General features: G+C 45.7%; 3 protein-coding genes, 2 long non-coding RNA genes and 2 pseudogenes across 8 annotated transcripts; 4 read left to right on the top strand and 3 right to left on the bottom strand.

The window, feature by feature from the left end:
* Positions 1-8996: 8996 nt before the first annotated feature.
* LOC124695499 (basic proline-rich protein-like) lies at positions 8997-10817 on the bottom strand. Its single transcript, XM_047228339.1, has one exon. The coding sequence runs from the start codon at positions 10815-10817 to the stop codon at positions 8997-8999; it is 1821 nt and encodes a 606-aa protein (XP_047084295.1).
* A 3675-nt stretch (positions 10818-14492) lies between these two features.
* On the top strand, positions 14493-16289 carry LOC124698206 (coatomer subunit beta-2-like). The gene has a single exon (XM_047230716.1). It carries the CDS (start codon positions 14493-14495, stop codon positions 16287-16289), a length of 1797 nt encoding a protein of 598 aa, XP_047086672.1.
* A 2858-nt stretch (positions 16290-19147) lies between these two features.
* On the top strand, positions 19148-31572 carry LOC124702304 (annotated as a pseudogene).
* A 3064-nt stretch (positions 31573-34636) lies between these two features.
* LOC124698204 lies at positions 34637-44852 on the bottom strand. Of its 3 annotated transcripts, none has more exons than XR_007000903.1 (10): positions 44801-44852; positions 44382-44606; positions 43063-43381; positions 40372-40597; positions 39297-39639; positions 37593-37696; positions 36235-36477; positions 36073-36137; positions 35044-35081; positions 34637-34905 (listed from the first exon to the last, which is right to left on the bottom strand). It is a non-coding gene; the product is annotated as an uncharacterized LOC124698204 (long non-coding RNA). The 3 variants fall into 3 exon arrangements; XR_007000902.1 differs by having other exon boundaries at positions 35056-35081; XR_007000904.1 differs by lacking the exons at positions 43063-43381; positions 44382-44606; positions 44801-44852 and adding an exon at positions 40782-40855 and having other exon boundaries at positions 35056-35081.
* Positions 44853-52168: 7316 nt separating this feature from the next.
* Positions 52169-53962, top strand: LOC124695498 (coatomer subunit beta-2-like). The gene has a single exon (XM_047228338.1). The coding sequence runs from the start codon at positions 52169-52171 to the stop codon at positions 53960-53962; it is 1794 nt and encodes a 597-aa protein (XP_047084294.1).
* A 7935-nt stretch (positions 53963-61897) lies between these two features.
* Positions 61898-62824, bottom strand: LOC124702303. 2 transcript variants are annotated; one of them, XR_007002407.1, is made up of 4 exons: positions 62738-62824; positions 62592-62640; positions 62424-62442; positions 61898-61930 (listed from the first exon to the last, which is right to left on the bottom strand). It is a non-coding gene; the product is annotated as an uncharacterized LOC124702303 (long non-coding RNA). The 2 variants fall into 2 exon arrangements; XR_007002406.1 differs by lacking the exon at positions 61898-61930 and having other exon boundaries at positions 62375-62442.
* Positions 62825-68951: 6127 nt separating this feature from the next.
* Positions 68952-72088, top strand: LOC124698202 (annotated as a pseudogene).
* Position 72089: the final 1 nt, after the last annotated feature.

Genomic DNA, 72089 nt, shown 5'->3' with positions numbered 1-72089 from the left:
AGACGAAGTCAAACGGGGAGGCGGAGAAAGGCCGGGAGTGGGCCAGACCACCCCTAGGCGCGGGCCCACCCCAGGTCACGCCTAGGCATGGTCTGGGCCCACCAGGAGCCAGCCCTAGATGGGTTTTGGGAAACCCTAACCCTAAACCCCGACTATATATAGAGGGGTGGGTTGGCCGGCCATAGCTGCTTCTCACGCAACCCTAATCTGCCACCTCTCCCCCCTCCCAGTTTCTCCTGCTCCGGCTTAGGTGAAGCCCTGCAGGAATTCTCCTCCACCACCAGCACCACCACACCGTCGTGTTGCTGGGATTCCGAGGGGATCTACTCCTCCGCTGCGCGCTGAAACGGGGAGAGGAAGGACTTCATCGACACCGTACGCGTGACCGAGTATGAAAGTGTTGTCGGTTTGCGGCACTGGAAGGATCGTCTACATCAACTGAGAGATCTGATCTCGTTGAGGCTTTGGATCTTCGAGGGTTAGTCTCCCATCTATATCGTTGCTCCGATCTCATAGATTAGATCTTGGTTTTTCCATAGATTGGATCTTGGTTTTATTCGTCTTTGCGGTAGAATTTTTTTCCATGCAACGAACCCTTCACATGATATCAAAGATGATGCTAACACCTTGGCTTTTGGTTGAACTATTTGTTGGAAACTGGACGGGCACCTGGACGAGGACACCATGGACACGATGTTCTGCGTCGCCCATGAGCTTAGACTAGTCACAATGGGAAATAACATATCATGTTACTACTCTATGTTACTACCTTCATAGTGGTTAGTAACATCAAAGTAGTATCATAGATGTATTTATTAATTAGCTTTTAAATTCATTGTATCAGAAATGTGATGTTACAGTAACTAGCTATGTTACTCTATCCTCATTCTGCTCATTAACTCACTGTCATATAAACAATTTTGCTGAGTTGAACACTTAGTGAAGTTACTTGCACTATGAGTTAGTCAGGGGGAAGATGCGAGCACTGGGAAGTCAGCACTGACCACTAATTTATCGGTGTTTAAGATCCGTTTCAGTTCTCGTCTTTATTTGCATGTCGAAAGGAGGTGTCGAGGTACTTGGTGTGCATAGGCACTGACAACACAATTGTATTGATGATCTGATGATTACAGAGAGGTTTACATATAGGGGCCGATCCTAAGATGTCGCGGTTGAGAGTGTGCGCTACTCTACCACATTACATGGGATAAGATCAGATAAGAAGAGACTAATTCTAGTCTTTATCTTGTGTGACTAAGTCTAGTCTAACATCCCCCACAGTCTGGACGGCAGCTTTGCGAATGGTAAGATTAGAACGAAAATCTCGGAAGGGTCCGGAGGGCAATCCCTTTGTGAAGATGTCTGCAAATTGAGAGCTCGTGGGTATGTGAAGAACATGAACTTCACCAAGCTGAACTTTGTCCCTGACAAAATGAATATCCACTTCGATATGCTTTGTGCGGTGGTGCTGAACTGGATTGGCGGACAAATAAACAACAGAAACATTGTCACAGTATACCACAGTGGACCTGTCAATGGGCTGCTGGAGTTCCTGCAAGATCTGGCGAATCCAACACGTCTCGGCAACAACATGGGCAACATCACAGTACTCTGCTTTAGCGCTTGACCTGGACACGGTTAATTGGCGTTCGGCAGATCATGAAATGAGATTATCGCCGAGATAGACACAGAAACCTGTGGTGGAACGACGAGTATCGGGACAACCGGCCCAATGAGCGTCAGAGTAAGCGATGAGGGATGAAGGTGGAGAAGGAACAATGTGAGTGCCAATATCAAGGGTTCCTTTAATGTAGCAGATTATGGGTTTTACAAGATTGAGATGAGTAGAGCGAGTAGCATGCGTGAACAGACATGCTTGATGAACAACATATGCAATTTCTGGACGAGTTCAGGTTAGGTATTGCAAGTTACCTGTGAGACTAAGATAGGAAGTGGGATTATCTAAAAGATCACCGTCAGTAATGGATAGTTTGGAGTTACTATCAATGGGTGTGGAGGCTAGGTTGCAATCAGTCATGCCGGCCCTTTGAATGAGATCAAGTGCATCTTGTTTCTGCGAAAGACATAGGCCAGAGGAAGAGCGAGTGACAGAGATTCCTGAAAAGTGGTTAAGTGGTCCTAGATCAGTCATAGAGAATTCATAACTTAGTGTAAGAGAAACGCCAAGAAGGAAGCAGTGAGGAAAATATCATCTACATATAAGAGTAAATATGCGGTGTGTTCAGTGGAGCGGTAGATGAATAGGAAAGTGTCATTTTTTGATGCTTGAAAACCCATGGCCGTGGCAAATGTTTCAAAACGATGGAACCAGGCTCGTGGAGCCAGCTTTAGCCCATAGATTGATTTATTTAGGAGACAGACGAGAGAAGGATTAGATGGATCTTCGAAACCAGATGATTGTTGGCAATACACCGTTTCTGAAATTGTACCGTGAAGGAATGGGTTTTTAACGTTTTTAACATCTAGTTGATGTATGTGCCAGTGAGAGGGGAAACGGCTAGAGATAGCACAATACGGATGGTACTAGGTTTGACGACGGGGCTAAAAGTTTCATCGTAGTCGATTCCATATTCTTGCGAAAAACCCCGGACAACCCACCTAGCTTTATAGCAGAGAGAGAGCGCCATCAGAATTATATTTAATGCGAAAAGCCCATTTACCACTAACGATGTTGGCGCCTGGTGGAGGAGAGACTAAGGTCCATGTGTTGTTGTGAACTAGAGCATCGTACTCGGAGCGCATGGCGTCAAGCCAATTTGGGTCAGTCATGGCTTGTTTGTAGGAACGGGGAACAGAGGAAGAGGAGGAAGTGATGGACAGATCAAACATGCGACGTGGCTGGACGATGCCATCTTGCAGCCGAGTGCGCATTGTGCGTGTAGGAGGCTGTGGTTGAGCTGGTTGAGAAGAGGCAGAAGGGAGGGGCGGAAGAGGACAGGGGAGACGGAGGGGTACGATCCGGGGGAGGCGGGGTGCGCGTAGTGCGATCCGGGGACGACGAGTACGCGTAGCAGGGGCTGAGCCATGTAGATCGACGTGATGTCGTGCATGGCGATTGACGTGGTGCACTGGAGGCGCTAGATGATGGAAAAGGAGAGGGTTAGGAGGAGAAGGGGTAGGATCGACGGGAGAGGAGGTGGCGGTGGATTGTGAGGCAAAATGGAAGATTGTCTCATCAAAGGTAACGTGGCGAGAAATATAAACACGGCGTGAGGAGATATCGTAACATCGGTAACCTTTGTGTTCGTGACCGTAGCCGATAAACACACAAGGGATAGATCTCGGGGCAAGTTTGTCGGGGGCAGTGGAGGAGAGATTGTGAAAGCAGAGACAACCATAGACACGGAGATGATCATAGGAAGGAGGAGTGAAAGATACCTTGGTTGGCCGTGAAGTGGGAGGAGGCGCCGGAGTCTGCGATCCATCCACCTTGGTTCTGCAGCGACATCTCATGTAGAGCATTGATCAGGGCCTGCTACTGAAAGGACGTGTCGGGCGGAGCAGGCACAGTTGCAGTTGGAGGGGCGCTGAAGTGGGCGCGCAACATGTACGAGGGAGGCGGCGACGGAGGCTGCCCGTATCCAGGGGCGTTGGTGACGGAGGGCCGCGCGTAGTAGTAGGGCACGCCTCCGAACTGAGCAGGGGCGAAGGCGGTGTGGGCCTGGGGCAGAGGCGTCGGGCGGGGTCCATGGACGCCGCGGATCGGCATCTGCCAGGCCTAGACCATGCCAATCCAGGTGGGCCGCTGCGTCTGTTGCGGCGGCACATGCGAGGTGGATCCATTGTTGTAGCCGCCGTGGTTGGAGTGCCACTTGCGTTTCTGGTTCCCTTGGTTGGGAAAGGGGGAACCAGGCGAGCCAAAGGATCCCTGGCCACCGTGGGTGGAGGCGGGAGCAGGATCCCGTGGCCGGTAGGAGAGGAGCACGGTGGCGGTGGCTGGTCTAGTTGGCGTTCCCGAACATCTTCTTGTCCATCGCCAGTTTGTCGACGGCGACAGTGAAAGTCATGGTCTCGGCCTCCTGCTGAATGAGTTTGCCCACGGTCTCGTGGCGCTGATGCAGACCAGAGACAAGTTGAATGAGAGGGGATACCCAAGGTCACGGAGTTCGTCAGAGATCGCCTTGAGCTCGGCGAGGTAGACGCTCAGAGTACGATCGAGCTGCTTGGTGAGGTGGAACGCCTTGGTGAGGATCATGGCCCGTGTCATCCCATTGTTTCGGAAGATGGATTCGACGGCCATCGAGCGCACCGATGTGGAGGCGGCGTGGATCGTGTCCTGCAGATCGACGAACAGAACGTCGAGGAGCCACGACTGGACGATGGCATCGACGGCGAGCCACTCGGGGTCGCCTGGACGCCTGACGTCCGTGTGCACGTGATCGAGCACTTGGTAGATGGTGAGCTTCCGCTCCAGCCGAGAACACCAGAGGGAGTAGGAGCCGCGACGCAGATCGAGCTCCGGGATCTGGCCCTTGAGAGAGAAGCCAGAGAGGGTGAAGGATTTGTGGCGCCGGGGAAGGGCGCCATGGGAGGAGGTCTCAGAGGTGGTGGAGGAGGAGGTGGCAGAGTTGGTGCTCGCGCTATTGGCGGCGGTGGTGCCAGTCATTGTGGGATCGAAGAGTCTGATACCATGCATGAAAGGAGATGTCAAGGTACTTGGTGTGCATACGCACTGACAACACAATTGGGGAGAGACTTGTATAGGATCTTCCCATTACGTAGGATCATAGGATCAACTTAGAGAAATCATACTTTGCCTATGCGAAAAAATCTGAAAATAATTAGCAACATGCATATAGGTTGTATCTACAACTCCAAAAAATTTCAGCTTAAAATATAATCTACAATTGGAGAAACAAAAAAGACAATTCTGTTGTGAATAGTGTCAGATCTGGTTGAATAGTATTTCACACTATTCACACCCAGATTTATCTTTTTTGTCTCTCTAAGTATATGTCGAATTTGAAGTTGCAAATTTTTGGCATTGCATATATAACATAGATGTCTGTTGTCATTTTTTTTCAGAATTTTTGAACATGTTTTGTCTTTGCAAAAAATTAATCTCATAGATCCTATCTAAGATCTGATCCTACCTAAGTCTTCCCCAACACAATTGTATTGATGATCTGATGATTAGAGAGAGGTTTACATATAGGGGCCGATCCTAAGATGTCGGCGGTTGAGAGTGTGCTCTACCACATTACATGGGATAAGATCAGATAAGAAGAGACTAATTCTAGTCTTTATCTAGTGTCACTAGTGGAAAATAGGCCTAATGTCGCGGGCCGTAAGACCCTTTTGTCGCGGGCGGCCAGCCGCGATAACGGAGGCGCGACAAAAGGCCCCCCCCCCCCTTTTATCACGGGTCGCTTACCACCCACGACATAAGGTCCACCACGTGGCAACCACGGGGCGCGCAGGGGACACCCCCTTTTGTCGCGGGTGGTAACACCGCCCGCGACAAAAGGCCCTCTACGTGGCGCGCGCAGGACGCTGCTCCTTTAGGTATTTTCATTTTCATTTTCTTTTTACTTTTTACTTTTTTTTCTTTTTTACTTTTTTACTTTTTGTTTGACTCGTTACTCTCTCACTTGGACCATTGTTAACACTAATTACACTTAATCTTTAGTCAAATTCAAGTGTTGGTCACACTTCCCGGTCGGTCACCCATCCTCACACTACTCCACCCTCAGCACGCTTAACTTCTCTGCTCTTTCCTGCTGTGTTCCCGCGAAGCTGATTGTACCTTGTTGTCAATACTACCATATCAATCTTATTAACTCTTATACCATTGTGTCACTTTTCTGTATTTTTTGAAAACAAAACAAAAATATATTTTTTAAGTAAACAATAATTTATAAGATAATAATATTAAATTCTAATGAAAGTAAAATAAGTAATAAAACTATTTTATTAAATAATATATCCATTATTCATATAATATGACATAATTAATATCTTTGAATCTGTAAATCGCAATTGGACAAATAATATGTCCATTATTATTAGAAAAAAGTGAGGAATTTAAATATAAATAATTTATTTTTTATTCATTTTTATTACTATTATTAAATAATATATATATTATTCATATAATATAGCATAATTAATATCTTTGAATCTGTAAATCGCAATTGAACAAATAATACGTCCATTATTATTAAAAAAATGTGAGGAATTTAAATATAAATAATTTATTTATTTTCATTATTATTACAATTATTAAATAATATATCCATTATTCATATAATATGGCATAATTAATATCTTTGAATCTGTAAATCGCAATTGGACAAATAATACGTCCATTATTATTAAAAAAATGTGAGGAATTTAAATATCAATAATTTATTTTTTATTCATTTTTTATTACTATTATTAAATAATATATCCATCATTCATATAATATGGCATAATTAATATCTTTGAATCTGTAAATCGCAATTGGACAAATAATATGTCCATTATTATTAGAAAAATGTGAGGAACTTAAATATGAAATAATTTATTTTTTATTCATTTTTATTACTATTATTAAATAATATATCTATTGTCTTTTCTTTTGGTCTTGTCTTTTTTTGCGAAAGACTTAACACTTTCTCGTGGTTTTTTTTGTCGAAAACCCATAAGTGGTACCAATTTGGTTGATTTAGCTTGATAATTTGTGGTTATATGCTATTAGTGCAAGCCCTACCGCTTAAAAGAGGTCGATCAGAAGCATGTTGACCCAAATATGAAACGAAATCGTATGTGTACGTGGTACAATGCGGTAGGGAGGCAGTCATTGCAGTACACATCGACGTCGATCTAGCCGGCCGTACGCGCTGCGATTAATTATTCAAGCGCGGGACTAGTAATATGCTGTCGTTGCAGGGCATGATTGTACGTACTGTCAGGCTAGCTGGCTGGCTGTATATATAGGGGATCGTTTGTCGCGGGCCGTATCACGACCCACGACAAAAGGGGTGCCAGCAGGCCGTGGCCAGCCTCGGACCCCTTTTGTCGCGGGTCGTAGTACGGCCCGCGACAAAAGGCCGCGACAAAAGACTCAGAGCCATCCAGCTGGTTTCGGGGCGACGTGGCCAGGCCATTTGTCGCGGCTCCAGACGCGGCCGCGATAAAAAGCTTGTACGAAAGCCCTGTTTTCCACTAGTGTGTGACTAAGTCTAGTCTAACACATATTTATGACTTTATGTCATCTTCGGCATCGGTAGATGTTGCTAGTCTGCAGTTTTGATGGCATGTGTTATGTTGTGTACTGTCAACATCCAACTTTATTTAGAGCATCTCCAACAGAGGCTCTAAAATTTGGCGCTGTAAAAGTCGTTTGCAGCGCGCTCGATTCGGATATAGCGCGCGGCGCCGACGCGTGCTTCGCCAGAGGCTCTATTTTACAGCGCAACCACGAAGCCGAAAAACAACCCTTCACCGGAGGCTGTAAAATAGAGCTCCACAAACAAGTTTCTTCAACATTCATAGAACAAACAAGATCAAACATGCTACAAATAAATCTGAAAAATTCAACTAAATTACTGTGCATTATCCATGTAGCTAGAAATTGATATAGCTAGCAAGCTAGCAATCCAATCTCCATGCGCGGCCGGCCGAAATTAGTTCGTGCGTGCGTGCGCGGCCACATCAATCGAGTCCGCGCGCGGCCGAATCGAGTCTAGCTAGCCACAACAATCGAAATCGAGTCCGTGCCTGCGTGCGCGGCCGGCGGAGCTCGCAGCGCGGCGGCCAACGGAGCTCGTAGCGCGGCGGCCGGCGGAGCTCGCGGGGGGCCGACGGAGCTCGCAGCACGGCGGTCGACGGAGCTCGCAGGGCGGCGGCCGGCGGAGCTTGCAGGGAGGCCGGCGGAGCTCGCAACACGGCGGCCGACGGAGCTCGCAGCACGGCGGCCGACGGAGCTCGCAGCACGGCGGCCGGTGGAGCTCGCAGGGAGGCGGCCGACGGAGCTCGCAGGGCGGCCGACGGAGCTCGGTGGGAGGCGGCCGGCGAAGCTTGCAGCACGGCGGCCGGTGGAACTCGCGATGCGGCGGTCGGCGGAGCAGAGCGGTTTCTTTTCGCGCGAGCGATTCCAGCTTACAGCGCGCGGTAGCCGGCGCACTAGATATGCCGCTTTGGATAGCGCAAACTACCGCGCGCACTAAAATATTTACAGCGCGACCTATTTTACAGCGTCTGCTGGAGGGCGCAAAAACGCGTTTGGCGCTGTATATTGGCAGTTTTTTTAGTGCGCGCCCAGTTTACAGCCTCTGTTGGAGATGCTCTTAGGGTATTGTATATAAGCTCGTTTACCTTGGTGTTTATAAGCACGCAAGACTACTTTGGCCAGAGTGAGCTAGGGTGGATTGCTCGGTCTGTCTGAACTGTCAACAAGTTCATCTCGGGAGCTTGTCACGAGAACACCATTACATGCACATTAATGTTTAATGGACAAGTTTGACGTATTGCAAAACTTAAGCATCAACACCTTAGCAACAGGCTCAGTTTGTGAGCGTCGAGCTGGAGCCTTGATTCATAACAAGTCCACTTGCAGAGAAAAGAGCTTATCGCCAGTTCTGAGACATGATCACCCCCGTGTACGCGAGCTGCGCCTCTTCTCTCCTACCCACGTCTCTTCTTTGCGAGCTGCTCCCCATTAATGTGCAGGTACACCATCCACCGCATCGTTTGCGCAGGCAGCACACACACAACTATACAAGTCACAGGCTAAAAGGAGAGGCAAGTAGCTAAGCAGCCAATCAAGCAAACGCATGCAGAGTACAGCTACATAGCACACATGCATGAGCAGCTAGCTCACTCACGTCGATGCATGGGGAGTCCAAATCGAAAGCCCATTTAAGAATGCGGCGCGAACCAAAGCAGAGTTCATCGGCCTGATCACAGGCACGCATCCAGAAGACGTTTTAGCCATGTCAACGCTCCCCGTCTCGCCACCAAACCGAAAGCAGGTTCGTGTCCAAGCCAATTTAATCCAAAGCCGATGCGCGTAGGTGTTCGTGGTGTTTAAATACCGCGACCTCCGGCTTCCCCAGCACACACAGAGCGAGCAGTACCACCATTCGCCCGTACGTGCGAACAGGAAGGTAGCTAGTGTACTGATCGAGGGGTGAGCTCGCGGCTGGAAAGGCGCGGTTCCGATCGATGGGGAGCCGGGCAATGGCGTGTCTGCTGCTGCTGGCGCTTGGGTGGGCGACGAGCGCCGCCGCCTGGCGCGAGCCCGTGCCCTGGAGCGCGGACATGGTTGCAGCAAAGGGCTGCGACAAGAAGAAGCATGGTAAGGGTGGTGGCGTTGGTGCAGGGGGTGGAGCGGGCGGTGGTGTTGGTGGAGGCGGAGGTATGGGCGGCGGAGGAGGATTTGGGGGAGGAGGTGGTGTAGGCGGCGGCGCCGGCGGTGGCATGGGCGGTGGTGCAGGTTTTGGAAGCGGAGGAGGTGTAGGAGGCGGCGAAGGAGCTGGGTTAGGTGCTGGTGGTGGTCTCGGAGGCGGAGCAGGAGCTGGCTTAGGTGCTGGTGGTGGACTCGGAGGTGGAGCAGGAGCTGGTGGTGGTGGCGGCGCTGGCATGGGTGGTGGAGGTGGTTTCGGAGGTGGAGGTGGAGCCGGAGGTGGCATGGGTGCTAGCGGTGGAGGTGGATTCGGAGGAGGAGCTGGTGGCGGAATGGGTTCCGGTGGTGGATTTGGAGGAGGTACCGGTGGAGGAATGGGCACTGGTGGTGGGCTTGGAGGAGGAGCCGGTGGAGGAGATGGTGGAGGCATTGGCAGTGGTGGGGGACTTGGAGGAGGAGGCGGAGGAGGAGGCGGAGCAGGTGGTGGAGGAGGATTTGGTGGCGGTGCAGGTGTTGGCGCCGGAGGAGGCTTGGGTGATGATACTGGTCTTGGTGGTGGCATTGGAGGTGGTGCCGGTGGTGGAGCCGGAGGAGGCCTGGGTGGCGGTTCTGGAGGTGGTATAGGTGGCGGTAGCGGTGGAGGCTTTGGAGGCAGCGGCGGTTCTGGTGGAGGCATTGGTGGTGGAAGTGGTGGAGGCTTTGGAGGTGGCGGCGGTGCAGGTGGAGGGAAGGGCGGTGGTTTCGGTGGTGGTGCAGGTGGAGGGAAGGGCGGTGGTTTCAGTGGTGGTGTCGGTGGAGGCATGGGCGGTGGTTCTGGTGGAGGCATTGGCGGTGGAAGTGGTGGAGGCTTTGGAGGTGGTGGCGGTGCAGGTGGAGGGAAGGGCGGTGGTGTTGGCGGAGGCATGGGCGGTGGAAGTGGTGTAGGCGTTGGCGGTGGAAGCGGTGGAGGCTTTGGAGGTGGGGGTGGTATGGGTGGTGGTTCTGGTGGAGGCATTGGCGGTGGAAGTGGTGGAGGCTTTGGAGCTGGCGGCGGTGCAGGTGGTGGCGTAGGCACCGGTGTAGGGAAGGGTGGTGGTTTTGGTGGTGGCGTTGGTGGAGGCATGGGTGGTGGAAGTGGTGGAGGATTTGGTGTCGGAGCTGGTTCCGGTGCAGGAATGGGCTTCGGGGGAGGCGCTGGTGCAGGTGTCGGTTTAGGAGATGGTCTTGGGGGAGGAGGAGGTCTCGGAGACGGTGGTGGCACGGGTGGTGGTTTTGGAGCTGGTAGTGGCATAGGTGGTGGTTTTGGAGGTGGTGGTGGTGTTGGAGGAGGATTTGGGGGAGGAGGTTCAGGAGGCGGATTTGGAAGTGGCGGTGGCGTGGGCGGAGGCATGGGATCTGGTGTCGGAGGCGGCTTTGGAACAGGCAGCGGTGGCGGCATCGGTGGAGGGAGTGGATTTGGCAAAGGAACTGGTAGCGGTGGAGGCATAGACAGAGGATCGAGCAAGGGTGTTGGCCGGGGAGGTAGCCCAGGTGGAGGTGGCGGAGTGGGCAAGAGCGTTGGCACCACCGTTGGTCTTGGTGCTGGCGGTAGCACCGGTGGAGACGGTAGAGCGGGCCACAACATCGGTGCCAGAGCTAGCGGCGGTGGACGAAATCATGGCGGGAAGCACCATGGTGGAAGCTATAATAGTAGAAAAATTACCAAGCTAGGATGTTTGAACTGAATTGTAGGTGCGAGAGTATACAGGTACAATAGGTGATGCCACCACGGTGATCCTTGTGATTTGAATGACTCATTTGATATGATTGGTTAATAATAAGGAAAGCCTATTTGCAACGCCCACCTAATGTTTCTTTTTTACAATTTGTTAACTAGTTTTAAAACACGACTTTATCATTTCCATGTCCATCAAAGTTGTAGCAACAGGTGGAAAACTGCACAGAAACTTATAAGTACTCTATATCTAAGAATGTGTGATTGTTCAAATGCATATTTATGCACTTAAAGCGTGCATGATTTAAAAGATACATAAATACCTGATTGAGAAAAACATCAAATAAGACATAGAAATAGAGTTTACATTTTTTTAACCATTTCTATAATTATATTTTACCGAATACTTTTTGCAGTATAGCAAGACATTTCACTGTTTAGCGGAAGCGAACCTCACACCTTTCACAGAGCAGGGTAAACATTGAAGGAGGGACAAAGTAGCTACCTTATCTTCACCAAACATTTTCATTACAAGTTACACTGTGTGTACATGTATTGTTTCTATTATTTTTCATGTTTTCTATACTTGCTATTTTTTGGACGATGGGTCGATCCGATCCTCCGCCTACACAACCGTAGTATGTAGTTGCGCTGGGCCATCTGATATCCCGAACCATCCATCCCCGTGTTCCTCTCTTCCTCTCCTCCTGCAAAGTCAGTTGGAAAAACACACACACAGATCTCCTTATCCTCTCACCGCACAACACCCTAGCCCAACGCGGCACCAACCCTCTGGCTTGCAATACTATGGCAGCGCCTGAGTTGCTCGGTTGCAACAGGAACACCTCCCGAGGTTGCAACAACGGTAGCCGGCGGCAGGTGGGCGCTTGCAACAATGGTTAGTGAAGCTCGCATCGAGGTTATAACATCTCTCATTTACGTTATTGCGAATATATGAACTTATTTTATTCATATGGTCGCGTTATATTTATGGGAAAATTTGCTACATGACACTACTATTTTCTGGCATTTTCTGAAACACACTGCTCGATTATGTCTTTGCCAGGTACCATTACAATTTTGTGGCACATTTGTTAGAACACACCACCTGGCTGAAAACGGAAAGTTTTGCCCATTGTCTTCAAAACCAGTCATCCCACACAAAAGTGCAAAACTTTCTGTTTTTGGTTAGGTGGTGTGTTCTGGCAAATGTGTTACAAAATTATAATGGTACCTAGCAAAGATACAATCGGGTGGTGTGTTTGAGCAAATGCCAAAAAATAACGGTGTCCTGTAGTAAAATTTCCCTATATTTATTCATTCTATCATCTTACGACTATTTATTCTACGAGGGTTTCATTAAACTTGTATTATCATTTTGGGTTGTATGGTCTGCCAATCTACTTATGCGTGTATCTATTCGAATCACATCCTAGTATATCTGTATTTGAATCCACAACCGGTCATTATCCGATCCAGTCTAAATATGTCGAATTTTTGTTATAGGATATGGTAACCAATAAATCCGATCTGATTACATCCCTATAATCTTGTGATGTATAACACTAAGACAATCCTAGTTTATATGGTAGATATTTTTAATTCGTGCTAGTGAAGCTTACCCGTACCACAGATTTGTTTACCAATTCTAGTCTTGAGGGATACCATCATTTTTCTCCCTTTCCTGGGATCACAATTGACTTTAATCCAACTAGCATATGGACTTCTAGCAAAAAAGTTAGTCCGTGAATTGTCTTGCCATAAATCAATCAGAACCATGTAGGGGCGTAGATGCACTTTCAAGCTCCCATCTTGAAATCAGAGATTTTAAGAAATAGGTAAAACACTTTACATATTTGCTGACAAGCATCAGTCCCTCGACTCGTAACTTACCCATTCATTGAAAATTAACTTTTCTGATGATTAATACGCCTCAAAATTTATGAGAACGTTCACTAAAGATACAACTCTGAAAAAAAATATCTAAAGATAGGTGACCCCTCTATAGTATATACGCATGTCTACCTTATGTTGAACAATGAGAAAGGGCAGATTGCGAAGCTTTTTTCATAGACCTTTAGTAGTTTCTAGTACATCTATTGCTAAGCAAATTAAAGAACCTTCCAAGTTCGGGGTAATTTTAATTTTGGGGGCTACCAAATACTTCAAAACTTTGAATGCATTTACATCTTTTCTGGGTCATGTGAATGGGACTGACCTTGAGGAGTTGAGGGCTAATTATTTTGTGGGAAAAGCTAAGTCTGCCTGCACCTTGTCAATATCCCAAAGCAATCTTATGATTTCACAGACGTTTGCAATTGCTAAACTAAAATATATAACTATCACTTTGTTTTAAAAAGATAACTACTATGAATTTTACGGAAATAAAATGAGCACATCACATTATATTGGAAGCCCTTCCAACATCATTAAGGCATTTGGTAGAAATTTGCCCCTTCCGCTCCTCCTCCACCACCCCGGAACCCTAGCTGCCGCCCTCCCTAATTCCCCTCCCGCCGATGCCGGATCCTAGCCGGGCAAAGCCCGTGCGTGAGGATGATGGCAGCGGTGGAGCTCCCCTTCGTTGCGGCTCAGAGACGTGGCTGCGGTGATGGATCTTGAGCGGGTGCCTCGGGACGACGTATGCGTGGTCATGGCGCCGTTCATGTAGCGATGTGGCATCCTCCACCTTTGGATGCGCTCCACGGTGAGGAGGAGACGGTGATCCAGTTGCTAAAGCAGGTGAGGATGCAACCATCGACGACGGCTCATGTGGGTGTCGTATTCCTCGTTGGAGGTGATGGTGGGGCATCTCTCGTTCCATTGTTTCCGGGGGAAAGCTCAGATCCGGGGGAGGCCACCATTGACGGCGGCGCCCGTGGGTGTAGGCCTCGTTGGAGGCATTATGTGGCCCTCCTCGATCGGATGAGCGCTCCCGTTTCACCTAGAGGGTGTCTCGAGATATGCAATATTCCATGTTCCTAGTTGATAAGGAGTTTTCATGTTTTTAGAGCACAAGGTTATGTTGGCATGACTTCCACTCATTGCAGGGTGTGTAGATGTTGTGTGGTAGCTTCGGGTTTGTTGATGTATGATTTTTGTCAAATATTTTAATAAAGAAGATGGTACTTATCTATCCATGCGAGACTGAGATATAGCCTCCATTTTGAAGAAAAGAAGACATTTTATTTTGTGCAGACTTAAGCAGGGAAAAAAAATGCCCTAATTCATACGGATTCCCAATGAAGCAAACGATGCCTTAGACTAGGGGGACCCATCACGGCCCGAAGCTCCGAATGCCCGCATCGCCTCTTCAGCCCCTGTTCCCGCTCCAGCCGCCCAGATCCTAACCCGCCTCAGCCCCGGCCTGATCCAACTATCCAACCACTGTCACCCCTAGCTAGCCGCCGGCACCTTCCGGCGCGGGTGCCCAGCAGACCCGGCGCCATGGACAAGCCGTGCACGCTGATGATCCACTTCGAAAAGGGCTCCGCCGCCATGGCGAACGCGATCAATTCGGATCTGGAGGGCAGCGACGTTGCCGCCAAGACGGAGGCCATGAAGCGCGCGGTCATGCTCCTCCTCAATGGCGAGACCCTGCCGAAGCTCTTCCTCACCGTCGTCCGCTACGTCCTCCCCTCGGAGGACCACACCGTCCAGAAGCTGATGCTCCTCTACCTCGAGATCATTCACAAGCGCGACCCCGCCGGCCGCGTCCTCCCGGAGATGATCCTCGTCTGCCAGAAGCTCCGCCACAACCTGCGGCACCCCAACGAGTACATCCGCGGCGTCACGTTGCGGTTCCTCTGCCGCCTCTCTGAGCCGGAGATCCTGGAGCCGCTCGTGCCGTCCATCCTCGAGAACCTCGAGCACCGCCACCACTTCGTCCGCCGCCACGCGCTGTCGGCGATCTCCGCGATCTACCGCCTCCCTCATGGTGATCAGCTCATCCCCGACGCTCCGGAGCTCGTCGAGCGCGCACTCGCTTCCGAGCAGGACGCTTCCGCGCGGCGGAATGCGTTCCTCATGCTCTGCCTATGTGCGCAAGAACGTGCTCTCGTGCACCTATTCTCCAACGCTCAACGTGTTACCCAGTGGCCCGATCTCCTGCAGATGGCGGCGGTAGACCTCATCCGCAAGGTCTGCAGTTGTCCAAACCGTGCTGACAAGGGCAGGTATATCAAGATCATCAGCTCACTCCTCTCTTCCCCCAGCACAGCTGTTGCGTACGAGTGTGCCGGTGCGCTTGTCTCGCTCTCCTCGGCCCCCAGTGATGCGCGCGCTGCCGCAAACGCATACAACAAGCTGCTCACGTCGCAGAGTGACAGCAATGTCAGACTCATTCTTCTGGACCGTCTGGATGAGCTGCGCAGGTCACACCGACATGTGATGGTGGATGTAGTGATGGATGTGCTGCGTGCACTTGCCATCCCCAACTTAGACGTCAAGAGAAAGGTGCTGGATTTGGTGCTTGGTCTGCTCACTCCTCGTAATGTCAAGGAGGTAGTGCTTTACCTCAAGAAGGAGGCTGGCAAGACGAAATCAGGGGAGTACCGCCGGATGCTGTTGCAAGCTATCCATGAATGTGCCGTGGAGGTCCCAAAGGTGGCTGGATCGGTGGCGCACCTCCTCATGGACTTCCTTGGTGGCACTAATGCTGCTGCGGCCGTTGATGTTGTGTTGTTTGTGCGCGAGATCATCGCGACGACCACTGATCCCAAGCTGCGCGTGTTCATGATCCGGAGGCTGAGTGATACCTTCTATCGGATCCGGGCGTCCCGTGTATGTTCAATCGCTCTCTCGATCCTTGGGGAGTACTCCCTCTCGTTAGCAGAGGTCGAGAGGGCCATTTCCACCATCAGGCAGTGCCTTGGGGATCCACCACTCTCCACTGTCTCGGAGGAAGGAGAGACAACTGATCCCTCCAAGCCAGCCAAGCCGATGGTGAACTCTGTCACCCTGTCTTCCAGGAGGCCTGTTGTTCCTGCAGATGGCACACTGAGTACTGCTAAGGCGGCCATTTCGACTCCATCAGTTGCTCCTGTATCATTGGCATCGACCCTGAATCTCAGATCACTCATTCTATCAGGCGATTTCTGCTTGGCTGCAGTTGTTGCCTGTATTCTTACCAAACTGGTACTGAGGCTGCAGGAGCTGCAACCGTCAAAGGCTGAAGCAAACAAGGCTTGTACTGGGGCCTTGCTGGTCATGACGTCCATTCTGCAGCTGCGGTCATCCTCCTAAATCTGATTTGCAACTTGGCAAACAAATTAAGAGACAAATCAGGGCTGTGAGTAGTACCATATCCAAATTTATAGTGAACAGTATCTTACTAGCACTATTCACAAATCCAGATTTGCGTTTTTGTATTCAGAGTTGTGTGTCCTTTATTTATCTGAATTGTTGCGACATAGTACATGCATGTAGTATTGTAGTATGAATGCTGGAAAAATATTTTATGGATGGAGGGAGTATTTTGTTTTCCTCATTTGATTGCAAAAGAATCTCTCGTTTAGTTTCTACATAGTCAAATCATCTGTAGAACTTGTTCGGGTTTTAACATGTCATTGATATGAATTGCTTTATTGGGATTATTTATATACACTAATATTATAAATGATGCTCTGTGAATAGGTTAATTACTTACTATATGCTAATGTTCCCCCATTCTATACTGGTAAACATTAAGCTTTAAGCTGTAGTTTTTTTTGCTGAAACATTGTTGCTTTTCAGTTCATGATATCTCTACCCGAAGCTGCTAAATCTTTTCAAACTATACTGAATCAGCTTTATTAGTAGTAAGGTGTTGTCATTGCACCTGGTCGATATGGAAGTATGTGGAACTCATGGAATTGTCTTGTCATGCTTCTTTCATTGTCTGAATGGGTTTCTTGTTGCTACCCTATATCTTTTTACCAGAACTATTTCCTTTTGGTTCACCAGGTTGCAGTTAATACGGTAATTCAAGACGAGAAAGAATTCGTAAATCATGTTCAATTCAACAGACAGGAAAGTGTCTAACACCACCGTAAGTTTTGGATGCAATTGACCTTTTACGTTGATTCAATTACAATGGTTTGATACATACCTGCATAGTGGTTGGTATATGTGCACATACTGTGCATGTAGGCTTTTGAAGTGCCAGGACATGCACAATCATGAATTAAACTAGACAGATAGAGAGCTTCGCCTCGCCGCCTGCATGACTTTGTCAAATTTTTACTTGTTCCGTGTTGCGCCTGTGGTCATTTAGATTAGCTAAGTTAATTGCATCACATAGATTTTATGGGTGAACAATGAATATTAGATCATGTAAATTTTCTGGGTGAACAACAATATATGTAAGAGGAAAGCAAGCATTTCATTGTCATAAGTACATCAAACAAAGTTTCTGTACATTCAAACGCATCGAAAAGATGCAGAGCGGGTACAATATAGTTTTGTTACATGATTCACATTAGATAGGTATCCTTAATACGGGCGATGGAGTAGACTTGGAAACATCAATAATCAGCAGGTAGCCAATTTGACACCACATTTACGACACATAGCAACGATGGTGCACACTCATTACACATGAGTTTCACACATCACTACGGTTTAGAAAACCAAAACAATCACTCTGTTGACAGCCGGAACTAAGATAGGGTCCGACTCATAGAGCCCATTGCTCTGACATAGACTCACCGGTTAAAATAACCGAGGATTCTCGTGGAACAGATATGACATAGACGCATAGGAAATATGTCGCAGAGCATCACATCCTCTGCTATGTTTTCGGTTGCATCGTAGAGGATGGAAGCAGTGCTACCATTGGAGATTTGGAGGTCTCTGTTTCTGGATTTGCGGGGATATGTTCAGCGAGAACGAGCAAACCTTTATACACCCTTGACCCGCCACGGTCCAACCGAGTTCTTCAACGACAGATCACATTGAGGCCATGATCCTAGTTTTGTCAGGCGGTAGTTGCGTGGGGGCAGCGGTGGCTATTCCATCTTCTCTTTTAAGGAGGTGAATTGGCTCCCCAAATATTCCTTCGACAATCACATTGAGGCCATGATCCTAGTTTTGTTGTCTAGAATTTTTGGCTCTTCGCTTTTGATGTTTAGCTGTAAAATAGTTCCAACACACATCATTTCAGTAGTCAACTGAGAAGCCGATGTGAACTACTACAATAAAATAAGAATTTATTGTTTGGGAGTGATGTTTTGGCTCTTGGGTGCTATATGCTCTCTTCATTTTAAAATTTTAAAGAATTCTAAAAAAAATCACATGTAAATGTTTAGATGCTACATGCATAGTCTTTCCATGAAAAATCGATTTGTTGTTTGGGTTGTGTAAGAACGATAAAATTTGGTGCTAAAAATAAGACTTTTTGTAATGTATTTCTTGTTGAAACTTTTTGACAGTTAGAAGTAAGTTTTTGGGTGGAGGGAGCATATGTATCCAGGATCCGAATTAATTTCCGTTATATATATGCCTATTAAACGGTTTTGCTAGTTCTCATTTAGCTGATCCATAATAAGTGTTGGGAATTGTACTAAGTTTCCGACGCTTATTATGGATTGGAGGGGTAGTTTTTAGTCGAGTCGTATATCATTAAATCTGCATCACGATTTGTGCACTTGAATTATAAATTCAGTTAAAACTAAAAAAAATCTGTCGCAAATTAAGTTTCAGCTGAAATTTTTCGGTTGCAAGTGAAGTTGCAACTAAAAAAACTAAATCATTAAAATAATTATGATTAGTGCTAGGGTTAAGTTGCAACATTAGTTAGTACATGACGTCATCTAAATAAGAACTAGGCTCTGCAACTGAGAATTAGTCACAGTGCATTGCGAAGTGCAAGAGCCCGTATGCGACGTCCCATGCGTCGGCCGCAGCACGCACCGCAGCGTTGCCAGATTCCAAACTCCAGATCTCCGGCCGCGCCCGCCGCGCCACGGAGCTCGCCTCGCGGCGCCGCCATCGTGGCTGGAGTGGTTCTTGGGTATGGGTGCCCGCACGCCGGCAGGGTTCCTTGGTCCTCGTTGCCGGTCGCCGGTGTCCCCACACAGTAGAACAGGAGGGGGAGAGGGACGGTGGCTGGAGGATCTGGGAAGAGTCGTAGACAAGGAGAAGGGGATTTTTGTGGACTTTTCTGCAGGGTCTATGACGAGGGAGAGAAAGGGGCCGTAAAAATGCGTGGCCACTGTTACCAGACGGAGAGTAAAACCAGTCTCCTCTACGACTTCTCTTCCCCGGCTGCTACTGATCTCTAGTGGTTCTCTCCATTCTCGAACGCACCCCTGGCAGCGGGGCCATAACCCCGTCCCCGAGTTCGCGCCGAAGCCACGCGTTGGAAGACACAGCTCCACCCACAGGTTCTGCATCTTCGTGACTTCAATTTCGTGAAGTTCTTGCAATGATTAGTAGTAGCAGAAACTTTCAGGTTATTGAAATTATGCAATGATTAGTACTCCCTCCAATCTCTTTTAATTGACTCGGATTTAATATAACTTTATACTAAATCCGAGTCAATTAAAAGGGATCGAAAGGAGTACTACTTAAGGTCTCAGAGCCATGTATGTTCTGGCTTTCATCAATTAAACAGTTCATCTTGCCATGATTCTGTTTGCTGAACTTTCTGAATCTTATGCTGTAACTGCACTCACGCTATATAGTTCATCTTGACATATTCTGCTTGCTGAATTTTCTGCTTCTTATGCTGTAATTTCAGGTTCTGTACCTCTGTGGCTGTGTCTGAATAATACTGTCCCAACTCTGATATTTTCCTAATATTTTGCCCCACATCCCACAGAGAAATGTCCAACGTATGCAACTGTTCATGAAGCTATTTTGTACCATATAGTTGTGACGGAGTCCTCAGACTGTTGATCCTGGTACACCAACGTACCACCACAATGGCATTCCCGATTCTACTAGCTACCCTCACACTGTTGGCTCTTGTGTTACTCGCTGTGGCGTCTGGTGACAACTCTACTGCCTCTGGACGAATCCTCCTAAACTGCGGAGCATCACAGCAAAACGTTGATGATAGTAGACGTACTTGGGACGGGGACACCGTATCCAAGTTCGCGCCATCAGTGGAAGGAGTAGCAGCCACTGCTTCGTACCAAGATCGTTCACTCCCCTCCAAGATCCCTTGGATGACTGCCCGCATCTTCACTTCAAATTACACGTACTCCTTCCCTGTCAGCCCAGGCCGCATGTTCTTACGCCTCTACTTCTATCCAGTTTCTTATGGAAAGTATGCTGCCTCCGATGCCTACTTCAGTGTCACCACAACAAACCTTGTCCTCTTAAAAGAGTTTAATGCTTTGCAAACAGCTCTCTCCGATGCCTACTTCAGTGCCATGAGTTCTGCCTACCTTGTCCGTGAATTCTCGGTGAATGTTTCTACAGGCAGCCTAGACCTCACTTTTGCCCCTTCAGCACATCGGAATGGTTCTTATGCATTTGTGAATGGCGTTGAGATAATGCCCACGCCTGACTTATTCACAGCAGCCGACACAAGGTTTGTCAACGGTGATAACCCAGCTGCCTTCTCATTGAGCCCTGATACAGCCTTCCAGACTATGTACAGGCTCAACGTCGGGGGCCAAGCCATTTTCCGGCAAGATGATTCAGGTTTCTACCGCTCATGGGAAATTGATTTCCCGTACTTATTTGGTGCCTCTGGGGTGACCTTCTCCAAAGATAGTAATTTGAATATCAAGTATACACCCCAAGTGCCAGATTACACCGCGCCAGTTGCTGTCTATGATACAGCTCGGTCGATGGGACCAAATCCACAGATCAACTTGAACTACAACCTTACATGGATTTTACCAGTTGATGCAGGGTTCTTTTACCTCCTCAAGTTCCATTTCTGTGAAATCAAGTATCCTATTACCCTGGCGAATCAGAGGTCATTCTTTATCTACATCAACAACCAGACAGCGCAGAAGCAAATGGATGTCATCCTCTGGAGCGGAGGAATCGGAAGAACAACATACACGGACTATGTTATGAAGGAGATATGCCCTAGAGGCAATAATAAAGTGGTTATTATTTATATCTTTATGTTTATGATAAATGTTTATATATCATGCTATAATTGTATTAACCGAAACATTAGTACATGTGTGATATATAGACAACAAAGAAGTCCCTAGTATGCCTCTTAAACTAGCTTGTTGATTAATGGATGATTAGTTTCATAATCATGAACATTGGATGTTATTAATAACAAGGTTATATCATTATATGAATGATGTAATGGACACACCCAATTAAGCGTAGCATAAGATCTCGTCATTAAGTTATTTGCTATAAGCTTTCGATACATAGTTACCTAGTCCTTATGACCATGAGATCATGTAAATCACTTATACCGGAAAGGTACTTTGATTACATCAAACGCCACTGCGTAAATGGGTGGTTATAAAGGTGGGATTAAGTATCCGGAAAGTATGAGTTGAGGCATATGGATCAACGAGTGGGATTTGTCCATCCCGATGACGGATAGATATACTCTGGGCCCTCTCGGTGGAATGTCGTCTAATGTCTTGCAAGCATATGAATAAGTTCATAAGAGACCACATACCACGATACGAGTAAAGAGTACTTGTCGGAGACGAGGTTGAACAAGGTATAGAGTGATACCGAAGATCAAACCTCGGACAAGTAAAATATCGCGAGACAAAGGGAATTGGTATTGTATGTGAATGGTTCATTCGATCACTAAAGTCATCGTTGAATATGTGGGAGCCATTATGGATCTCCAGATCCCGCTATTGGTTATTGGTCGGAGTGAGTACTCAAACCATGTCCGCATAGTTCTCGAACCGTAGGGTGACACACTTAAAGTTGGATGTTGAAATGGTAGAACTTGAATATGGAATGGAGTTCGAATATTTGTTCGGAGTCCCGGATGAGATCCCGGATATCACGAGGAGTTCCGGAATGGTCCGGAGAATAAGATTCATATATAGGATGTCATTTTATGTGAAATAAAATGTCGCGGAAGGTTCTATAGAAGGTTCTAGAAGGTTCTAGAAAAGTCCGGAAGAAACCGCCAAGGAAGGTGGAGTCCACATGGGACTCCACCACCATGGCCGGCCAGCCCTAGATGGGGTGGAGTCCCAAGTGGACTCCACCATAGGGGGCCGGCCACCCCCCACATGGGAGGTGGAAATCCCACCCTTTGGGTGGGAGTCCTAGTTGGGCTAGGTTTCCCCTCTTATGGAAGGTTTTGGTTTCGGGTCTTATTCGAAGACTTGGACACCAACACTTGGGATCCACCTATATAATGAGGGGCCAAGGGAGGGGGCCGGCCACCCCAAGACCACAAGCTGGCCGCCCCCATAGAGTGGCCGGCCACCCCTCCCAAACCCTAGCCGCCCCCTTCTCCTCCATATAGTCCGCGTAGTTTAGCGAAGCTCCGCCGGACTTCTTCACCGCCACCGACACCACGCCGTCGTGCTGTCGGATTCAAGAGGAGCTACTACTTCCGCTGCCCGCTGGAACGGGGAGGTGGACGTCGTCTTCATCAACAACCGAACGTGTGACCGAGTACGGAGGTGCTGCCCGTTCGTGGCGCCGGAACCGATCGTGATCAAGATCTTCTACGCGCTTTCGCAAGCGGCAAGTGAACGTCTACCGCAGCAACAAGAGCCTCATCTTGTAGGCTTTGGAATCTCTTCAAGGGTGAGACTCGATACCCCCTCGTTGCTACCGTCTTCTAGATTGCATCTTGGCTTGGATTGCGTGTTCGCGGTAGGAAAATTTTTGTTTTCTATGCTACGTTATCCTACAAGTGGTATCGAGCCGTGTCTATGCATAGATGGTTGCACGAGTAGAACACAATGGTTTTGTGGGCGTTGATGCTCTTGTTGTCTTTAGTTTGAGTACTTTGCATCTTTGTGGCATAGTGGGATGAAGCGGCTCGGGCTAACTTTACATGACCGCGTTCATGAGACTTGCTCCTCGTTCGACATGCAACTTGTATTGCATAAGAGGCTTTGCGGGTGTCTGTCTCTCCTACTATAGTGAAGATTCAATTTACTCTTCTATTGACAACACTAGTATCACCGTTGTGGTTCATGTTCGTAGGTAGATTAGATCTTACTCGAAAACCCTAAACCACGTAAAATATGCAAACCAAATTAGAGACGTCTAACTTGTTTTTGCAGGGTTTGGTGATGTGATATGGCCATAATGTGATGATGAATATGTATGAGATGATCATTATTGTATTGTGGCAACCGGCAGGAGCCTTATAGTTGTCTTTAAATTTCATGTTGAGTAGTATTTCAAAGTAGTTGTAATAGTTGCTACATGAGGTGAACAACCATGAAGACGGCGCCATGGACCTTGACGCTACGCCGACGATGATGGAGATCATGTCCGTGCTTTAGAGATGAAGATCGAAGGCGCAAAGACAAAAGGGCCATATCATATCACATATGAACTGCATGTGATGTTAATCCTTTTATGCATCTTATTTTGCTTAGAACGCGACGGTAGCATTATAAGATGATCCCTCACATTAATATCAAGATAATAAAGTGTTCTCCCCTCGTATGCACCGTTGCATTGTTTGACGTTTTGAAGCATCTCGTGATGATCGGGTGTAATAAACTCAACATACAACGGGTGTAAGCCATGTTGCACACGCGGAATACTTGGGTTTGCTTGACGAGCCTAGCATGTACAGACATGGCCTCGGGACAACGGAAACCGAAAGGTTGAACACGAGTCATATGGATGATATGATCAACATGTTGATGTTCACCATTGAAGCTACATCATCTCACGTGATGATCGGTTTTGGTGTAGTGGATTTGGATCGTGTACCACTTAACAACTATGAGGGATGTTGTATTAAGTGGGAGTTCATTAGTAATAAGATTAGAATATGAACTAATTATCATAAACATAGTCTGAGTAGTATTTTGAATTAATTTTGTAGTATTGGCATCCGTTTTCTACCATGCGCTAGTCTTGTTATTGAGATAGAAATACTGTTAAAATCTGACTAGAAACTTTACGGATTGGTACCGTATTGTTAATGAATCAAGAAATGATTAAGTCCTATTGCAAACTTTTAGTGAAACTCACTTTGTTGATTCAGAGAGCTATGGTTTCAATTAGTACCTAAAGTTATCTTATCTCCGTGAAACTTGAAGTTCAAATCTGTTTGAAAAGTAAGGAGCTGAAAATTTAGTTTTTAGAAATAATCAAGGTACGAGATATATGTGATATCTAAGACCTTATTGCAAGATGATAGAATATAAATTTGGTGAGACTACATAAACTCATAAGTTTTATGGGAATGTACGAAGGTTAAAGACGCAAGGCGTCCCAATCCTCCAACTATTGGGGCACTAACGATATTCGCATATCCATGAAGTGATTGTCCTTAGTATGCACCGTTGCTAAGACTCGTCGTTTCGAAGCATCACGTGATGATCGGGTGTTATAGATTCTACGTGTGCTTCCAACGGGTGCAAGCCAGATTTGCATATGCGAATACTAAGGTTTAAACTTTATGAGCCTAGCATGTACGTACATGGTCTCGTAAAGTTATCATGAATTGATGGATAAAATTATGAGTGAAATTGTTCATCATATTACAAATTTACTAATAGTGAAATCTGAAACACTTGTCATATGATGATCAACTTCAAAGTAAGAACCTCAAGGTTATTGGTATTTGACCAACAAACCTAGAAGTTATTGATGTTGAAATGTTTTTCCGAATAATGAGGAAAGCTAAAAGAGAAACTGCAAAAGATATTTTGGCAAAAGAAAAGAAAAGACTAGAAAGTCTAGCTCAGGTGTATATAAATGATATACATGTTATGGTTGTATTCCTAGTTAAGTCACACAATGAAATTCTTGGGTATTAGTACTATATTGGTTGGTATGAAGTGTCATACAAAACAACGCAATACAAGAATACAATGGCCTAAGTGACTCGACAAGGAATATGATAGGAATGCACGTCCGGAACAAAATAAAGTGTTATTATGTTCGTCGTTGGCATTCTATCTAGCCCTTAGAATTTATAATAAAGAACTTAATAATTGTTATTTTGCTCTGGTCAAATGAAAACAATGAGTTGTTCAAATTATGACATTACTCCATGTACGATGGATAAGTTATTATAAATCTTAATGGTGAAACACACATACATAACACTGACGCTAAAATGCCATAAGGCAAATGATTTGAATTCCACTTATTTGTGGAACCGCCATTTAGGTCATGTTAGAAAGAAACGCATGAAGGAACTCCATATAAATGGATTTTTTTTTGAGTCATTTGATTTTTGAATCATTTGGCGCTTGCAAATCTTTTCTAAAGAGAATGATTAAAATACCGTTCATAGGCCAAGAGTTGAACGGGCAACTAACTTAGTGGAAAAATACATGATGATGTATATGGTTCACTGGGCATAGTTGTGTGCGGGAGATTCTTATACTTCATGAAAACTTTCAACAATGAATTGAGTATATATGTGGATATATTCAATAAGAAAGAAGTTTGAAACATTTGAATGGATTCAAATAAATTTCAGCATGAAGTGGAAATCATCGTAATAGAAAAGTCAAATATCTATGATTGGATCATAGTGAAAATATTTGAATTACGAGTTTTAGCGAACATCTAAGAGAGTCATGAAATTGTTCTACAACTCACATTTCTTGGAGTATCACAATGATGATATAGTATCCGAGAGATGTATCCAAACCTTGTTGGATTAATGATGAGATAAAATATTGTGACGCCATTATATTTTTTTTTGTGGATTATGCTTTAGTGACTACCGCTTTTACACTGAATAGAGCATCATCATGATCCGTTGAAATGACACCATAAAGTTATGGTATGGGTATAAACCCTAATAGTCTTTTCTTTAAATTTTGGTCTAAGAGTTTACAACCAAAATCAGATGAATGTCTTTGTTGGTTATCCCAGAGATTTAGTTGGGAATTCTTCCCACAAGACAAAGACAAAAGTGTTTGTCAATGTTTCTTATTTCCAAGAAATTGTTTCTAGTGAAGTTTTTGAGTGGGAGGACAATATAATTTGATAAGGTTTATGAACCTGAGCATAATGATCAGAGTAGCGCAGCATCGGAATTGGTTTCGGAAGCGGCCATAACGATCATGGATCCCATGACTACAAAGTGTTTTAGCCATGGAGATCGAAGTACATATTGAATCTTGTAGGTATGGTTTACTTTGTGATCAAATAAATGATTTGTGAACAAAGGATTAATTTTGAACAAATGATAAACCAACTACAAACAAAGAAGTTATGATGGGTCCTGACTCCGTTAAAATGGCTATACGCCATGAAATCCAAGATAGATGAATACTTTTTGAAAGTAAATGGATCTATAAAATTGATAGACTTGGATGAAATATCTTTGAAGAAGCTTGACTTGTCGAAAAGTTGTTTACGACAAAGTTCAAAGAGTTGACTACGACAAGATTAGATCTTCCGTAGCAATGCTTATAGTCTATATGGATTATTCTAGTAATCACTACATATTTCTTTTATGAGATATGTTAGAAGGATGGCAAAATACATTACTTATCAGAAGTATGTATTAAAGGTGTATACAAGATACAACCAAGAGTTTTGCTGGTCCGTGGAATACTAGATAGGTATACAAACTTCAATTGGATGAAGTAAGTATTGCGGAGTTGGAATCTTCACCAGATGAAATAGTCAAAGAGTTTTTTGATTTCATCAGAGACGATGAAGAGGCTTGCATTTGCAAGAAATTAAGTGGGAGCGCTAAGACACATTTATAATACTTTATGTAGGTGACATATAGTTGGTTATAAATGATGTAATTATATACTTGATTAAAAAGGTTTCATTGAGAATTAACTTCAATGAAAGGATATGGACTGAAACAAATTTAGTGTCAAGATCTATGAAGATAGATTGAAACATATAAATAAGTTTAAGTCAAAGTACATATGATGGATATTGAAGTAGTTCAATATAGATAAATTAAGAAAATGTTCTTGTCATGTGAAGGTTTAACAAGACTTGAGTGTATATGACACTCAATGAGTAAAAACACATGAGTGATTATAGATCACGAATAATATGTACACAATCAGATATCATGTGCTATAAAGTGTTATGAGCATATACCAGAATGATTCATATGATGATCATTGGATAACAGTAAGAATATCCTTGAGTACTTTAGAAGAACTAAAGGATATATAAATATATATTTTTCTATGAAGAAATGACAAACAAATCGCTGTAAGGTGTTACACCGATATTGGTTTTGTCACATATAAAATATAATTTCAATCTCAAATTAGACTAAGTGTTGTTTAAAAGGTAGCACAATGAGCTAGAAGTTGTCTATGCTAGATTTAGAAGAGTTCTAAATATTGTGACGGAATCTACAAAAGAAGGCAGAGTATGTCATTGTTTTGACAATGACAAAGGATGTTAAGTCAAGAGGTTCTTTGAGAACTTGGTGTATTTCCCGACGAGTCGAACTTTGAAACTATATTGTGTGTGACAATATTAGTGACATATTTCAGACCGCGGAATTAAGGTTCCACCAGAAGACCAAACATATTTAATGCCGACTCATTTGGAAATGAGTGATGCGTTGAGACGCAAATGAATTACAAAATACATACGGTTCTGAGCATGTCAGATCCGTTGACTAAAACCTCTCTCGTGAGCGAAACATGATAAAACACCAGAAGGCCAAGGTGTTATATCTTTACAAATGTAAACTAGATTATTGACTCTAGTGCAAGTGGGAGATCGAAGGAGATATGCCCTAGAGGCAATAATAAAGTGGTTATTATTTATATCTTTATGTTTATGATAAATGTTTATATATCATGCTATAATTGTATTAACCGAAACATTAGTACATGTGTGATATATAGACAACAAAGAAGTCCCTAGTATGCCTCTTAAACTAGCTTGTTGATTAATGGATGATTAGTTTCATAATCATGAACATTGGATGTTATTAATAACAAGGTTATATCATTATATGAATGATGTAATGGACACACCCAATTAAGCGTAGCATAAGATCTCGTCATTAAGTTATTTGCTATAAGCTTTCGATACATAGTTACCTAGTCCTTATGACCATGAGATCATGTAAATCACTTATACCGGAAAGGTACTTTGATTACATCAAACGCCACCGCGTAAATGGGTGGTTATAAAGGTGGGATTAAGTATCCGGAAAGTATGAGTTGAGGCATATGGATCAACAATGGGATTTGTCCATCCCGATGACGGATAGATATACTCTGGGCCCTCTCGGTGGAATGTCGTCTAATGTCTTGCAAGCATATGAATAAGTTCATAAGAGACCACATACCACGATACGAGTAAAGAGTACTTGTCGGAGACGAGGTTGAACAAGGTATAGAGTGATACCGAAGATCAAACCTCGGACAAGTAAAATATCGCGAGACAAAGGGAATTGGTATTGTATGTGAATGGTTCATTCGATCACTAAAGTCATCGTTGAATATGTGGGAGCCATTATGGATCTCCAGATCCCGCTATTGGTTATTGGTCGGAGTGAGTACTCAAACCATGTCCGCATAGTTCTCGAACCGTAGGGTGACACACTTAAAGTTGGATGTTGAAATGGTAGAACTTGAATATGGAATGGAGTTCGAATATTTGTTCGGAGTCCCGGATGAGATCCCGGATATCACGAGGAGTTCCGGAATGGTCCGGAGAATAAGATTCATATATAGGATGTCATTTTATGTGAAATAAAATGTCGCGGAAGGTTCTATAGAAGGTTCTAGAAGGTTCTAGAAAAGTCCGGAAGAAACCGCCAAGGAAGGTGGAGTCCACATGGGACTCCACCACCATGGCCGGCCAGCCCTAGATGGGGTGGAGTCCCAAGTGGACTCCACCATAGGGGGCCGGCCACCCCCCACATGGGAGGTGGAAATCCCACCCTTTGGGTGGGAGTCCTAGTTGGGCTAGGTTTCCCCTCTTATGGAAGGTTTTGGTTTCGGGTCTTATTCGAAGACTTGGACACCAACACTTGGGATCCACCTATATAATGAGGGGCCAAGGGAGGGGGCCGGCCACCCCAAGACCACAAGCTGGCCGCCCCCCATAGAGTGGCCGGCCACCCCTCCCAAACCCTAGCCGCCCCCTTCTCCTCCATATAGTCCGCGTAGTTTAGCGAAGCTCCGCCGGACTTCTTCACCGCCACCGACACCACGCCGTCGTGCTCGTCGGATTCAAGAGGAGCTACTACTTCCGCTGCCCGCTGGAACGGGGAGGTGGACGTCGTCTTCATCAACAACCGAACGTGTGACCGAGTACGGAGGTGCTGCCCGTTCGTGGCGCCGGAACCGATCGTGATCAAGATCTTCTACGCGCTTTCGCAAGCGGCAAGTGAACGTCTACCGCAGCAACAAGAGCCTCATCTTGTAGGCTTTGGAATCTCTTCAAGGGTGAGACTCGATACCCCCTCGTTGCTACCGTCTTCTAGATTGCATCTTGGCTTGGATTGCGTGTTCGCGGTAGGAAAATTTTTGTTTTCTATGCTACGTTATCCTACATGTTATCCTCACTTCTGGTTCCGGTCAGGTGGACATGTGGGTTGCACTTCACCCTGATCTTTCGACTAGACCAGAGTACTATGATGCAATACTGAATGGTCTCGAGGTATTCAAGCTACAGAATTACGAACCGAACAATCTTGCTGGGCTCAATCCTCCACTACCGCCAGAGCGTGATGCCAATCCTCCACTTCCGCAAAAGCCGGATGCCAGTCCTAGCAGAGTGTCTGGTGGAGGGAAATCAAAGGGTGCTGTCATAGGTGTAGCTGTTGGTGGTTTCGCAGCGTTCTTGATTGCATGTTTTGGCATTTGCATCATCTACAGACGAAGAAAGAAGAAGATAACAGAGGATTATGGTAACCACACGTTGACACTGCCTTCCAATCATTGCCGCCACTTCTCCTTGGCTGAAGTTCAGGCTGCCACCAACAGTTTTGATCAGTCCTTCCTACTTGGCAAAGGTGGGTTTGGGAATGTGTATCTCGGAAAGATAGATAATGGCACCAAGGTGGCGATCAAGCGTTGCAACCCAATGTCTAAGCAGGGTGTTCATGAGTTCCATACAGAGATTGAGATGCTGTCCAAGTTCTGCCACCGCCACCTTGTGTCTCTAATTGGCTACTGCGAGGCTAAGAGTGAGATGATTCTGGTGTATGACTACATGGAACATGGGACTCTGCGGGAGCACCTGTACAACACAAGAAGCCCACCACTGTTGTGGCAGAAGCGCCTTGAGATTTGCATTGGTGCAGCCCGAGGACTGCATTACCTCCACACTCGACTCGGAACAAGGAATCATCCACCGTGACGTTAAGACCACCAATATCCTATTGGATGGTAAGTTAGTCGCAAAGGTTTCTGACTTCGGTCTATCCAAGGCTAGTCCAGATATTGAAATTACGCACATGAGCACCGCTGTGAAAGGCACCTTTGGATATCTTGACCCTGAGTACTTCCGGCTGCAGCATCTCACCAAAAAATCAGACGTGTACTCCTTTGGGGTGGTGTTGTTTGAGATCCTGTGTGCACGCCCTGCGATAAACACACAGCTCCCGGAGGAGCAAGTGAGCTTGCGTGACTGGGCGCTATCATGCTTAAAGAAAGGTGTACTCGATGAGATAATTGACCCTCGTGTCAAGGAGGACATCACCCCTGAGTGCTTCAGGAAATTTGCAGAGATAGCAGAGCAATGTGTTGCTGATCGTAGCATAGATAGGCCATCAATGGGTGATGTGCTTTGGAACCTTGAGGTCGCACTCCAGTTGCAGGATAATGCAAGATACAATAGCATCTGTGCTGGGGGGGCATCATCTCACCTGTCAGCAATTAGCGCCGCAGCACAGGAAGACATATTTTCAGCTATACATCAGGAAGGCCGATGAAAGCAAAGTGCAGGTCAGGATTTTATTCATGTATAGGTTCATCATTACCTAACTTTTTTTTGAATAAGCATCATTCCTTATCTGATTTTTTTGTTTGTTTTGAGATCACCCATCTGAGATTCTGTAATGAGTAAATTGCAGATATACACACTTATTGTTGGGTATTTCGCTTATCTGAATGCAATATGTCTGGCAGAGCTATCAATGATAAGGAGGGGCCTACTTTAGACATACTAGCTGCACTTCAAGCATTCTCGCTTGTCTAACTCAATAAAAGATTCACCAGCAGTGGAAATCATTCTAATTGGTGTTACGAGGGTCTGCAAAGGAGATCCAGAGCCACCCCTATTGGTTCTTAGCATCTTGCTCAGCTTGTTCAGAGTAAACTGCACCGGAAAGGCATGGAAATAATAGTGCCCATTCAATAGCCATCTAGTAAAATGTGTATGGTTTGTTAATTATTATAACAGAGTTCACTTTCATTACCGGACTGCAAACTGTATAATGCAAATATTACCTTGCTGAGATAGGAAGGCTTTTGACCTATACCCTGAAGCTTACAAAAATACTGAGTTATCTGTGAAGTAGCCACTTGTCTTGTGGTCCATTTGGTATGCTGATACTTGTTTATCTCCAACCTGAGCTTTGTTCTGTCTCCCTTGAAGCAGAAATGCAACGTGTAGAAGAGATATCACAAGAAGTTATCGGATGGTATGCAAATCGATATGTAAATGGTTTGTGGCCTGGCCGACGTCAAGGAAGATCAGCAACTGCATTTTTCCTTTCTTAGCTGTTAGCAATTCCAGGAAATTCTAACTATATTTATTATAAGTTCTATGTACTCCCTCCGATTCATATTAATTGACTCCAATATGGATGTATCTAGAACTAAAATATGTCTAGGTACATCCATATTAGAGTCAATTAATATGAACCGGAGGGAGTATCAGTAATTAGTTTTTTTCCGAAAAGGGGATAATCACCCTATCATCTGCATCGTGGTGATGCACACGGCCTTTATTAATAGAACTTATAATAAATATAGTTAGAATTTCCACATGTATCAGTAATTAGTGATTAGGATGCTATGTAACTGGAGCAGGTAGTCCTATATACTCCTATCCCTCCTCGAAACAGGCATTCGTAGGTAGTCCTATTCTTGTATCTTGCGAGAAAATTACAAAAAAAACACCACATTTGAGGCTAGTGTTTTAAAAAACCACCACTATATGGTAAGGTTTCAAAAAACTGCCACCTCAGCGCTAACACGTACAGAAAACACAGATTCGTTTCTAACGATCGTTTAATCACAAAACTAACATGTGGAACCCGCTGTCAGGCTGTACGTGGCATGCCAAAACTGTTGAGGGAGGCACACAATTGACAAGCTCTATTTCTGGGGTTTTCTGTAAATTTTCAGAGGGACCCCACTTATCATTCAGATTTCAAATAAGGGCATCAAACAGCGAGCGTTTGCGTCTGCACGGTCAAAAAATATGTCTGCCCTTGCTCCAGCGGGACAACGCATAGTGACCGGGCTGTCCACAGTGACGCAAACGCGGCCCAAATATACGGCACGTTTGCGTCTCCACGGACGCTGGACGGTCGCGCAAAGTGACCGCGTTGGTTGCATCCGGGGCCGCTAGGCAGTGATTAGGTAAGCAAAATATTCCTTCATTACTATTGATTGGCCAAAAGGACCATCTTTACAGAGATGGTTAGTCGAGTTAACCTAAAACTACAACGACTGTACCTACTCGCCGTCGCGCGGCCTACCACGGCCGGGGTTACTCGTAGTCGCGCAGCCTACTACTGGCCGCCGCCCGAGGGGCCAGCGCTGTCATGGAAGCGCGACCACCTGACGCACTCCTTGCGCCGCGCACGCCAACGATCGGACAACTCGTCCTGCCGCCTGCGGCGTTCGTCAGCCTCAGCTAGAGTTGGTAAACCCCAAGAGGAAGGTGTGATAAGCACAGCAGCAAGTTTTCCCTCAGTAAGAAACCAAGGTTTAATCGACCAGTAGGAGAAAAGCGTGACTTCTGAAGGTGTTGCTAGCTGACTAGTGGCAGGGCGCACTACCGGCATCAGCAATAACGTGGAACCTACACACAACACAACCACAATAATTTGCCCCAACTTACAGTGAGGTTGTCAATCTCACCGGTTTGATGAACACAAAGGATTAGACGTATCGAGTGGAAAGAGATGTTTGCAGTAATTAAAGAGAACATAGCTTTGCAGTAAGTAAACAGAGCAGGATTGCAATGGATGAATTTATCAGTGTAAAGGAAAGTACCGGGGTCCACAGTTCACTAGAGGTGTCTCTCCATAAAGATAAATAACACGTTGGGTGAACAAATTACAGCTCGGCAATTGACAGAATATCGACCATACATGACAAGATTATTACTATGAGATTCGTTTGAGCATTACAACATAATACATAAACCGTAATCCAACTGCGTCTATAACTAATAATCAACCTACCGGTTATCGTCCGAACCCCTTCCAGTATTAAGTTGCAAGCAACAAATTATCGCATTAAGCAATGTGTGTAAAGTAAACAATAGACTTACCCTTGGATAAAATATTGTTGTTTTCTCCCTAGTAGCATCATCACATCTACAATCTTAGAAATTATTGGCACTCTTCCAGAAAACTAGAGGCATGAATCTAGTATCGAGCATAAATACCCCTTCTTGGAGTCACAAGCATCTACTTGGCCAGAGTATCTACTAGCAACAAAAAGCATGCAAGATCACAAATAACATATGACATGAATATATAATCGACCTCAACATAGTATACAATATTCATCGGATCCCAGCAAAGACAACATGTAGCATTACATCAGGATGATTTTGATCATGTAGGGCAGCTCACAAGATCTAAACAGGAGGCACAAATTGGAGAAGACAACCACCTAGCTACTGTTATGGACCCATAGTCTAGGGATGAACTACTCACACATTACTTTGGAGGTGGGCATGGCGATGTAGATGCCTCCGGCGATGATTTCCCCCTCCGGCAAGGTGCCGGGAAGAGCTTCAGAACCCCCCCCGAGATGGGTTCTGCAATGGTGGCCGCGACGAAACTTTTCGTGGATGGAGGCTTGGGTATTCAGGGTTTTCCCGAGTTGAGATCGTGAATAAATAGGCGGAGGGGCGATGTCGGTGGAGGCCAGGGTGGCCCACACCATCCCTAGGCGCGGGCCAGGGTCAGGCCGCTCCTAGGGCTAGCGTGGCTACCCTGCTTTCCCCCTTCAACTCCCCTCTAGACTCTGTCTTCGTTACCGTAAAATATTGACTTCAACTTTTGTTTCATCGAATTCCGAGAATATTTCCTGTACAAATTTTCTAAAATACAAAAACAACAGAAAACAGGGAACTGGCACTGTGGCATCTTGTTAATAGGTTAGTGCCAGAAAATGTATAAAAGTGCAACGAAGTATGAGCAAAACATATATGAATTGGTGTAAAACAAGCATGGAGCTTCAAAAATTATAGATATGTTTGAGACGTATCAGGCATCCCCAAACATCACTTCTCACATTCATGCATACATACAATTCAACTTGACGACTAACTAGTATAACGAAACAGAGACTCGAGCTAAGAAAAAGAAATTACATACGACAAAGGAAACATCTACAACACTATTATAACTTTATTGTCTCGAGCATTACAAAAGCTTCTGGTCTGGAGCATTACAAAGATAAGCCTTGATCAACGGCGGGATCCTATGTATCACACATGTCAAGGAGTGGTCATTCGGCCTCCCATCAAATACAGGTCCAGCTGCTCATCTCCATTGGATTGCTCAAACGCATCCATGGACCCCTTAACCTCTCAAAGTTCAAACCAAGTTACATGACATAGATGCATCCTGAGCAGAACACAAACAAAATTAGCAAGGTTGACATCCAGCCCTCATAGAAAAACAATCTAGGAAAAACAATGGGTATATAGTCACTGTAAACTGCATGTAAGTTGTAACAGACTTGGACGTTGACTAGCGGGTTACCAGCATGAGTACCTCTCGCTATCACTCAGCTCAACAACCTGCATCAAAGCGGAAACAAGTGTGAGCTTGTCAGCTTCTAGTATGCAATCAAATCAACAAACACAAACTTCCATGAGGCTGGATGGATATCCACATGCCAAATCAAGTAAAGTTTCAGATAACGGGAAAATCGCCACCTCGAAAAACATCCACATGGAATTTTTAATACATCAACCAGGAAATTGACGGGCTGAAAAACAATGGTTATATAGTCACTGCAAGTTTTTCTTAAGCAGAGCTATGACACAAGTAAATTGCAAGTCACTAACAAATTGAGGGGCTATGCCCTTGAGCATCCTTTCCAAGAAACCAAGAGCACAATATAGAGGAAAATAATCCATGTAACAGACTTGGACGTCAAATAGTGGGTTACCAGCACGAGAGGGTGATAATGAAGGAAGTAGAAGATAGCATCAGGAAGATTAACCTCCGTTTGCATGACCATCATGTTTATATTCAGGACGCCAATAAGCCAGTTCAATAAGGGAGTAGAATTACTTTGCTAACATATGGACACGGACATAAAATATGTGTAAAAATAAAGTACTCAGTACATGCCCGGTTTGTAATTTCTCAACAAAATGGTAAGAAAAAGAAGTATTAGAATATATAAAGAACCATAATATCAACAAAGAGGAACATCTCCTTCAAAATTATTAAACAACAGAAACCCAAAAGCCATGCAGAAACACTAAAGTTGCACGACCACATAAGTGGAAATGGGGCTTTGTATAACCTATCTCTTGGGACATAAATGCACAAAAAACATTATTACTCCCTCCGTCCCAGTTCACATGGCTTGCGTGTATCCCTAGGCTGCTTATTTGACCAACATAATATCAATTGTATAGTATAAAAATTATATCATTAGAAAGTAGACATCTAAGCTTTCTAATGATATACATTGTATAATATATATTTTGTATTATGTTGATAAAATTTACGACCTAGAAATACGTGCAACCCTATGAACCGGGAGGGAGGTAGTACCTTTGCAAAATTTGAGTCTATGTGCTTCTCCCGATTGGTGACATTCTTGCCATTTCCCTGAAAACCTATATATGTATGTTGATTTGAACCTATCAGGCTCTCAAGATATAAATAACTACACTTGCTGCAAAATAACGGGAGTTGAAACAATGGATTTATTACCTTCAAATGGCATAAGCACGTCAATGAACACGTACAACAGCATCAACCTTCCATTGTCCCGCAGTTAGGGAGAAGCAGGGTTGCCCTCTTGGTCCAAGTGGCAGAAAGGCCCAACAAGGAGGCCCAACCGTGTGGCGGCTGAGCTGGTCTTCGTCGCCAGCAAGAGAGCGCCGCTGCACATTTTCCACACTGGCCCATGATCACACAGATCCTATCCCTCAACCTCTTCGTCTCCTACAGCTGCTGCAAATCAGAGGCGAGTGTGTCAGTGATTGCGCCTTGGAGTGGTTTGAGTATTATAACAGAACATACCAAGTGAGAAGATATGATCAAGTAAAATCGTGATTGCGCTTTATTTTGATAGTAATTGTACGAAAACATGAGTAGCTATAAGTATTTGAAATTTCACTTATTTTAGAACTGTTTGGTCTTGTTGGGTTAATAATGGACTTTCATATGCGAATACTGTCAATGAATGGAAATAGCAACTCATTGAGAAGCCCATGAGGCTGTCGTTGATAAACTAGTGGTTTGTAGCCATAGTACAATATGTTTTGTCTCTTTACATTGCACAACAGTAACCTAGCACTGGACGAAAATGTAATGACAAAACGTGATTTACCTTTCAAGAATATGAGATGCTCAAACAACATGATGATCGTTACCACAACAGAAATTTATTCTTTGTTATAGATTTGGTAAATATGCATGTCAAGCAATTTTTGTAATGACAACCAAAAGTCCAGAAGGTGAGAAAAGTTTTTCATGGTGCAATTTCAATGTTGCTTCTAACTTATTTTCCTAAATTCCTTAACAGGGCCACTGCCAAAACTATTAGGTCCTTCAAATGAAATCTATATTCAAAATGAGGAGCTTCATATTTATCAGTCCAGTGCACGAATAGCTCAAACCTTTCTATACTAAGCAAGAGAAATAAGCAAAACATCTTGAGAGAGCTAAGGAATGCTTAGCAAAAAATGAGCTATTTCTCTGTTCGGTTATTCCAAAAATAGATGGTCATGCATTATTTATATCCAGTAAATAGCCTTAACCAGAAAAGATTTTTTTCTACTTTCGATATGTCATAGTCACAACTTCTGTGGTTAAGTAGTAAACAGTCATGACATGTTTCCGTGTACCAAGGAATACAAAATCACATGAGAGGAAGCACCATTCTAACTATTTTGTTCTGGTTGATAGATTCAAGAATTTTACGTTCTGTTTGAGAAGCTCCAGTGATAATGTTCCGAGCCATCCACGGGAAATTAAATACATACAAGCATCGGCGAAGTGTGTACTAGACAATTAGGAACTCTATAAGCTCGAGATTGATTGCAAATTTTAGAGGACGTACGTACCCATTCTGATATCAAGGATTAAGATACAAGTTCATGAAGCCTACTCCAAGTCAACAGAGGCTTGGTATTTCACCAATTTGATAATTAAATCACTGCACAGTAACCTGAAAATTCCGAGTCGATCACACAATTTAATCAGCCAAGTGCATGTCAGGTACAAAAGCAGAACTAGGTGCTATAATTGCAGGCAGAATTAATCAAGCAAGTAAGCATGTATCAGTAATACATGCTTGCTTCAACCTGTATACACAATTAAGAATTTGTAAACTAGAATTGCCAAGATTTTATAAATAGAAACTGTAACGAAGAAACAAGTTTGGAAATTATGATCTCTGTCCATAGTGAAAAACAAAGCAATCTATCTTCTGATGATACTAATTCCAATCACTGGGAAAAACAAGGACTTTTGGGATCCTTTGGTGGAGACTCAAAAGCAGTAAAGTATACATATTGCAATTGTTGGTTGCAACTAATGGCGAAAAATGCACAATAGACACTATATTATTACCGATACAAACCATCAGATGCACATGAACCACCATCTCGCTATCTATATTAGAAGGAGCAAGTTCGCAAAGAGCGCAACAATACACACACAAGTATACATGTTCCAATTGTTGGCTTCAACTAGTGGCGACAACATGCACAATATACGCTATATTATTAGCATTATAAACCATCGGATGCACAGGAAGAACCATCTCGCTAGCTATATTAGAAGGAGCAAGTTCGCAAAGGGTGCAGCAATATACACAACCATTAAGGAAATTTAGGACAAAAGCTAAGAAAACCAGCAAAAACCAAAATCCTCTTATTAAATAACAAGAACTCAAGCTCCAGGTTTGCCCCAAATTAAATAAAAATGTGGTTTGACATTGACATTTGTTAAGTCAAAGAAACCAAGAAGCCCACTGAAAAGACACATCTTTCTATCCAAAAAAATTCAGCCCATTCAAGACAACCTTTACTAAACAGCCAAGCCCAGACCAAAGTAATTACTTGGCATATCAAAAATAAAGCCGCACGTGATTAACACTGCTTATGCGCCGTTGTCCTCAACTTAGAACACCCATCAGCTCAAAATGATAACTATCAACTGAGAGTAACACCCCAGCCTGTAGCACCATCAACACCCACTAAATAAGAATATCAATACAGTAGAGCATCACAACAGAAGATACAACAGTACTAACATTATAGCGCCATTAGCATCAGTAGTAAAGAATCACAAGGAGGTAGAGGATAAACACTAAACTCAATGTCATCTTCTTTTCCTAAGTAAGCAACATCATATCATGCCAAAAAAGCTTGCTATTAAAATATTTCGAGAAGCATATGAAGAGGAATTTTGCAGCAGCTTTCTGCATATAAATTGGAAATAAGATGGAAAACATCACTGTTCTGATGAATATAAGATCCACATGAAAATTGTTTGACAGAGGAAAAAGAGAAAATTCCAGCATATCGACTGAAGAATCGCACAGGCAAAGAAGAAAAGTCCTAGATTACTGCAGAACAAACTAACAAAAGGAATATACGATCACTCCATAATTAAGCTCATGGAAGTTCCCAGCAATACCCAATCAGAATGGAAACTGCTGCAGCTCGAACACAAAACAAAGCAGTTCAACCCAATTGCATGAAACACATTATGATACTAGCTAGCTTCATAAATGCAGAGTTGTAGCAACTAGAAAGAATTACCTGGCAGAGCATGACGATGTACTGGTTAGTGCCCTTTCTTGCCCTTCTAGGAGAGGAGCGATGCCGGATGCTACTTCCGCCTACACAATGTTCTCATCCGACACATGCCCCAGCTATAGGTGCTCCGAGGATGCACAGAACCCCAATGGACCATTGGACTGCTTCTACCCTGCTCCAGGTACCATCAGCGCGGCAGGCCAGTGGCAGGCTCCAGGGGCGCATCAGAAGCCAGTGAAGGCATGCTGGCAGCCAAAGTGGTGCTGACCAAGGAACACCATGTTTCGGTATGCAACAACGAGGCACCAAAAACCGCGGCCACGGATAGCTGCAACACGTCAGCAAGCTGCCGTTGGTAAAAAGTGAAAGAGAAATGAGTAGTACATTGTATGACCAGAAAAAATATAAGCTAGCTTGCAAGCACAAATTGAGCACAAATATAAGCTATCATTGCCCAAATTGTTTGCCTACATAACAATCTACGCATAAGCATGCAAATCCTATACAATTTGAACTGGAAAACATACTAGTTATGGCACAACCTATGCATAACAAGCAATAAACAAAGTCAAATAAAAAAGAAACAAATTTAAGCAAGAATAGATGGAGACCTCACTGGACAATTTGTACACAGAACTAGAATATTAATGTTTAATGCATAAATATCAATCAATGCATAAATATCAATCAGATTTCGCAGCAGTCAGCATAATTGCAATCAAATGAGGTGTGGAGGCAGAACATTTACCATAATGGACATACTACATAATTAATCAAAGTAACTAGAAACTCTAGAGCGACACTCCCGGGCAGACCAATTACATGTACATCAAAGTTTGTCCTCCACCTTGTACACAAAAAACCTTGACCGACATCTAAACAGAGGCAAAAAAATGGAGCACATCCATTTCCTAAACATGTATGCACATCACAAGTTTTTATTTTGTGAAACGAATGAATTTACATCTACTTCATATGTGCATTATCATCTCCTGCCTATGCAGTATGCACACATCCAATTCAACAGAGAAAATGAAACAATTTTTTGCAAGAATAAGATGAAGGAGAGAGAGCTCACGGCAGCAGCTTGTTGGGCAGCAGGAGCTCGGAGAGGTGGTCGCCGGAAGACGGCCAACAACAGCTCTGGGTGGACTACCAGCAACAGCAACACAAGCAGCGAGAACCATCTCTTCCTCCTTGTCTCCCCGTCTCCATTCCTGCGGTGTGGCGAGCTCCTCCCGTCGGGCGCGACCACCACCAAGGAACTCGTCCATCCATATGGATCCCGAGACTAGAGAACGGTCCTGCAATATTTACTAAAGATGTCTTCATATTCTTTGTAAAGATGGGCACTAGTAAGCCCCCAAAATAAACGCAAGTAATACCATGAAATTGTTTAAAATGGTAGCAAGTTCATCGTACAATTATGTCACATGTATAAAAGGAACAAAATTTACAAGAAATGCATGGAGGAGAAGAGGGGCTCACGGGGCAGCATGGTTTTGAAGGCGTCGCTTACGCGTCCAGGCCTCCGCCTTGGAAAAATGGCCACTTTAGGCGCCTAGGCGTCAGAGCGCCCCCCCCCCCCCCCCCCCCTCGTTGTAATACGCCTAAAAAACCATGCAGGTCAGCAGTAGGTTTGGGAGGCAGCCAAGGGCAGCAGGATGGAGTGGTGGCCAGCAGCAGCTCCCCATGGATATGTTGTACCGATGTTGGAGTTGGTGGTCAATTACCTCTAACCAAAATGCATAGATATACAAAGTTCAGGTTCAAGAATAATTAAGCATTAACAAACAACTACTAGTAGAACAAGTACTTGATTAATCAGCTAGCGATATACTAAATAAGCACTAAATTGTAACAACCAAACAAAACAGCAGCCCAAAGATAGTATAACTCTCGTGACTAGCACCCCTGAAACAACCTCAATCTTGAGACCAGCCTTGGAAATTGAAGACTTTTACAACACACTTGAAGCACAATTATCAGGACCTAACCATGTGCTTACAATTGTTGGAAATCGTTTCATAGATATTTGTCATCAAATCTTGCCCTACTTTGTGTCCTTCTAAAAATATACAGAATCTCTTCATTAGTGATCATCATGTTTCATCATCAACAAATATAGTACTGCAAGTAAGTATTGATCCCACTCGAAATTTTTAAATTTTATATGGTGCCCAGCCTGGTTCTGAATTTATACTAGTATTTTAATTACAATTAATGTTGGCAATAAAGGTAAATTTTACACGGTCCCCTGATTCTGAATTCATGCTACGGGGTAGTTAACTACCAGGAACAAGTTGGGTAATTTTATGAATTATGAACCTCATGCATTCTCCACTGCTAACAAATTCAACAGGAACAAAGACTCATTTTTTTGCAACGATAAATGGAGGAGGAGAGAGGCCTCACCGAGTGGCAGCAGGTCGTGGGGGTGGGTGGCATCATCCGGTTGAGTACGTGGTGGGAAGCACGAGCTCGGGGAGGTGGTCACCGGCAGCATCTTGGGGAGGTGGCCAGGGAAGTCGCATGCAGAAGCTCCCCATGGAAGCCGCCAGCAGAAGCTTGGGGAGGCGACCAGAAATTCGTCCTCCACGCAGCCCTGCCAGCAGTCATGCGCGGCCGCGCAGTTCTTGCAGCCCGCGCCCCTCCTGAACAGGAGGGGGCTCGACCATGGTTTCAGGCCGGTGTGGATCCTGGCACCGCCTCTCGTGTCTGTGGCTGCTTCGGAGTAACCAAGAGGAGGGGAACCGTGGCGGCATCCCTGCTGGCTTTGGGGGTCCTTTCTATGGTGGGTTGGTTTGCTCACCGGAGTTGAGTAGGCAGAACCGAGCACCGGGGCTAGGGATTGTCGTGGGAGTGGTGGAATCGGAGGCTCCATTGCGTGGGATCGATGGAAGAGGAGGGACTGGTGATGGGACGGAGGTCCGCGACCCAAGGCCTTGCCGGAGCTGGCCAAAATCGGCCAGCGATGGCGGCGGCGCAAAGGAGACGTTGCGCGCTGGTTGGGGAACCGCCAACGAGCGAACGAGGAGAGAATGAGTAGGGAGGACGCATCGGGCTCCACGCGTTTTGCGCTAATTTGGGATTGAATTGAATGCAATCGTCCTCATGTGATTAACACTGCTTATGCATCGTCCTCATCGACTTAGGACACCCAGCAACTCAAACTGATAACTATCAACTGAGAGTATGACAACCCAGCTTGTAGCAGCATCAACACCCATAAAATAAGATGGTCGGAAAGCTAGAGCATTACAACACACGGAACAGAAGTACCAAGTGCAACTAGAACCCGTAGTATAGGATCACAAGGTTGGAGGTAGAGGAGAAACACTAAACTCAATGTCATTTTCGTTTCTTAAGTAAGCAACAACATATCATGGCACTATTAAAATTGTTCGAATAGTATATAAAGTTATGAACACAAAGTGCAGCAGCTTTCTGAATATAAGTTTGAAATAAGAGGGAAAACATCACTATTCTGATCAATATATGATCCACACGAAAATTGTTTGGCAGAGGGAAAGAAGAAAATTCCAGCAAAGACTGAAGAACCGCACAGGCAAAGAAGAAAATTCCCATATTACTACAGAACAAACTAAGCTCATGAAAGTTCCCAGCTGACCTAAAAAATGTTCAATCGGAGTTGAAACTGCAGCAGCTCAACACAAAACAGAGCAATTCAACCCAATCGCATGAAACACATGAAGAAGATACTAGCTAGCTAGATAGAGGCAGAGTTGTAGCAACTAGAAAGAATTACCTGGCAGAGGATGGCGGCGTACTAGTTAGGGCCCTTTCTTGCCCTTCTGGGAGAAGTGGGAGGCCACCTCCACGTAGATGTTCCCAACCGATCCGACAACTGCACCTGCTGTAGTTGCTCTGAGGACGCACAGATTCCCAATGGATCACTCGACGGCTCCTACCGCTGCTGCATGTGCCGTCAGCATGGCAAACTAGTGGCAGGCTCCAGGGGCACATCAGAAGCCAGGGAAGCCATGCAGGTGGCCAAAGCTGCCAATTCAGATACACCACATTTCGGTATGAAGCAACCAGGCACCAGAAACAGTGGCCACAGATAGCTGCAACACGTTAGCAAGCAACCATTAGTGAAAACTGAAACATAAATGACTAGCAAATTGCCATAAAATATAAGCTAGCGTGCAACCTCTATCTGACACTGTCCAAATAGTTTGCCTACATAACAATCTACGCAAAAGCAGGAAAATACTATATAATTTGAACCAGAAAACATACTAGTTCTGGCACTGCCTATGCATAACAAGCAGCAAAGAAAGTCAAGTAAACTTGAGCATATTTATTTCACAATTTAAACCGACTATACACACAATATTGAGTGAAATGGATTTCCATCTTGCATACATGTGTGCTTTCTCTACTACCTAGACATTCAATTCAACAAGGAAAAGAAAATAAACTTAAGAAAGAATAGATGTAGACCTCACTGGACAATTTGTACAGAGAACTGGAATATTCATGTTCAATGCATTAATAGCAATCAGATTTCACAGCAGCCGCATAATTGCAATCAAATGAGGTGTGGAGAAAATTTACGATAATGTACACAATACATAATTAATCAAACTAACTAGAAACTCTACAGAGACACTCATCCACCATGTACACAAAAAAGATTGACCGGCATCCAAATAGAGTCAAAAAAGAAATGAAGTGCATCGATTTCCTATACTTGTATGCACAAACATTCAGAATGAGCAGAAAATCCCGGTCAAAAAAACAAGAATGAGCAGAAAAAATGTACTCCTTCCATCCCAAAAAAAAGCTGCTCAGCTTTTTCTAGATACTGATGTATCTATAACTAAACTATGTCTATATACCTCCATATCTAGACAAAGTTGAGAAACTTTTTTAGGGACATAGGGAGTATGAAAATATACAGGTATGGACCTTCTTATCTGCACAACAAGTTCTGATTTAGTGAAATAAACAAATTTTCATCTACTGCATCTGTGCATGCTTCATCTACTTCCTATGCACACATCCAATTCAACAGAGAAATGGAAACATTTTTTGCAAGAATAAGATGGAGGGAGAGCTCACGTCAGCAGCTTGTTGGCCAGCAGGAGCTCAGAGAGGTTGTCGCCAGAAGATGGCCAGCAACAGCTCCGGGTGGACTGCTAGAAGTAGCAACATGGGCAACGAGAACATCCCTTCCTCCTTGTCTCCTCACCACCATTCCCGCGGTGTGGCGAGCTCCTATCATCGGCAGCGGCAATCACCGACGAACTCGCCCATCGATTTGGATCCCGGGGGTAGAGGACGGTTCTGCAAGGTTTAAGAAAGAAGTTTTGACATTCCTAGTAAAGATGAGCACTAGTACGCTCCTAAAATAAACGCAAGTAATGCCATGAAATTATTTAAAATGCTAGTACCTTCATAGTACAATTATGACATCACATGTATAAAAAGAAACAAAATTTACACAGAATGCATAGAGGAGGAGGAGGAGAGGGGCTCACCAGGCAGCAGTAGGTTTGGGAGGCGGCCAGAGGCAGCAGGACGGAGTGGTCGTCAGCAGCAGCTCCTCATGGACATGGTCCAGCGATGTTGGAGGTGGTGGTCGATTACGTCAAACAAAATAGCATAGATACACAGTGTTTAGGTTCAGGAATAATTAAGCATTAACAGACAACAACTCGTACAACAAGTACTTGATTAATCAGCTAGTAATATACTAGACATGCACTTAATTGTAACAATCAAACAACCAAACAAATCAGCATCCCGAAGCTAGTGTAACTCTTGTCACTATCACCCCTGAACCAGCCTCGGATATTGAACAATTTTACACTTCAAGCTAGTATGTAAAAGCTAGTAACAACCTAAATACCGGAAATGCAAATATGCCCCTAACAAAGCTAACGGTAGCAACTAAAAGCTACGGTATCAAAAATGCCAAAAATGCAAATTGGTACCTAAGAAAGCTGACCGTAGCGACTAAAGCAATTATAGGAAGATTTGTTCCTTCAGATTGGTGGCCTAGTCTAGTTAAACATGAGATGATACAATTATCAGGACCTAACCGTGTGCTTATAATTGGAAGTCGTTTCATAGATAGGTGTTTGTCATCAAATCTTGCCCTACTTTGTGTCTTCTAAAAATATAGACAATCTCTTCATTAGTGATCATCCAATTTCATCATCTACAAATATAGTACTGCAACTAAGTATTGATCCCAATCCAAAATTTTAAATTTTATATGGTTCCCAGCCTGGTTCTGAATTTATACTGGTAGTTTAATTACAATCAACGTTGGCAATACAGGTAAATTTTATACGGTCCCCTGATTCTGAATTTATGCTACGGGATAGTTAACTACCAGGAACAACGGCATGTTTGGTCCAGTTGGGCAATTTCATGAATTATCAACCTCATGCATTCTCCACTGCTAACAAATTCAGCAGGAACAAAGAACCTTCTTTTTTTTATTGCAACGATAAATGGAGTAGGAGGAGGACAGAGGCCTCACCGAGTGGCAGCAGGTCGTGTGGGTGGCCGGCGGCATCCGGTTGAGTACGTGGTGGGCAGCAGGAGCTCGGGGAGGTGGTCACTGGCAGCATCTCGGGGAGGTGGCCGGGGAAGTCGCCTGCAGAAGCTCCCCATGGACGCCGCCAGCAGAAGCTTGGGGAGGCGACCAGAAAATCGTCCTTCACGCAGCCCCGCCGGCAGTCATGCGCGGCCGCGCGGTTCTTCCAGCCCGCGCCCCTCCTGAACAGGAGGGGGCTCGACCATGGCTTCAGGCCGGTGTGGATCCTGGCACCGCCTCTTCCGTAGTCACCAGGAGGAGGGGCACAGGGGAGGCGTCCCTGCCGGCTTTGGGAGTCCTTCCGAAGGTGGGCTGGCCCGTTCACCGGAGTTGAGTAGGATTGTCGAGGGATTGGTGGAATCGGAGGCTCCAATGTGTGGGATCGATGGACGAGGAGGATCTGGTGTTGGGTCGGAGGTCCACGGCGCGAGGACTTGCCGGAGCCGGCCGGAATCGGCCAGCGATGGTGGCGGCGCATTGGTGAACATTGAGCGCTGGTCGAGCGAGCGAGGAGAGAATGAGTAGCAAGGACGCATCGGGCTCCACGCGATTTGCGTTAATTTGGGTCGCGTGGGATTGAAATTGAATGCAATCAATCCGACTCGCTGGCCGCCAGCGAGCGATTTTCTTGGTCCGTCCATAATACTATCCGCCTATCCGTCTGCGATCATCCAGCTTCTAGTAGATACTCTCCTTTGGAAGCCTGCAAAGTACTACTCCCAAATGGTAACTTCAATTTGTGGTACTATTAGTACAAGCACGAGCCAAGCTAGACTTTTGAACTCGCTAAGTTTAAAAGTTAAGTCGATCCGCCTAATTATCTTAAAAGCACCACCAACCGTCTCCCCGGCGAGGCCCTCGGCACCCCTTTTTTTTCATCCGGACGAACGTTATTGCAAAGGCCTTTAATCTATCCGGAGAACCCAGGCCATCTCCGGTCCGTCGAGGCGCGCTTGGGGAGTCCGGACGAAACGTCGAACGGACCCGCGGTGTCAGCCACAGAAAGGCTAGTTCCCTCCATTTATTTGGTTTTCCTTCCAAATTGCGCCGCATATCCCCATTCTCCCCGCTAAAGTTCGGAATAGCGCTACCGCCATTCCCCACAGTTGCAGCTCCTCCTCTTCCCTTCCACCACCATGCCGCCGAAGAAGATCGGGGACGAAGGCGTGCCAAAGGCGAGGAAGCCGCGGGCGCCAAAAGAGAGGTCATCGGGATTGTCAAACGCAAGGTGGGCGGCGGATGTGGAGCGGCGCGAGATCTTAACTCGCGGCAGGGCGGAGAGAGAGATAAAGCTCTCGGCAGCGGCGGCGGATGAACAAGAGAGGCAGGTCTTCATGGCCATGAGCACGGGACAGCCGGGCGTCGGCCTATTACCCGGTCATGGCCAATCCAAGGTACAATCGGCTCGTCTTCGACCTTCTCGCCGGCGTCACCTGCCATGTTCCACGAGAGCTACGCCCAATCCACTCCTCTATCGAGGTTTACGCCTTCGCCTCCGGCTTCCACCTCGTCCTCGTCGCCGTCTACGACGTCCACTCCCGCCGCTGCGACTCCGGCGGCCAACGATGCATCGCCACCCGACTCAGCAGCAGACAAGCTGCATGAAGGGACTGCCGATGCCCCTGTTATCCTCTAGTTTCTTTTAGATCGTCGATATGTGGCTGATCCGATCGTCAAACTATTGGGTGATGCTTTTGTGTAGCGAGAAGACAATTATTCGAAATGAAAGCCTTATTTACGCGAATGCTGGGGGCGACTGGGAAACTGGTGACCCCCACGCCCTATTTTCATCCAAATCGGGCGGTAGTTACGTCCGGAAATCGCCCTGGGGGGCTCAAACGGTTGGAGGTGCTCTAACAAGTTTCATAAGTTGATTCACATGGTTCGAGTACACACATTGCTACATAATCATCGCTTTGGTCTATAAAAAGAAGTGGATGGCATTGGTAAGATCAAAGCTCGAAAAAGTTGATGGCTTTGGTGTTTGACTTCAAACGATATGATCACATAGCAGCTAGTGTTAGCCTTGGAAAAACGTAGCGGTTGGCAAGCTTATGATCACATAGTATTTACCAAACCAGTTGACTAGACCAAGTTCTTGCAGCCCCAAAACAGACTAGCTTCTTACAAAAGTTGGATCGGTAGCCTCAAAGTGGGAGTTTCACACTACAAAGTCTAGAACCTTTCTCTACATAGTCCTTTTTTGTGAACCAAGTGCCACTATAGATCTGTGCATTTTCTTTTACTCTTTACATCACCCGAACATACCCATAATACAACTCTATGGTAAATGGGGAAGGTTTCTGACCCTTCCTTACGCGAGTTCAGACGGAACCCTATTATTTAGGCCCAACGCGGTCTAACTCTTGCTTTATGACGAAAGTGATTATTCCATGCTAAATTCATCTTTATTTGTGTTGGGATAGGTCATAATAAGAACACGAACAACCCAGAAAAATTCCAAGTTCTCAAAAGAGTTGTGTGAGTGACCACGAAGTGGGAGTTTCACACTATAAGTCTAGAATGTACCTCTACATATTCCTTTTTATGTACCAAGGGCTACAAAATAGTTTTGCATTTACGTACTCTTTGAAACATCCGCATATGCCCATACTAGAACCTCGTTCAAGAGGGGGAGGGTATTCGATCCTTCCTTGCGCAATTTCTGGAAAACTCTTTTATGTGGGTCCCACATCGTTTGCCCCCTACAACTCCGGCGAAAGTGGTTATACCATGAAAATTATCTCTTTCTTTGTGCTAGGATAGTTTATAAGAACACATCAACCCTAAATCCAAGTTCATATAAGAGTTGGGTGGATAGCCTCAAAATGGTGTTTCATATGGCCCCGCATCGTGTGTCCCTAGCGTTCCATCATAAGTGGTTAATCCACGCGGCTTTTCTCCTTATTTATGTTACGATATGTCATAGAAGCATGAACAACCCGAAAAGAGTCAAAGTTCTTACAATAGTTTGGTCGGTGGCCTCGAAGTGAGAGTTGTATCAGATCCTTTTTGTTGGATCATATGTTGGATTAATTCACATAAGATTCCTACAATTTTGCAAAACACACAATGCACATGTCACGATCAGCATCACTAGCTCTACAGCTCATCACATGCGTGGTCGATGAGGAGGGCAGCAAACTAGTCATCGGCACGGTGGAGGAGGAAGGCGGCCACCATGTCTTTTCTCTTATTGGGATCAAGGTATATATGAGTCATCGATCTCTAAGTATTGAATGTCTAATTAATTGACGGAACTAATTAGCTAGATACTCTTGCCTAGTGGCTATATGCATGAAGAAAGAAACTCACCGGCCAAGGTCTAGATTGGGTAGCTCCATCTCCATGGTTGTTGGCCCATGGTGACACACAGGAGCACGTACGTATTGCATGGTAACAAACGGATTTAGTATATTTCCAAGGTATGCAAACGAGCGGGAATAGCTACGGCGTCGTAATGGAAGAAGAAAATGCCTGTCCCAAGACAACGTGGGCTGTGGCCCATCCAGACAGAAATTGGGCCAACGTTAATCCTAGCCAGACAAAATTGCCCAACCGAAACCCCAATTCCCCATTTTTCCTCTACCCAACGAACCCAGATCAAACGCCGCCGCCGCCGCCGCTCCCCCTCCGGCGTCGGCCAATTAGATAGACGGGGCCGCAGAGACCAAGGCGACGCGGTCGGCTTGCTCGCCGGCGCCCGCGTGCATATCCATGCGCGCGGCTCCGTCGAGCTGGCAGGACCGGGGCGCGCAGCTTGGCCAAAGGCGTCTGGAGGTGCCGCGCGCCGGGGAGGTGTCTCCGGCCACCAGGACGCACCGGCATGGGCGTAGCGGGGCACGGAGCGCCGTCGTTCTGCGAGGAGCGTCTCCTCGTAAGAGAGGACGGTTTCTCCGGCGAGCTCTTCCGCCGACGCCGCTCATTAACTCGCCGCCCTGCGCCTCTGGCGCAGCCTCAGTGCGTCTCCGCGCAGCAAGTCATCGCCGCCTCTCGCGCGGCCCCAATGCCGACGCGGAGGCCCTGCTCGTCCGCAAGGTCCAACACGGCGACCTCGGCACAAAAAGGTTGATTCTTCTCTTTTGGCGAGCTGCTGCTGCTGCTGCTGCCTGTTTGCTGTTACTTTTTCGTCACCACTAGGCCTCTGTTAACTAGAAAGATGAATATCCAGTTCATTGATATAGTCTGCTGTTTTGTAAATAATCCTAGTCGTGAGATTCATGGAAATAGATGTGTGAAGAATAAGTTACCTACATTAGCATACGTTCTTCATTGATATAGGGCACATATCCTGCTCTAGCATAGTACATCCACTGGGAATGCTTGTTCTGAGCACATCTACTAGCATTTTTAACATGAATGCATGATGGTGGAACCAATTTCAGTCTGAAGAATATGTCAGAAAAGCAAGCAAGCAATCTAATTTATGATGATTCTCTTAGTTCCATGATCTGGTTTATATACTTGAGATTGAGTTGCTGGTGTGCTTCAGAATAGTAATGGCCATCGATTGTTTCTTGAGCAGCCCGAGGAGTGGAGGAGTTGTCGGAGCACTATGTCCGCCGGTCCGGCACCTTCTGCTCCATCCAGGACCACAAATACATCGAAAGCCAAAGGTTGAATCTTTTCCTACGTTCGCGGTCGAGTACGTGCGCTGTCCTGTCGTATTCGTGGTCTGGGTTTTTCGTGGTAGTTGAATCATTTGTTCTCATGGCTGTTTAAATTTTCTTGAAATCATGTATTCTTTTGTATGCTTGGTAGTCACTCATTTCTCATTGGCGGCTCTAAGCATTGTTTGTATGCATGAGAGAAGGCGTAGTTGATCCTTATTGGAATGCTGGTCCAATGAATAATCTGGCAATACATGTCACGGAGTTGTGTGTTGCAATTTTATTTTATTGGTCACGATGTATATTGTAATGCTTCCTACTCGTGATATAATGAACACTGCTACATAGTAACATTATATTAAGGCACTACGGGAAAAATAGGCGTCGTCGTGCAGGCTTTCTTTGGAAAGATTTCTTTGCCGTGCAGGAACAACAGGCCTCCTGGAAAACATTACAACACGGCAAAGATTTCTTTGCCGTCAATGTCATTGTCATGCGACCTTTGCCGTGTATATAGGGCCCTTTGCTGTGCAAATAGTTGCACGGCAAAGACATATTTTCCCGTAGTGAGGTGTCTAATGTTTTCTCTTGCTTATGTTGTTGTTTATTATTAAACTTGTGGGGTTTATTCAAATTTACCAAATGGTACTTTTGAATTTGGGTGTGCTTGTATATGCTTGGGAATGCTCATATGGTATTTAGTGAGTGCAACCACCATATACGGTTTCCTGCGTACCTGTATAGTTTTAGCTTTCGTGAGTGTATCATGCATGGTCTGCAGAAAGAAAGGGTTGCTTCTGGATTTGGGCAATTGGGTTAAATCAATTGGCATAAAAGCTTGACCGCCTCATGTGAAAGCATATTTACTTTGGACGGTTGCTGATTAGAGAAGATGAAGAAACTTGACCATGTCTTTATTTGTAATATATGGTGGCACTCTCCTGACATTGGTTGGAACGGATTTCTCTGGCTGGGCTGCATGCTTTGGGTTGTAGCTCCAGGTGAAGGGGCCAAGCAGAGTTGGTGTTTGCATCATTTTTTTTTGTATAAGAAAATGTTTGCGTCATTTTAGTCACTCAAACGTGTTGATTTTTTTTGTTATTGAATTGTACAATTATATATAAATCGTGACGAGTTGTGTGCTTAAAAGTACTCCATCCGTACGAAATTCAAAAAAAAAAGTACTCCATCCGTACTTGTGTAGATACGGATGTAAAAAAAAAAAAAAAAAGAACCATGCAGAATGGATGGAGAAAGCCGTGTTTGTGCGCGCGTGAGAGAAAGAAGGGGTGAGAGAAGATGACGGTGTTGACTTGATTTCAGCTAGCGTGGGGAGCACCACCATTAGCACACGTCCATTAATTCGGTGGGCTCCACCGGGGCTGAGGCACCGGAAGCCATGCCTCGTTTTCCGACTCGCACTCCCCGGCCGGTTGGGGTTGCCTTGACTCACTCGCTCGGGCGAGACCAAGAACCGCGCGCGGCAGGCTGTTTCGGGCAGAGATGTTGGCGACCGATAGCAATGCCTTAGATCACGGCCCGAAGCTCCGAATGCCCGCATCGCCTCTTCAGCCCCTGTACCTTCCCGCTCCAGCCGCCCAGATCCTAACCCGGCCTGATCCAACTATCAAACCACTGTCACCCCTAGCCGCCGGCACCTTCCGGCGCGGGTGCACGGCAGACCCGGCGCCATGGACAAGCCGTGCACGCTGATGATCCACTTCAAAAAGGGCTCCGCCGCCATGGCGAACGTGATCAATTCGGATCTGGTGGGCAGCGACGTTGCCGCCAAGACGGAGGCCATGAAGCGCGCGGTCATGCTCCTCCTCAATGGCGAGACGCTGCCGAAGCTCTTCCTCACCGTCGTCCGCTACGTCTTCCCCTCGGAGGACCACACCATCCAGAAGCTGCTGCTCCTCTACCTCGAGATCATTGACAAGCGCGACCCCGCCGGCCGCGTCCTCCCGGAGATGATCCTCGTCTGCCAGAAACTGCGCGACAACCTGCGGCACCTCAACGAGTACATCCGCGGCATCACGTTGCGGTTCCTCTGCCGCCTCTCTGAGCCGGAGATCCTGGAGCCGCTCGTGCCGTCCATCCTCGAGAACCTCGAGCACCGCCACCACTTCGTCCGCCGCCACGCGGTGTCGGCGATCTCCGCGATCTACCGCCTCCGTCACGGTGACAAGCTCATCCCCGACGCTCCGGAGCTCGTCGAGCGCGCACTCGCTTCCGAGCAGGACGCTTCCGCGCGGCGGAATGCGTTCCTCACGCTCTGCCTATGTGCGCAAGAACGTGCTCTTGTGCACCTATTCTCCAACGCTCAACGTGTTACCCAGTGGCCCGATCTCCTGCAGATGGCGGCGGTAGAGCTCATCCGCAAGGTCTGCAGTTCTCCGAACCGTGCTGACAAGGGCAGGTATATCAAGATCATCGTCCCACTCCTCTCTTCCCCCAGCACAGCTGTTGTGTACGAGTGTGCCGGTGCGCTTGCCTCGCTCCCCTCGGCCCCCACTGATGCTCGCGCTGCCGCAAACGCATACAACAAGCTGCTCTCATCGCAGAGTGACAGCAATGTCAGACTCATCCTCCTGGACCGTCTGAATGAGCTGCGCAATTCATACCGACATGTGATGGTGGATGCAGTGATGGATGTGCTGCGTGCACTTGCCATCCCCAACTTAGACATCAAGAGGAAGGTGCTGGATCTGGTGCTTGGTCTGCTCACTCCTCGTAATGTCAAGGAGGTAGTGCTTTACCTCAAGAAGGAGGCTGGCAAGACGAAATCAGGGGAGTACCGCCGGATGCTGTTGCAAGCTATCCATGAATGTGCCGTGGAGGTCCCAAAGGTGGCTGGATCGGTGGTGTACCTCCTCATGGACTTCCTTGGTGGCACTAATGCTGCTGCAGCAGTTGATGTTGTGTTGTTTGTGCGCGAGATCATCGCGACGGCTAACCCCAAGCTGCGCGTGTCCATGATCCGGAGGCTGAGTGATACCTTCTATCGGATCCGGGCGTCCCGTGTATGTTCAATCGCTCTCTCGATCCTTGGGGAGTACTCCCTGTCGTTGTCAGAGGTCGAGAGAGCCATTTCCACCATCAAGCAGTGCCTTGGGGATCCACCGTTCTCCACTGTCTCAGCGGATGGAGAGACAACTGATCCCTCCAAGCCAGCCCAGCCGATGGTGAACTCTGTCACCCTGTCTTCCAGGAGGCCTGTTGTTCCTGCAGATGGCACACTGAGTGCTGCTAACGAGGCCATTTCGACTCCATCAGTTACTCCTGTATCATCGGCATCGACCCTGAATCTCAGATCACTCATTCTATCAGGCGATTTCTGCTTGGCTGTAGTTGTTGCCTGTACTCTTACCAAACTGGTACTGAGGCTGCAGGAGCTGCAGCCGTCAAAGGCTGAAGCAAACAAGGCTTGTACTGGGGCCTTGCTGGTCATGACGTCCATTCTGCAGCTGCAGTCATCCTCCTAAATCTGATTTGCAACTTGTAAACAAAAAGACAAATCAGGGCTGTGAGTAGTACCATATCCAAATTTATAGTGAACTGTATTGTACTTGTACTGTTCAAAGCCAGATTTGTCTTTTTTGTTTTCAGAGTTGTGTATCGGTTATTTATCTGAAGTGTTGCGGCATAGTACATGCATGTAGTATGAATGCTGGGAAAATATTTTATGGATGGAGGGGGTATTTTGTTTTCCTCACTTGATTGCAAAAATTACTGAATCTCTTATTTAATTTCTACATAGTCAAATCATCTGTAGAACTTGTTCGGATTTTAACATGTCATTGATAAGAATTGCTTTATTGGGATTATTTATATACAGTAATATTATAAATGATGCTCTGTGAATAGGTTAAATACTTGTATGCTAATGTTCCCCCATTCTATACTGGTAAACATTAAGCCTTAAGCTGTAGTTTTTTTTTTTTGCTGAAACATTGTTGCTTTTCAGTTCATGATATCTCTACCCGAAGCTGCTAAATCTTTTCAAACTATACTGAATCAGCTTTATTAGTAGTAAAGGTGTTGTCATTGCACCTGATCGATATGGAAGTATGGAACTCATGGAATTGTCTTGTCATGCTTCTTTCATTGTCTGAATGGGTTTCTTGTTGCTACCTATATCTTTTTACCAGAACTATTTCCTTTTGGTTCACCAGGTTGCAGTTAATACGGTAGTTCAAGACGAGAAAGAATTCTTAAATCTTGTTCAAGTCTACAGACAGGAAAGTGTCTAACACCACCGTAAGTTTTGGATGCAATTGACCTTTTACGTTGATTCACTTACAATGCTTTGATACATACCTGCATAGTGGTTGGTATATGTGCCGCATACTGTGCATGTAGGCTTTTGCAGTGCCAGTACATGCACACTCATGAATTAAACTAGACAGATAGAGAGCTTCGCCTCGCCGCCTGCATGACTTTGTCAAATTTTTACTTGTTCCGTGTCGCGCCTGTGGTCATTTAGATTAGCTACGTTAATTGCATCACATAGATTTTATGGGTGAACAGTGAATATTAGATCATGTAAATTTTCTGGGTGAACAACAGTAAATGTAAGAGGAAAGCAAGCATTTCATGGTCATAAGTACATCAAACAAAGTTTCTGTACATTCAAACGCTATCGAAAGGATGCAGAGCCCGTACAATATAGTTTAGTTACATGATTCAGATTAGATAGGTATCCTTAATACGGTTGATGGAGTAGACTTGGAAACATCAATAATCAGCAGGTAGCCAATTTGACACCACATTTACGACACATAGCAACGATGGTGCACACTCATTACACATGAGTTCCACACATCACTATGGTTTAGAAAACCAAAACAATCACTCTGCTGACAGCCGGAACTAAGATAGGGTCCGGCTCATAGAGCCCATTGCTCTGACATAGACTCACCGGTTAAAATAACCGAGGATTCTCGTGGAACACATATGACATAGACACATAGCAAATATGTCGCAGAGCATCACCTCCTCTGCTATGTTTTCGGTTGCATCGTAGAGGGTGGAAGTAGTGCTGCCATTGGAGGTCTCTGTTTCTGGATTTGCGGGGATATGTTCAGCGAGAACGAGCAACCTTTATACACCCTCGACCCACCGCGGTCCTTCTTTGCCTGCTACCGGCTAGAATCACCCCCCCCCCCCCTCGAGTCGAACCGAGTTCTTGAACGACAGATCATATTGCGCATGATCCTAGTTTTATCAGGCGGTAGTTGCGTGGGGGCAGCGGTGGCTATTCCATCTTCTCTTTTAAGGAGGTGTTGTCTCCCCAAATATTCCTTCAACAATCACATTGAGGCCATGATCCTAGTTTTGTTGTCTAGAACTTTTTTTTTTTGAGGAAACAACGGGGGGCGATCGCCCACCTGAACTCAATTTTTCATTAATGTGGGAGTGGGTTACATGGGGGCATAAAGCCTACAAAATAGGTCTGGGGCGGCATACCGCGCCCAAACAGAGCGAGAGTGAGAGATGGGGGAGGCTGGATACAGGGGGGAACATAGGGCAAGGAGAAAGACAGACTCTAAGAGATAGCCCGGCACCAAGACAGCAGGGCGCTCGTGTCGACCCTAGGGGGGGCACGGACGACCCACGAGCGGAGATGGTCTACCAACATGGTTAGAATGCGCGGAGTAGACATAAAATCTGCATCAAACACCATTCTGTTGCGGGATTTCCAGACGGTCCACAAGAGAGCTAAGATGGCCGTGTTGCGCGCTTCCGGGTGCATGGGAGGTAAGTCTTCGGAGAGAGCATCGAGGAGGGCCGGAACGTCGGCGCCCACATGGGGGCGACCTGAGGGGGAGACGACATTCCAAAGGAGGCGAAGGCGGGGGCAGCCGACAAACAAATGTGAGGTGTCTTCCGCTTGATTCAGCGAAGGGGCAGTTCGGGGAGGCCACACATCCGAAACGGTGTAGCAGCGCCCGTGTCCTGGTCTTGCGGAGGCGCAGTATCCAAAAGAACACCCGCACCTTTAGAGGCGCAAAGCAGGCCCAGTTGACGTCTTGCCCTGGGACGATACAACCCGAGGAGTGGAGGGACCGGTAGACGCTTCCTGTGTTGAAGTCGGTCAATGGGCCGAGCGATACAGAGCGAATGTCCGGCGATGAAGTGAGAGAGATCCGGGAGAGGCAAGCATGGATGAACTCCATCTCGCCGGCGGCTGCTGCAGAAACTCGGTGAACAAGTGGAACCTCAACTGCACCATTCTCGAGGGCATCGGCAACAGTGGCGAGGGGGCATAGGCAGTGGGAGAAGGCCGCGGGGAGGGCTGCCGACAGGGGGCCCAGCGGAGTCCAAGCATCGTGCCAGAGCGAGGTGGCGCGCCCGTCGTGGGGTTCAACTCTCGTAATGGAGCGGTATAGTGGAATGAGCGACTGGAAGCACTTCCAAGCGGGGGTGGCCACCTGCGGGCGGGCACTGAGGTAACTGCGCTTCACCCACCTGGTCCACGGAGAGTCCCGTCCGGTGAACAAACCATGCAGCGCTTTCAGCGAGGAGACATTTGTTCCGGAGACCAAGATCGATAACACCCAGTCCCCCTTCGGACCGCAGACGGCAAACATAGTCCCATGCAACTTGGCAGTCACCACCGGAGCATTTATCTTTTGCCTTCCAGAGCATCGCCCGTCGAGGTCTGTCCATTTTTGAGAGTGTCCCTTTCGGTATTGGCAGAACAGACATGGCGAATGACGGGAGGGCCGACAGGACTGCCGTAGTGAGGGTAAGGCGCCCGCCAATTGGGAGCAAGGACGTCCGCCATCCGGGGATGCGCTTGGAGATCTTGACGGAGAGGAATTCCAGCGCAGCCGCAGGCAACTTGTGGTCCGAGAGCGGCAATCCAAGGTATGTCTGCGGGAAGGAAGAGACGGGACAGCCGAGGATGTTTGCAAGATCCGAGGCCAGCTCAGCAGTGACACCTCCAACGGGGACGAAGGTGCTCTTGTGGAAGTTAATGTGTAGACCCGTGGCCTGAGAGAAGACGTCGAGGAGCTCGCGGAGGCGACGGACTTGGGAGTGTTCAGCTCTCAGATCAGTAGGGTATCGTCTGCATATTGTATCACAGGACATGGAAGGTCGTCAACAAGAGGGTGCAACAGGGGGTCGCCACCCGCCTCCATGGAGATGAGGCAGGGGAGGAGGTCGGCGACGGCTAAGTACAGGTATGGCGACAGGGGGTCCCCCTGGCGCAGCCCATTCTTGCAAGAGATCCATCGCCCGGGAACACCATTCAGTAGCACAGCGGTCCGCCCAGTGTTAAGAATTGCGGAGATCCAGGATCGAAACAGGGGGCCGAGGCCACGTGCATCCAGAATAGCATCCAGCGCCTCCCAGTTGACGGAGTCAAATGCTTTCTTAAAGTCAAGCTTGAGTGATATTTTGGCTCTTGGGTGCTATATGCTCTCTTTATTTTAAAATTTTAAATAATTCTAAAAAAATCACGTGTAAATCTTTAGATGCAACATGCACATAAAGTCTTTCCATGAAAAATCGATTTGTCGTTTGGGTTGTGTAAGAATGATAAAATTTGGTGATAAAAATAAGACTTTTTGTAATGTATTCTCAGTTGCAGAGCAACTGAGAATTAGTCACAGTGCATTGCGAGAACCCGTATGCGACGTCCCCGGCCGCAGCGTTGCCAGATTCTAGACTCCAGATCTCTGGCCGCGCCCGCCACGCCATGGAGCTCGCCTCGCGGCGCCGCCATCGTGGCTGCAGTGGTTCTTGGGTATGGGTGCCCGCACGCCGGCAGGGATCCTTGGTCCTTGTTGCCGGTCGCCGGTGATCAGGAGAACAGGAGGGGGAGAGGGACGGTGGTTGGAGGATCTGGGAAGAGTCGTGGACTTTTCTGGAGGGTGTATGACGAGGGAGAGAAAGGGACCAGAAAAACCAGTCAAAGAGCAAAACCAGTCTCCTCTACGACACTAGATGACCTGTTGCGCTATCGCGCAAATGGCAAAGTTAAGTCAACATTTAAACCCTAAATGTTAGCTTATTTTATATTAAAAATTACCCAAAATTTAACTGCTTTAGTATTTTACATTCATAATTTAGTATGATTTCACACTATTTTTCAGCTTTCATGCTTTTGTATAAGCTCTTCCGCCAAAAATCAACAAGAAATACATGATCGATGCAACAAATCTTAGTTCTGTCACCTTACTATTTTATTACTACTACTGCTTCCCTAGCGCCGCCGGCCTTCCCGCTCGAGCTCTTCCCGGTGCCCCACACCAGCAGCCTCCTGCTGCTCAAGCTCGCATCCTCCTCAAGGAGGCCAATGCATCTTCTTCTCCATCTTGGACTGCCGCAACTGCGCCCACCTGAAGGAGTCGGTCGCCGCCAACCAGCTTAACCTCCCGCTCAGGCAGCCACAACTGCAACCTGCTCCCGCTGGGATAGCCTCTCCTCCCGCCATTCTGCTCACCATGCTGTTCCAAACGATATCAACGCATAAAGATGGTCAGGCTCAAAATTGTGCAGTGGAACAAAGTCCATCTGGTCTAATGCACTCTGGGACTGAAGAAAGAATATCTGCAGTGGAATGCATGGGAGCTAATGATGAGTACAATGTCTTTCACATGAAATTAACTGCATCAAAAAGATTGAGAAGCATATCAGTAAAAAGGGAGCAAATTAAATGGCATAGAGATTCTTACTTGTTAAGGTTTGCTGCATAACTGGTACTCCACCTAGGGCATTTGGATCGCTGCATCAAAAATAAATAAGAGGAGAAACATCACGTTTTGACACATTTTAAACAAGAGGAGTATAATTTTTGTTCTATCTGGTTACACTGATACATAATTCATGTAATTTTGGCAGTAGATATCATCTTGAACTCCCAAAGTCAACACGGAGACCAAGTCAGGCCTCGTTCGGTTCCGAGGGAATCAAAACTCACGTGGATCTAACCCGGGGAGAATTTGGGTGAACCCCAACCACCACCCCAATCCCCCGCTAACCTCTCTCCTCATACCCTGCCTATAATTTCCGTTCGGTTAATCCCCACGTCCCACAACCAGCAGCTGCAGGCCGGGCACGCGGTAACAGCAGCTGACAGAGCACCGGCTCAACAATAGCAGTAGCAACAAGCTCCAGCCAACAAGCTATCTAGGCATCAAACCGAACAAAAACATCAACTTTCTATTAACATAATACACTTCCATTTGGCTCCATTTAACCGTCGCCGCAACAGAAGAAAGACAATTTTGCATAAAACTACAGTCCAAACTGAGATTTCAAATTAGCTTCTTCTCCGTCTTCAACCTCCCCGCCGGCCACCCGCAGTCCTTCGCCGCTCAGCTCACCGTCAGAGGGCTCCCGCGGGGGTCGTCCTGCTCCTCACGTAAGGCCGCGCCGCTCAACCTGTAAAGTCAACCTCGCTCGTACGGCCACGCAGCTCGCTGATGGAGGGCTCGAGGAAGGCCGCGCCGGTGGAGGGTACCGGAACGGGGGAGCAAGGAGACGCCAGACCTGTTCAAGCCCATCGGTGAGCTCGCCCAGGCCCTGTTCACATGCCCGCCATGGACTTGTCCTCGCTCCATGCCCTCCGAGATTGAAGAGCCCCGACACGAAGTATTTGCGCGTCAGCGTCACCTGAAAGAAGATTTGGCTGCACATTGCTATTAATGGATCAAGATTTGTTTGACTTGAATGTGTTTTTTTTTCTGAAACTATAGTGCATCAAGAATTGGCTGCACATTGCTATTTCTGCACGCTTTCTGAAACTATAGTGCATGATATAACTGAAGAACATGTCAGCCAATTTGAGACAGCAGATGACACAACATTCAGAAAACATACTTACAAGATGAATACAAAAGGAGCTAATAGCTGGCCACTAAAGTATACAGATAAAGATGAGAGATTTTCCTGGTTTATTGACTTATTCTTCTGCAAATGGGGATTATTAGGCTGCCTGAATTCTTAATGTATCCATCTTGCATCATTTTATTTTGGACAGTCAGAAATATATCTTCATAGCAAAGTTTATACAACTGAAATTCACTACCCTACAGAGCTTGCATCATAAGAATTATGCAGCCAAAATGTAACCAATTACCAGGTAGTCTGTCACTACAACTTGAATGGTACATGAATATGATCACGCCATATACTCCTGTAAGCACCAGTTTGTGGAGAATCCATTAGGCCCCATTTTCCACCAGTTCCTTGGTCAGCATCAATAAACAATAGTCTGCAGAATGAGGAAACTGCATGACAAAACTATTGCTCAATCACCATGGACAACATAATTTGATGCAATTAAAAGAGAACAGTTACTGATTGGGTATATCTTTTCTTTCTTTGAAGAAGCCAAAAACTCATTTTATAGTAGATTAGTAATGTGCAAGGCAAGTCCAAGGCAAGAGCTAAATTCCAAGGTAAGAGCAACTCAGTTTAGTTGTTTATGTGACTTGGACCTTCAAGGCCACCTCAGTTTAAGTAGATCAGTAATATTTAAGTATATCATTTCCAGGAAGCGAAAAACATAAGATGAGAATAGCACGCAACAATGAGGCAATCGACTCGATAACTTAAAACTCTTCATATATAGGTTCCAAAGGGTTAATTAAAGGCCTTCAAGGCCAGCAAAAAGCTCAGTCATATACTGGCTACTTCAAACGGCTACTTCAAATAGCAAAAAGAAAAGGAAATGACATGATTTCACCAATGATATTTTTTAAAGTTAATTCCTCAAGTCTTCCTGATTGATCTTTTTTACCTGCTAATGAAATGCAAAGGCACGGTTAATTCCAGTCAACATGTATGGATACTAATTCATCTACATCGAGCGAGCAAGCATTCTTTATTTGCCTGTAAATACTCGTCTGCCCCATCGGCCAAGCACTGCAAAATTCCAAATATAAGAACATAATGAGAATGGAACAGAAGGGCTTCTTTGGAGATAGAAAACCTGGAACTATTTCAACTGAAAACTAAAGTTTTATTCTAACTTTACAGAAGAAGAGAAACATAAGGTTACTACCCTCCATCATAATACTCTGTCTATTCCTATAAGAAACATTAAGTAGACACTGGTATAGATTATTACTGCTAGATAGTGCTTGATCAGAAGATTCAGACAAAAAATATTCAGAGATCGTCTGGATAATGTTTGATCAAAAGATGATATTGTCATACACAATCAGAGAGAGCACAAGACTGTGCATAGGCTAGAGTATAATAAATCAGCTTAGCATGATTGATCTTGTTTCAAACCACAAGTAAAGCTATAGGTTAAAAGAGAAACAAATTCTTAATGAACATGCCTTGTGGCTTTTAAACTTTCATGTGGCTTTTAAAATGCACGGCACATGATCATCTCATGAATTAAAATGTGTAATGTAAGCAGTAAGCTAAGGCAGTATTGGCGTATATTTACCTTTCCCATGTCACCGAAAATAATGAAGTAGTAGTATCTACAAGGAGAAAATTGCATTGTCAGAACAACAGTGTTGGCAACTGAGACAACTATTTGGAAGACAAAATTTGTTTGGTATATACCAAAACGGAAATGGGCTAAAATAATGCACAGGAAACACTTGTATGGTTTCACTACAAGTAGACATGCTGGAAAGTGGATAAGTTGTATGGAGTTATAGGAATATGTCAGGACAGCTAGCTTCGGCAATGGGTACCATAGATAACATCAGGCTACCTAGATGGAGTTGTACTGGACACTGTCTTATTTTCAACAGTTCGGAGCTCTTTATATGTGCAACATCTCTTCCCTTGTATACTCTTTGAAATGAACAATGCATTTAGCCGTACCAAGAAATCTATCACTGCAAAAGTTAATTAAATCGACATCCTTGCCTTTTGTTAATGCGCAGGTTGCATACACAGATCAGATTGCTAGTATATGGGCAAAGATAGCTCAATAAACAAAAGGATATGCAGACTGGGTTGTACCTTGTTTAACTGAAGAAGCCTGCGATTTTGCTCAGCAGCAGCAACAAGCCAGACATGTCATAGAAACAATATTCTCAAGTTATCACATAGAGCCTATGCCGAGTTTAGTTGCAACGGAATGAGAACAGATTAGTGTTTTTTGTATGATAAATTGGATCACCAGCATACCCAGCATCACTGTAAATATCAAGCTTCAACCCTCGAGCGTGCACATAATCTGCAAATGCACATAATATTTAAGTATGGATGATCTATATGCTAACCACGGTTCATGTTTACGCCACGTTTGTAATTGGATCGTTAGAGGAGCATACCTATGTTGTCAGCAGTAGATTTTAAATCTTGAAAGTAAATAGATATCTTGCACATGGGATCCATGAATCATTGAACCATGAGCAGAGTATAATAATGTTAGCTGCTAAGAAAACGTAAAATATTCGATTAACCACCTACACAAATACTGGTCTCATAGTACTATAGGGAAACACGAGCAATCATATTTAAGAAGAAATTCATGTAGCTAACATAGAAAATAATTTTAGAAACACGCTGCTTTTCAGCGAACCAACAGTACTCGACGGCCTTTGCGCTCCACCTGAAGTGCTGGAACACGGCGGCATGCAGCGCCTGTGGAGCACCACCAGGTTAGCCATCCTGGCCATGTGTGCCAATTCCTCCCCTGCATTTTGAAAACATTATGTATATTACCTGAATTTAGCAAAGATTTAACAGATCTCATTTACCATATAAAACCCATGAATCAAATATACCACATCTTACTACTATTAGAAAGGTCTTCACTAACAGAAGGAAAGGAATACTAAAAGATGGACAACAAGCAAAGTGCACATCTGAAAAATAAAACCACAGTATCAACATTTCCTACGCACTCTTTCAGAAAGCCAGAAGCATCTCAAACAGCAATTGAGAAAGGAAAACTGTATGCTAAAATAGAATCCCATAAATCCAGAGTTTTAAAGGAATTATACAACAAAAAATACATTCTATTTCTAAGCATTTTATTGACCTTGTCAATAAAAAATTGCGTGTAAGCTAGAAATCATACTGGCAAGGAGATCCAACAATTCTATAGCCTAAAGAGTGATATGTATGCCCAGACCATTAACATAGATGGAACAACAGAATAGGTAGCCTTTTAAATAGTAGAATCTCTATTTGTTGGTGGGCACAATTATAGGAGAAGATACAAATATAATAGAAAAACAAACGAAGCAGAAAAGATTCATCTGAATGGGGTACGAGTGAAATATGTTACTTGCTAGTAAAATTATAGCTTGACTAATTAAGCATGCAGAGAAAAATCACGAGAAGATGAGGGGCAACAACATAGGCTGGGATCAGTGTTTATTCATAGCAAGCAGGTGAATTGCCACAATTCAAAGAATTCATGGTCCTACTCCCTGTCTCATACCATGGCAAACATAAGTTAAGTTATGAACAGTTCCCGCAACCTGAAAAAATTAGTTTCAGCTTTTACAAACAAAAATGGTAAGCAGGACGTGAAACATGCTTAGAATAAAAAGGTTCAGTTGTGCCGAAGAAAAAAAACTAAGAAGCATGCTCCTTTGTAGAAGCCTGCTGAAGAAAAGTCCATAAGAGAATTAGGGAAGCTAACACCAAATGGCACATAAAACTCCATCAAGTCAAGCAAGCATATAAGTAACTTTGGCAGCCACGGTCGTATGCACAAAACATTGGTCCTTCTCTGCTCTAATAGCTGCACACGGACTCATCTCAAATCATAAGCAACATATGCTTCAAATTAAATAATTTCGGCATAATCCAGAAGTGCCTATCCATGTTCTAACATGTGAACATGCACATCAGTTGCTGAAAATAACAAAGTAATAAACAATCTACATGGGACGAATGGTGGTACTAACCTTCCAGCCGACCAGCCCCACACCCTCGTGCTGTCGGCCGCAGTCGTCGCGCCTTGCATGGCCAGTTGATGAGCTGTAGTACACAAAACAAAACTTCGCACAATAAGAAAGTACTACAGTAGGAATGCCAGATAGTAATTAATTTGCAGCAAAATTCATCAATTGCTCTCCCTAACCTCTTGATGCCGATGCAGCATTGTTTGCCCATATCGTTGTCTCCACCTCCGTTCCTCCAAGCTGCACCACTCAAGCCAAACGACCACCTCTCGTACCCCAAAGACCAATCCCGGTTCAAACCATCTGAAATAGGGTATAGTGTGACATATCAAAAGGGGAGGAAAAATTCCAGATGATGGGGCACAGCAAAAGAATAGCACACCAGAAATTTTGCTCATGGATCTAAAACAAAGTGAATCAGAGAGAGAAAGGAGGAGGATAATCATGCTCACGAGCCTTTCACTGAGCGTTTCTCTAAAAAAGGGAGAAAATAACATTGGTATAATATATACTGCAAACAATCATGAGCAGTAATAACGCTTATAGAGCTAATCTTGTAGGAGTGGGAAATGACAATTTCCTATATTATCTAAAAAGTAATCCCGTAGGAGTGTTGTGATTAATAAGCAGTCCAATGTACAGTAGAAGATAGAGAGAAAACTGAGATAGGGAGAATGGGCATACCTGTAGGCTGCAACCAACCATGGAATCCACTAACACTAAACCCTAGCTGCAAAGCAAAAAAATGTTCCTTCAAAATTCCAGCCAAAAAAATCGAGAATACCACAATTACTACAATACACGGCGAGAGACCCAACTCTACCACTAACAGTTTAAATGCTTCAACTATGGAGGCGATCTGAGTTACCTAAAACCTAACTAAATTTGCGATCATGTAAGAATTCCAGAAATAATAATCACACATAGAGGCATGTCAACGAATAAATAACTTCCGGTTACTGAGTCATTCGCTAACATCATACCCACACTGTTAGCCTACCATCCTACTTACAATAAATGTACAAATACATCTCACAAATGATTAGGGCCAGAGATCCACAGTATGAAACATCATTTTATTCATGGTAGATCTAAGAAAAAAACAAGAGGCATCAATGATGAAAGAGGCATCAATGATGTCAGTATGGATCATTAAGGGAAAACGAGAGAAATTTCCATTAGTTTCGCTTATTCCTCTAAAAAGGTTCAACCGAGCTATCAATGGTGAAAGAGGCATCAATGATGGATCATGTCCTGCCTAAGCCAATCTAACAAGGGTGAAAATCACAACAAATGAAATTAAAAACCTGAGACTACACTAACCACAAACGAGCTGCGAAGTAGATGTGTTGTGCTTGTCATTACCTTTTCCTATGCAACTAACCATGGGCTGCTGGTTGCTATCACTGAACTACAATAAAGAGGAGCTCACTACCGGAAAACTGCCATGGCCATGGCCAAGCTGAACCGTCTTCGCCGCTTGTGGAGGCTGGCGAGAGTCGACATGCTGGCGCGATGACTCCACTGATGCGCCACCCATCCTGCTCGACGTGGTTATTATGTGCTACATATATATCTATATTAAGGAAAGCTTCAGATGTACAAGGATATTCCAGTAAATCTTAAATTAAGCAAACAAAATACAGTATGACTGTCAGCACATAATATCACAAAAAAAAAATCACCAACTATTATACATGTAGAAGCACATCTCACCTGGAAGCACCAAGCAGCATACAAAATCAGGTCCAAGAACAAGACCAACCTTCTGAAAAACATCAACAGAGCAGCAATAGGGAAACTGTTTTTTCCTCCTCCTCTGAGAACTCTCACATCAATATAAATTATCTTTTCAATTTCATCAACATCAAGGCTGCAAATATAATGTAGATCATTGTATTAGTATATAGTAAACAGAGAGCATGATTATTTTAGAGCAATCAGACACTGAACTTGTGTGTAAATGAGTGTCTCAAATACAGACTACATCGATAGCAATTTGTGCCTTGGAGTAAGGTATTTTAAAGATCTGTTTCAGACATCAATTGGAGCAATTGTTTTCATCACCGCAGCCTGCCTCTTCGTCCTGGCAGTCCAGTCTCCTCAACATGAAAATCACACCATGCCCCGTGAGATTGAAGCCTAGAAGAAGGGAATGGATACCTGGAGGCTGGAGCGGGCTTAGGGCGTGGCGGACAAGCGCGCGACGCCGGGAGTCGACCGAGGGTGTGCAGCTAGGCGAGGCGAGGCGACCTACTATGGAAGCGACTGGAGTGCCGAGGAAGAAATCGAGGGCGCGCACGGTCCAGCCGCCGCCACCACCGCTCGATTGCTGCCTTCCGCCGCCGGCGCACCTCTTCTGCTCCCTTCCGCCGCCGCCGGACGCTCGGACGAAATCGAGGGCGAGTGCCGCCAGCCGCCACCACCGCTCGGTTGCCGCCTTTCGCCGCCGGCGCGCGGCCGGCCGCCGTTGGACGAAATCGAGGGCACGCGGGCAGCCGCCGCTAGAAGAAATCGAGGGCGCGGACGAGCGCACGCCTCTTCCGAATCCGTGCTCCTCCACCTCCGTCCCAGCGCAGCGTTGGGTGGGTTGAGGCGGAGATGCACGATGGCGGCGGCTCGGAGTCGCAGAGGAGGAGGCGCGAGGGGGCAAGGCACGGCGACGGTGGCGGCTCGTGGTGGGGAGCGCACGGGGTTGAGGAGGAGAGGAGGGGAGGCGAGCGCCCGGGATTGGTAGCTCGTTCGATCTAGGGTTTCACCTTTCGTCCGTGGACATGAGAATGAAGCGACCGAACGAGCGGACCTGCCTACCTCTGACTGTCGGGCCCCGCACGTAGAAGGTCCCACCCGTCATGGAGTCTTTCCAAAACCGAACGAGTGAGAAAAATCTCGACTGATCGGACGGCTGTGGTGAAAAGCGGGATGAGAGATTTACTGTTACATGCTGATTGGACGAACCAGATTCGTTTGCCCCTTTCAGATGGTCTGGTTGGCTGGGTAGTCTTTCAACATTTATAGGAGAAATTTCTTCCCGGGCCGGGCTGCTACTTCCTACTGGAAGGAAATCCTATACGACCTGGTCTCACAATCCGATCGCTGGACCAAGTCATCCGTTTGACACGTAGCAGAAACGAATCTCAAAGCTTCTGACCACTTAATCACGTATTCCTCCAGCTCCACTAATCAATTCCCTAATCGCACACCAACCAAACAGTCTCCGAACAGTTCGTCTTCGTCTACCTCCGAACAGTTCGTAGCAGAAACGAATCTCAAAGCTTCTGGCCACTTAATCACGTATTCCTCCAGCTCCACTAATCAATTCCCTAATCGCACACCAACCAAACAGTCTCCGAACAGTTCGTCTTCCTCTACCTTCGATTCATCTTTCTGCCCCCTTTCTTCTTGCGACGGCGCGTCAAGATGGCGAACGATCTCGAAGACGACTACATCATAGCTGTCTGACATGGAATGGACTTGGAAGCCGGTCCGCTGGAGCACTCCCTGCGAACAGCTCCTCCACCCGTCGTGAGTACAGTATACATCTACAACACGTACGTACAATCCCCTTCTTCCCAAATCCTCTCTTAATTGAATTCATCCCCATGCAGCAATTATCAAAGAAATACCTAAACTTCACAGTGAACTGTGTCGTGAAGGAGGTTGGCCATGACAGCTGGAGCAACGGTGGCACCACCGTGAGTGGTGAAAGTTGGTCGTGGCTAACTTGAGCGCCGAACTTGAGCGCCGGTAGTGTCGCCGGCGACGGCGACGTGAAGGAGCTACGCCGCAGGGGGCAGAGAAGGTTTTTTCTGTGGCACTTGCAGCGTCCGTGGTGTCGCCGGGCGCGGAGGAGCTTTGCCTGTGGACGTTGAGGGAGAGCAGCGAGCATCGGCAGATCCGCAACATAGCAAGCGCGGGAATCGCGGCTGCGTCGAGAGGATGCTGGAGAAGAGAACTGAATCTGGATTTAGGTATTCGATTAGTACTAGAGCTGAACGAATAGGTGATAAGTGGTCAGATGCTGTGAGATTCGTTCTGCTACGTGTCAAACGGACAACTTGGTCCAGCAACGGGTTGGTACGACCCGGGTCGCATAAGATTTCCCTTCCTACTCCCTAGTAGTTCTCTCCATTCCCGAACACAACCCTGGCAGCCGCCATAGCCCCGTTTCCGAGCTCGGGCCGAAGCCACGCGTTGGAAGGTGCAGGTGCAGCTCCACCCACAAGGTTCTCCCTCTTCGTCACTTCAATTTCGTGAAGTTCTTGCGATGATTAGTAGTAGCACAAACTTTCAGTTTAATGAAATTATGCAATGATTAGTACTACTTAGAGTCTCGATCGGAGCCTTGCTGAATTTTCTGCTTCTTATGCTGCAATTGCACGTGACGTTATATAGTTCATCTTGACATGAGATTGTTTTTGGCTGAATTTTCTGCTTCTTATGCTGCAATTGCAGGTGACGTTATATAGTTCATCTTGACATGATTTTGTTTGCTGAATTTTCTGCTTCTTATGCTGCAATTGCAGGTTCTGTACCTCTGTGGCTGAGCCTAAACAATACTACCCCAACTCTGATATTTTCCTGATATTTTGCCCCACATCCCACAGAGAAATGTACAACGCATGCAACTATTAATGAAAGCTATTTTGTATCATAGAGTTGTGACGGAGACCTCAGATTGTTGATCCTGGTACACCAACCACCGCAATGGCATTCCCGATTCTACTAGCTACCCTCACACTATTGGCTCTTGTGTCACTCGTCGTGGCGTCTGGTGACAACTCTACTGCCTCTGGACAAATCCTCCTGAACTGCGGAACATCACAGCAGAACTATGATGACAATAGTCGTACTTGGGACGGGGACTCCGTATCCAAGTTCGCGCCATCAGTGAAAGGAGTTGCAGCCACTGCTTCGTACCAAGATCGTTCACTCCCCTCCAGGGTCCCTTGGATGACTGCCCGCATCTTCACTTCAAATTACACCTATTCCTTCCCTGTCAGCTCAGGCCGCATGTTCTTACGCCTCTACTTCTATCCAATTTCTTATGGAAACTATGCTGCCTCCGATGCCTACTTCAGTGTCACCACAAAAAATCTTATCCTCTTAAATGAGTTTAATGCTTCGAGGCAAACCGTTCACAGGAGTCCTGCCTACCTTGTCCGTGAATTCTCGGTGAATGTTTCTACAGGCAGCCTAGACCTCACCTTTGCTCCTTCAGCACATCGGAACGGTTCTTATGCATTTGTGAATGGCGTTGAGATAATGCCCACGCCTGACATATTCACAACAGACGACACAAGATTTGTCAACGGTGATAACCGAGATTCCTTCTCTTTCAGCCCTGACACAGCCTTCCAGACTATGTACAGGCTCAACGTCGGGGGCCTAGACATTTTCCGGAAAGATGATTCAGGTTTTTACCGCTCATGGGACATTGATTTCCCATACTTATTTGGTGCCTCTGGGGTGACCTTCTCCAAAAATAGTAATTTGACTATCGAGTATACACCACAAGTGCCAGATTACACTGCGCCAGTTGCTGTCTACGATACAGCTCGATCGATGGGACTAAATGGACAGATCGACCTGAACTACAACCTTACATGGATTTTACCAGTTGATGGAGGGTTCTATTACCTCCTCAGGTTCCATTTCTGTGAAATCGAGTATCCTATCACCCGGGTGGATCAGAGGGTATTCTTAATCTACATCAACAACCAGATAGCACAGCAACAAATGGATGTCATTGTCTGGAGCGGAGGAATCGTCAGACCAACGTACAATGACTATGTTATCCTCACCTCTGGTTCCGGTCAGGTGGACATGTGGATTGCACTTCACCCTGATCTTTCAAGTAGACCAGAGTACAATGATGCAATACTGAATGGTCTCGAGGTCTTCAAGCTACAGAGTTACGGACCAAACAATCTTGTTGGGCTCAATCCTCCACTTCCGCAAGAGCTTGATGCCAATCCTCCACTTCCGCAGGAGTTTGATGCCAATCCTCCACTTCCGCAAAAGCCGGATGCCAGTCCTAGCAGGGTGTCTGGTGGAGGGAAATCAAAGGGTGCTGTCATAGGTGGAGCTGTTGGTGGTTTCACAGCGTTCTTGATTGCATGTTTTGGCAGCTGCATCATCTACAGACGAAGAAAGAAGAAGATAACAGAGGATTATGGTAAGCACACGTTGACGCTGCCTTCCAATCATTGCCGCCACTTCGCCTTTTCTGAAGTTCAGGCTGCCACCAACAGTTTTGATCAGTCCTTCCTACTTGGCAAAGGTGGGTTTGGGAATGTGTATCTCGGAAAGATAGATAATGGCACCAAGGTGGCGATCAAGCGTTGCAACCCAATGTCTAAGCAGGGTGTTCATGAGTTCCATACAGAGATTGAGATGCTGTCCAAGTTCTGCCACCGCCACCTTGTGTCTCTAATTGGCTACTGCGAGGCTAAGAGTGAGATGATTCTGGTGTATGACTACATGGAACATGGGACTCCGCGGGAGCACCTGTACAACACAAGAAGCCCGCCACTGTTGTGGCAGAAGCGCCTTGAGATTTGCATTGGTGCAGCCCGAGGACTGCATTACCTCCACACTGACTCAGAACAAGGAATCATCCACCGTGACGTTAAGACCACCAATATCCTATTGGATGGTAAGTTAGTCGCAAAGGTTTCTGACTTCGGTCTATCCAAGGCTAGTCCAGATATTGAAATTACGCACATGAGCACCGCTGTGAAAGGCACCTTTGGATATCTTGACCCTGAGTACTTCCGGCTGCAGCGTCTCACCAAAAAATCAGACGTGTACTCCTTTGGGGTGGTGTTGTTTGAGATCCTGTGTGCACGCCCTGCGATAAACACACAGCTCCCGGAGGAGCAAGTGAGCTTGCGTGACTGGGCGCTATCATGCTTAAAGAAAGGTGTACTCGATGAGATAATTGACCCTCGTGTCAAGGAGGACATCACCCCTGAGTGCTTCAGGAAATTTGCAGAGATAGCAGAGCAATGTGTTGCTGATCGTAGCATAGATAGGCCATCAATGGGTGATGTGCTTTGGAACCTTGAGGTCGCACTCCAGTTGCAGGATAGTGCAAGATACAATAGCATCTGTGCTGGGGGGGGGGGGGGGCATCATCTCACCTGTCAGCAATTAGCGCCGCAGCACAGGAAGACATATTTTCAGCTATACATCAGGAAGGCCGATGAAAGCAAAGTGCAGGTCAGGATTTTATTTCATGTATAGGTTCATCATTACCTAACTTTTTTTTGAATAAGCATCATTCCTTATCTGATTTTTTTGTTTGTTTTGAGATCACCCATCTGAGATTCTGTAATGAGTAAATTGCAGATATACACACTTATTGTTGGGTATTTCGCTTATCTGAATGCAATATGTCTGGCAGAGCTATCAATGATAAGGAGGGGCCTACTTTAGACATACTAGCTGCACTTCAAGCATTCTCGCTTGTCTAACTCAATAAAAGATTCACCAGCAGTGGAAATCATTCTAATTGGTGTTACGAGGGTCTGCAAAGGAGATCCAGAGCCACCCCTATTGGTTCTTAGCATCTTGCTCAGCTTGTTCAGAGTAAACTGCACCGGAAAGGCATGGAAATAATAGTGCCCATTCAATAGCCATCTAGTAAAATGTGTATGGTTTGTTAATTATTATAACAGAGTTCACTTTCATTACCGGACTGCAAACTGTATAATGCAAATATTACCTTGCTGAGATAGGAAGGCTTTTGACCTATACCCTG

The sequence above is a fragment of the Lolium rigidum genome, chromosome 3 (assembly GCF_022539505.1).
Source record: "Lolium rigidum isolate FL_2022 chromosome 3, APGP_CSIRO_Lrig_0.1, whole genome shotgun sequence".
NCBI lineage: Eukaryota > Viridiplantae > Streptophyta > Magnoliopsida > Poales > Poaceae > Lolium > Lolium rigidum.
The sequence above is the reverse complement of the archived record's forward strand: the minus strand, read 5'-3'. Positions and strand labels throughout refer to the sequence as shown.

Excerpts from the sequence above, each read along its gene's own strand:
- LOC124695498 (XM_047228338.1), top strand. The coding sequence starts at position 52,169 with ATGGACAAGCCGTGCACGCTGATGATCCACTTCAAAAAGGGCTCCGCC.
- LOC124698206 (XM_047230716.1), top strand. The coding sequence starts at position 14,493 with ATGGACAAGCCGTGCACGCTGATGATCCACTTCGAAAAGGGCTCCGCC.
- LOC124695499 (XM_047228339.1), bottom strand. The coding sequence starts at position 10,817 with ATGCCTCCACCGCTACCAGTTCCTTTGCCAAATCCACTCCCTCCACCG.